We start from the raw sequence: 72,089 nt of genomic DNA, 5'->3' as shown, positions 1-72,089 counted from the left end.
GCATGGTGCTTGGAGCAAACCCACCCATGGCTGTGTTTGAAGAGTTTATCAAAAGGGTTTGGGGCCACTTAGGGATTGCTCAAATAGCTAGGATGACAATGGGTCTGACTATGGTTAAATTTAATGATGATGCCACAAGGGATCAGGTTTTGGAAACTGGAATTCTTCACTTTGATAGGAAACCAGTGATCATTTGGCCTTGGTCTTCAGATTTGAGTGCTTTTCGAATGATACGGTCTATTCCACTTTGGATCCGACTACAAGATCTTGGTCTCCAATATTGGGGAAGCAAATGCCTTAGTGCTCTTGTTAGTACTTTAGGCAAGCCGATCATGGTGGACAAGTTTACTCATGAACGTTCTAGAGTTCAGTTTGCTAGGATTATGGTGGAGATGGAAATTAATGATAACCCGCCTAGGACAATACAATTTTTGAATGAGCATGGCTAGTTATTAGAACAAGGGGTAGAATATGAATGGTTACTTGTGAAGTGCAAAACTTATGCTGGTTATGGCCACACTATGGCTGACTGCCGTGAGGAATAGAAAGATCAGGGGATGCTGAAGGTCTCTCCCTCAAAGAGTTCTGAAATGACAGGGAGAGACAAGGGTAAGGATGATACTGATGTTTCTGCTGTGACAGGGAAAGATAAGGGGAAGGAAGATGCTGTGATTTCTGCTGGGATTTCTTCTTTAAAAAAGAGTTCTATTAATGAGGAAATGGTTGCTGGTAAGATACAACATATTACTGAGGTGTCGCCAGATGAGAATGGCCATAGTGGGTCTAAAACAGTTTGGCAATCTCCTAAAAGGTGGTTTACAAGCAGGGGAAAGTAGAGGGATAACTCAGGCTCAGTTGCATCAGGGAAACCTCAGTCCAATTACTTTATGGTTCTGCAAGATCAGGTAGAGAGAGGGAAAGAAGGGTTAAGTGTTCCTTGCTCATCTCATGGATAATTGTAATGTTTTGAGCTGGAACTTAAGGGGTTTGAATGGTCCGAAAAAGCAGGTTGAAGTTTTGAATCTTTGTAGTAAGAATAAAGTCAGAGTGGGTGCTCTGTTGGAAACAAAAATGAGGGGGTCAAAAGTTATTGAAATGATGGCTAATAGATTTTTGAACTGGGAGTACTACTCTAGTTCGATTACTGAAGGAAGAATCCTTATAATTTGGAGGAGGGCCTTTGTTAAGGTTACTGTGGTTGAAGAAACTAGTCAGTTTGTTCATTGTCAAGTTCGAATGGATGGTATGAATTTCCCTTTTAGTGTTACTTTTGTATATGGGCATACGTTGGAGGAAAGGAAGAACTTATGGCATAACTTACCTATGAGTACAGCTGATGGTTGGGTAATTTTGGGAGATTTTAATGCAGTGTTTAAAGCTAATGAAAGGGACGGAGGAAAGCCTGTTTCCAAAGCTGAGCTTGTTGATTCTTCTCAATGGTTAGCTAATTCTCAGCTTGAAGTGCTTAATCAAATAGGTTCATTTTATACTTGGACGAATAATCAAGAAGGCCAGGCTCGAATTTATTCTAAAATTGATCATGCTTTTTCTAATGAGAAATGGCAGGATTTATTTCCTACTTCCACAGCAGTTTTCAAATGGGAAACAATTTCGGACCACTGTTCTTGCACTATATCTATTCAGACAATGGAGTTCTTGGGGGTCAAGCTATTCAGGTTCTATAACTTCTGGGCAGACCATAGAAGTTTCAAAGATGTGGTTATTGATAGCTGGAGTAAGCATTCTCAGGGGACTGGTTTAAAGTCTCTTTACCTTAAAATGTTGCGGCTGAAACATCAGTTGAAAAAGTTTAATACGGATCAAATTGGAGATATTGGAGCTCAATTTCAGAAAGCTAAAAAAGATTTTCAGGATGCTCGTCTTCTTGCTCAGCAATTCCCAAGAGATTTAGCTATCCAAAATGAAGTCAAGACAGCAGCTGAAGGGTACAGTAGGCAAGAACAAATGTATTATAGTTTTCTGACTCAGAGAAGTAAGATAGATTGGCTAAGGAAGGGTGACTCGAATACAGCATATTTCCATGCTTACTTGAAGAAACGAAGAGCTAAAAATCGGATAGCTTCGTTTATTAATGAGCAGGGCAGTTTGGTGGATAATTTTTCTGAGGTGGTTACTCATTTTTTGAACCACTTCATGAGCATTATGGGACGACCTAGTTCAGTTAAGAAGAAGATTAATACTCACTGTGTTGAGCTGGGTACCAAATTGAATGTTGACCAGCAACTTTCCTTATTAAGGTCGTTTTCTCATCAAGAAATTAGAGCAGCTTTATTCAGTATTCCTAGTATAAAAGCCCCAGGCCCTGATGGTTTTGGTTCAGGGTTTTTCAAAGCTATGTGGCAGGAGTTTGGGAATGAAATATGTAGAGCTATTAGTCAGTTTTTTGATACAGGCAAAATCCCTAAGGAGTTCCTTGACACCACTTTATCTCTGGTTCCCAAGTGTGAGAATCCTTCAAGGGCAAGTGACTATAGACCGATTGCATGCTGCTCTACCATTTATAAGTGTATATCCAAGCTAATTTGTTCTCGTTTAGCTAAGGTTCTTCCCATTTTGGCTCAATCTAATTAGGGTGCATTTGTGAAAGGCAGATCAATAGCTCACAACATAATGATTTTTCAAGACCTTATTAAGAACTATGGGAGATCAGCTGCTTCCCCAGGGTGTGCTATTAAAATAGATATAGCAAAGCCTATGACACTGTCGACTGGTGGTTTATTGGAGATCTATTATCAGAGTTGTGTTTCCCAGAGAGATTTATTAAATGGATAATGACCTGCCCGACAAACACCTCCTACTTATTACTTATGAATGGCAGGGTGCAAGGAAAATTTAAGGGTGAAAAGGGGCTTAGGCAAGGGGATCCTTTATCTCCCCTTATATTTGTTTTAATCATGGGTTATCTAACTCAGAGACTCCAAATGGCTGCTCTTGACTCATCTTTTAGACACCATCCGATGTGTAAAAGCTTGAATTTACTTAATCTTTGTTTTATAGATGACTTACTCTTGTTCTGTAAAGGCACTCTAGCTTCTGTTCAAGTGCTGAAGAAGGCCCTTTAGGAGTTCAGCTCTGTTTTTGGGCTGGAAATAAATACCAGCAAGTCTCATGTGTATTTTTGTAACGACCCAAATTCGCTATTAAGGCTTAAGGGCCTTGAGTAGTGTGCCTGGAGGGCATAATGGGATTCTGTGTGTGACTTTAATGAGTTTAATGCATGATTATGATTTAATGCACGCTATATGACTATTTGATTATTTGTGATGCATGACTATGTGAATTAGTATGCATGTAGACCTGAGTGAGCATAATTGTAATTTGTCCATGTTGGGCATGACTGTGTTGATATCTGTGATCTATGACTCGAGACGATCCTAGAATGAGCGGGTTAGCGGGAAAGTCAAAGCGGGAATTTGTACCCGGCTTGGGTTAAGCCTGGGGAGTTTAAATGAGAATTTGGGATATATTGAGGTTAATCTTGATGATGAGGAATGTATATTTGATGATTAATCAGGTATTTGGTAGCGAGCGGGAATTATTAGGAACACTTGAGGAATTAGTGGGAATTTGGGTAATATGACTAAAATGCCCCTTTATGGACATAAAGGTTTAGAATTATTAAGGGAGGGCATTTTGGTCTTTAGGCTTGTAAGAGATGAATTAAAGGGGGGCTTTATACTTAGTGGATTTTGTAGAAAAGAGTTATTGGCTGAAAAAGAAAGAAAGAAGGAGGAGAAAGGAAAAGAGAGAAAAGCTGAAGGGTTTTGTCCAAGAACGGTTTATGGCTCTCCCAACCAATTTCCTTCATTTTTCTTGGAATCAAGCTCAGTGGAGAGCTAGGGTAGGCTGAGCATCAAGGATCCTAAGCTAGACTTGAGGATTGGCAAGGGGTTAGCAAGATCACACCAGAAATTTGAGGTAAGTTCTTGGGGATTTCTGTTTTAGGGCTTGACTGGTTTGGACTGTGTTTTTGAGCTAAATGGATGGGGTTTTTGGGGAAAACAGGTCAAGGTTGTGAAGGTGCAAGCTAAGGAGGTCTAGGGTTCAATTCAAGGTCGAAATTCCACCCACGGTATGATTTCTAAGACCCTATCTTTGTTGTTTGAGTGAATGTCTGGTTTTTGGGTTCATTGTGTTAGATTTTGAGTTTTGGGTTGCTTTAGCTTGGGATTGAGTTCTTGGGATGCTTGGGATGAGTGTGTGGTGTGGATATGTGTGTTTTTGTGTTTGGAAAAGGTTTGGACAAGTTTGGGGTTGAAATGGGAGAAGAAAATCGCAAGAAGCGATTTTTGGTTTTGGTCTGGCTGCAACTAGCGCTACAGCGCTAGTCAGGGGACGCTGTAGCGCTAGCCCCTGTTCTGGTGGGGTGGTTCTGCTTGTAGCGCTACAGTGCCCTCTTTAGGGCGCTGTAGCGCTGCACTGTTCACAGAGGGGATTTTTGGGCTTTTGTGAAGGGATTTTGACCTAGGGTTCGGGGCTCGATTTCGCCACTTTGTTTTGGGGATCTAGGACTCCCCGGGGGCTCGGGATTGGTCCCGAGGCTAGGTTTTGGACTCGAGGTTTGGTAATGACTTTGACTTATGGATTTTTCTTAGGTAAGCGCTAGGGCTCGAGTAGGATCGTGCTCAAGGAGTCAGGTTGATCAAGGCCATCGAATTTAAAGGTAAGAAAACCGTAACACCCAGGATTAGGGCATGGGCCCACATTGTTATTGCAGGGCATGGCCCTAGATTGTTTTACTTGCAAATGTATGACCTTGAATGAATTATTATATGTTTGAATGATTATTTCAAAATGTATTATGCGTGCAATTATAATGAAATGAACGGCTGAGGCCGAGAGCGGCAAAGGCCGGGTACGGCCTTGGGGCCGAAAGTAACACTCAGCACATGGGATGCTATAGCCAGGGTGGGACCCAAGGGATACATGAGCTATCCTCATGGTGAGGACTGAGACCCCAGGCTTTGGTAAGGCCTCTGGGGCGGCATGGCCGTGCTTGTTTAGTTTGATGGTTTTCCTGTTTATCAGTGGATTATGTCAGCTATATTATTTGCATATGTTATGTACTATTTGGGTTTTCTTGCTGGGCTTCGGCTCACGGGTGCTCTGTGTGGCAGGTAAAAGCAAGGAGTCAGTCAACCGACCATGAGTATGGAGAGCGTGGGGGCGGCGCGTACATGTTCGGCCTGCCCGACTGCTTTGGTTGGGGGCATTTTGTAAATGGCTGTATTAATCCATTCTTTTGATAGTTAACCTGGTGTAAATCTATTTTGGAGTTGTAAATATTTTGTAAACCTTATTTTGGGATCCCAGATGTTTGATACTTAACGTTTTCAATGAAACTAAACATTTTCAAAGAGTACAGCCCTAAGTTCTGGTTTATTCACACTTTTGGTTTTAGAAACCACGTAGAGTCAGTCCAAAAGCACGATTTCTATTTTTAACTCACTAAGTAATGGCTCTAAGGTAGTAGGGCATTACAATTTTGGAGGGGTTTCAGCCGAGGACAGAAAGAGGCTTGCTACTGAGCTGCAGCTGACCGAAGGCATCTTTCCCCTTAAATATCTTGGGGTCCCTATGAGGCCAACAAAATGGAAGCATGAGGATTGTGATGTCATTATTCAAAAGTTTAGAGTGTGAATTCATAACTGGGCCAATAGGCACCTATCGTTTGCTGGTATAATTCAGCTTATTCACTCTGTACTTTTTGGTCTAAGAAACTATTGGATGGGGATATTTACTCTTCTGCAAAGCATTATCAAGGAGATTGAGAAATTATGTCGAAGCTTTCTTTGGGGAGCTAATGGAAACAGAAGTAAAATTCATTTAGCTTCTTGGAATAAGGTTTGTCTCCCAAAATTTTATGGTGGTCTGGGTTTTAAGAATGGCTTAGCTTGGAACAAAGCAATTTTAGCTAAGTACATTTTGGCCATAAATGAGAAGCAAGACTTGTTGTGGGTTAAGTGGATAAATGCAGTTTATTTAAAAGGGATTGAGTTCTGGTCATATCAGATTCCTCCTGACACTAGGTGGTATTGGAGAAAACTTTGTAAACTCAAGGAAATCTACAACTATGGAGAGATTAAGGCTGCTGGGCATGCTGGGAAGTTTCACCCTTCTCAACTGTATACCAGTTCACTTTGCCAGCAGCCAGTAGGCTATCACAAAGTTGTTTGGTGCAGGCTGTCATTACCGAAACATAGGTTTATGCTTTGGCAAACTGTTAACGCCTATCTATTAACATGTGATAACTTGGTCCGTTTCAAAGTGATGCTCGAATCTCATCTTTGTCCAATCTGTGGAGTGGTTAATGAGTCCCATGGCCACCTGTTTTTTGACTTCTCATAGCTATTTTCAGCTGGCTGGGGTTTCAAGCATGACCAATTGACTTTCCTAGCTGGCTGGTTTGGCTTTCTAACAGGAGGTCTGGTGTGATAACAGACATTATTTTTTCGGTGCTAGCAGCTGTGGTGTATGGAATATGGAGGAACCGAAATCATTGTGTTTTTGATAGCTGTTCTTGGTCTGCAAATAGCATAACTACTGATATCAAATTAAGGATGAAGTATAGATTTTTCATTGTAAAAAATAGGAAACTCTCAGCCCATGAGCAGAGATTTTTAGATAGATTAATCATGTAATTCTAGTTTTTGAGTTTTTTGGCTGTTTCTCTTAGCTTGGGTTAGAAGGTTTTCCCTTTTGGTTTTGGTTGTAAGTTTTGACTGATTTGTTCATTGTTTGATTTGCTAGTTGATTAATGAAGTAACCTTCTTCTTGATCAAAAAATAAAGCGTCCATCGATACAGTCATTACATACAAATTAACCCTCCAATAATGGTTCATAATTAATTGGGAATAAAATCACCGTTTTACCCTTTTAATTACACCTTGTTTCCTTAAGTACCATTGACTTTACTAGTGAATGTTAATTCATAACTAAATTATGAATTTGAGCTCAATAACCTTTCAGTCCCAAAATCTAACCCTTAAGAGAACCATTATTCTATCTCTTATGAGAAGGTATAGATTCCATATCTGTATACTATGTCCCCAGCCATTCACATTAATGAGTTCCCAAAACAAAAATTTCTAGCCTGATCATTCTGACAGACCCTAACGAGTGAATCAAAGAACTCATATAACATAAACAGGAGTTCATAGTAACTTCAGGATTAAGATCTATTTGTATATGATCATCAGTTGATATATTTAATTAATACTTTGAAACACTATTTAACTAAGTATTAATAAACATATCTGGTCAATTTCTATATATTCTCTAATATATAAAGTACCTCCACTAAAGTGTCCTACTACACTAGTAATCCGGATCTAGATCACATGTATTCATAATATTAGTGGACCGTACTTGCAATAATTAATCTAAAGATTCCATAACTTTATTTTACTGCAAACTATTCAAGTTCATTTATCTCAAACACAATCCTCCCGTACCAATACATGGTTGAGATCACATATATGAACTTAGGAATTTTTTTGATATTTACTTAATATTATCACAGAATAATATAGTCCATAAAATATATGCATAACAAATTCAATTTATTTATTTATTTCTTAAAACAATGTCTACTACGTATGCTTTCAGGGCACAATTCCCAACATCAAGCATCAATGGTGGCTGGGAAATAGAGTATTAGGACAGTGTTTAGCAAAGTGTATAAGCATTGATTTGTGTTTGGTTGGCTCAAAGGATTGCTTAAATTTTTGCACAAAGTGGTGACATTGCCTAGGGTTTGAAGCTTCATCAAATTTGAAGAGCATCATTGTTCTACTTGGGTTTGCATGTTCTTTCTTAATCTTTTTTAAGTCTCTGTCAATCCAAATTTTGTGTAGATTCTATTTCTTGTGGTGGTGTTATCTCACTCTCCCCCAACATCTAATACTCTATAATCTGAGACAACATATCATGGAAGAATCTAACTCTCTTTCGACATCGAGATTCATAACTCAAGACTTTGTTAGATTAGATATATTTGATGGGACTAACTTTGTTCATTGGCAAGACAAGATTATGTTCTTGCTCACTACTTTGAAAGTTTTCTATGTCACTACTACAAAAAAGGCTTTTCTCTGCGGTTTTTTTACTTAATACACTGCGGTTTTCGAGAGTACTAAAGGCCTTAAGAGCCCAAGGAAGATGATACACAAGAAGTTGTCAAAAAAAGGAAGAGGTGCGAAGAAGATGAGTTGATTTGTAGGGGACACATCTGTAGAGTCGCAGAATATTTACTTAACTAGCTAGATAGTAGTAGTAGTAGTAGTAGTAGTAGTAGTAGTAGTAGTAGTAGTAGTAGTAGTAGTAGTAGTAGTAGTAGTAGTAGTAGTAGTAGTAGTAGTAGTAGTAGTTAGTATTAGCTTGTATTATGTTAGATTCCATAGATTTTGGTTCAAGTCGGGACTTAGTTGGAAACTCGCAGCAAGAGTTATGAATTTAACCTATAGTTTAAGAATATTAATTATAGCATAAGGTTTAATTTATATTTTTAGTAGTTATGATTATTATAGTATAGTATAGATTTATGATATTAGTAACCTTGTTTGTGGAAAAGGGGGTGATTGCATAAGAATAAATTAATTATGATATTATTAAAAAGAGTGTTATGGATCGAGCCTACATAAAGCCCAAAAGCCCAATAAGATTTTGGGCTTAGTAAATTCAAAATTAGCCTACGGAATTAGAGTTTGTTATTTTATGGTTAGTTAAGATATTTGTGGATTAGGTTGTTATTTAGATAATTAAATAGATTTTTCGTAACTTTAGGGTACTGTAACTTCCAACCTATTTTTGACCAAGTTATATTATGAATTTCGAAAAATAGTATTTCTAAAAAGTTGTAGATAACTGAATTATCTTTCTAACAGGATAAAGATGGTCTAAATCAAAATCATACAACTCTAGTTATGTTGATTTTACTACAGATGAGTTTAGAGTTACGAGATTGAGGAAGCTAGAGGTTGGGATATTTTTTTTATGTTAGATTATTCCTCAATTATTTAATAAAAATATTAATAAGATAATTTAGAGATATTTTCTACAGAAATTATGATTCTATTTAATTTAAATTTAAATTTGGATTATAGTTAATGAAATTAAGTATTTTTTTTAATAAAAGAAAGATCTAGAAACTCTAGAACCTTCTAGAACCATTAAGAGCATGACACTTGTCATAATCATGTTTATTTAAGGATTTAAGTATTTTTTTTAATAGGATAGTTTCACTCCTCAAACTTTATAAATAGAACCTAGTGCTCAGCCATTTTCTTCATTCTTCAAGTACTTGATCAAAGCCTCTAAGGTGCTAGTGTTAGTATAGAGAGATATACTTGGGTTTGGGATAAAAGCTTTCTAAACACTTGGGAAGTGAGATATAGTGTGATTTCAGTGTTGAGGTTTAGATCAATCTATAAGATCAACCAAGGTATTTAAGTTCTTGAAACTTAAGGTCCTCTTGGTAAGTTTCTTCTTGATGGTTTAGTTTTCATATTCATCTCTATTCTTAGAGATTCTCACATTTTTCTACCGTTGGTTTATAGGAGTTTTCTAATCCCGTTCTTGTTCTCAAATATCCCGGCTTTTGGTAAGAAAATATGATAGATTTTATGTGCTTGTATGTTATGTTTATGTTATAATATGTTTATGTATGATATGTTATGTTATGATATGTATATGTATGATATGTTTTAGTTGTTGGGTAAATGATTTGTTTAGATAACAAGCATATAACTTGTTCAGATAACAAGTCCCAAGAATATATTCCTTGGGCATATGATTTGTTCAGATAACAAGCCCCATAAATTTATATGATTTGTTTAGATAACAAGTCCCGTAAATTTATGGGCATATGATTGCCTAGCTAGCAAGCCCCAAGAAGAATGATGGTCATTGTAGTCTTATATGATATATGTTTTTATAATCATATGTTTTATAGTTTATGTTTATGATGTAGTTTTATGCTTATGATATATGATGTATGTTTTTAGTAGGTTTTCCTTGCTAGACATTAGGCTCATTCCTTTATTTTTAGTGTGATGCAGGAAAATGATATGGAAGGCGGAAGGATTCTTGGTAGCTTGACTTGTGTGGTGAGGATGAATGGAATGAATGGACTACGTGTCAATCGAGGATGAAGTTATTTATTTTTAGTCTTTTAAATCATGTTTTTCTGCATTTAGTTTTTAAGCAATTGAATTAAAGTTTATGTTTTTCTTTTAAACAATAGGTACCCATGCCATATTTTCTATTATTATGTATTTGATACAATATTTTGAGTTTTAATAAAGTTATATTATTTCTTATGTATCTTTCCCAAAATAGTAGCTATGTCTAGTAGTTTTAATGGTCCAAGGTCTTAGAAATAGTTGGGTCATTACAATTGGTATCAGAGCAACGGTTCATATCCATGAAGTTCTCCTTGATTCACACGCTCAAGGTCCGAATCTAACCGCCAATGTAAGTGTTTATGTTATAGTTATCATGTTTATGTTTATTATGTTTACGTTTATTTTAATAGCCTGATTTTTTTTCACCTTAGTTATGTTAGTTTATTGTTTAGTTATTTGTTTATTGTTTTATTTTGCATTTATGATTGTACTTAGTGAAAATATTTTTCCAAATTAATATCATTGTTATTTTTTTTAATGCATGTATGAGTTTGATTTTTTTTTACAATCTTAATAAATAATGACCAAGTTCGGTGAGGGTTGATACAAATCAATAGATCGAGCTCTATATTGAGAGTTTAGGGGGCCATTGTAGTGGGAACGATTTTACTGATCCCAGCCCTCCCTCATTATGGTTAACATTGGAAAAACGATGAGTTTCGAGCCTGAGGATGAAGTCATATAGGATGATTAGAAACAGACTTAGAAAATAATAAAGATGGCTTTTTTTTTTTAAGTTTAGAAACACACCCTAATTATAAAGAAGGCTTATATAATTCTTTTCATAAGAAGTCATAATTAATAGGTCCGAGTTATGTTTGCTTAGATTAAGTTTTGTGTTTAGAGCCTGTTTTCTTGACTAATAGAACTTTGTTGAAGATGTCGCTCAGAAGGTCTGCACGCACGAACGCCAATGCCTCCAACGCCGCCAATGAGACCAGTGAAGTCCCTCCAGTTCGCAGAAGGGGAACGTGCGCTACCACTGCTGCTGCAAACTAAAGTGCACCGCTACTGCCGGTTAACATCACCACAGAAATTTTCAAGCTACGACAACAAGTGAAAGAGCTGCTATAGCGACAAGGTCAACAGCCATCAGGCCAGCAACAATAGTAATGGTTAGAAGAGAAGGCATCCTGACAATAAGCAGACCGACATCGATAAAAGAGCACGGACGAAAAATGGAGGTAATAGGTCAAGTTACCCTCAGTGCTCTAAGTGCCAAAAGAAACATCCTGGTGAGTGTCGTGCAAACACTAAAGGATGTTACAGTTGTGGCCAGGAAGGTCATTAGAAGAAGGAATGTCCACAGCTTAAGCAAGAAAAGAAGAAGGATACTAAGATGGTTCTAGACCAGAGTCTTTGCCTTGACCCAGGGAGAAGCCCCTGCTAGTAATAAAGTAGTCACAGGTCAGATTCTTATCCTTGATAGTATATGTTCAAGTATTGTTTGATTCGGGAACAACATACTCGTATATCTCGTTAGGATTGATAGAAAAATTAGACAAACCTTGTAGAACTAGGTTTGTGACATAGATGCCTTCGGGTGAAAAAGTCCTATCATCACAGATAGTACGACGCGTACCGATCAAAATTGAGGACGTAGAACTAGAAGGAGACCTGATAGAACTAGAGATCAAAGACTTCGACATTATACTGGGCATGGATTGGCTAGCAAGGCATGGCGTAACCATCGACTGTAGACGGAAGAAAGTGATGTTCGAAACTCCTGACGGTCAGAGACTATGCTTTATGGTTTCACGACTACGTACGCCGCTTATTTCATCTCTCAAAGCTCAGAGGATGATAGAAAAAAAAAAAGATGTCACGCATTCTTAGCCAGCATCATGGATGTGGTAAAGGAAACAGCACTAAAGGTTGGAGACGTCCGCATTATAAAGGAATTCCCAGAGGTATTTCCTGACGATTTTCCAGGGTTGCCGCTGACACAGGAAATTGACTTCACAATCGAGCTAGTATCGGTCACCGAGCCTACCTCCAAGGCACCGTACCGGATGGCTCCTACTGAACTCAAGGAGTTAAAGATGCAATTAGAAGAACTCTTAGACTTGGGTTTCATTAAACCGAGCCATTCGCCATGGGGAGCACCGATACTATTTGTGAAGAAGAAGGACGGAAGCATGTGGATGTGTATAGATTACCATGAGCTGAATAAGGTACAATTAAGAATAAGTACCCACTACCCCAGATTGACGACTTGTTTGATCAACTCCGAGGAGCGACCGTGTTTTCAAAGATTGATCTACGGCCCGGGTCTCATCAGCTCAAGGTACGGGAAGAGGATATTCCCAAGACAGTTTTTAGAACTCGTTATGGACATTATGAGTTTCTAGTTATGTCTTTTGGTCTTACCAACGCTCCAACCGCATTCATGGATTTAATGAATAGGGTCTTTAAGGATTACTTGGATAAATTTGTCGTAGTGTTCATTGACGATATCTTGGTGTATTCAAAGGACGAAGTCGAGCACGAGGAACATTTAAGGATGACCTTGTTACGAATGAAGGAGCATCAACTTTACGCCAAGTTCAAGAAGTGCGAATTTTGGCTGTCGCAAGTAGCATTCCTCGGGCACATAGTATCCAAAGAAGGAGTTGTTGTAGACCCATCTAAGATAGAGGCTGTGAAGGATTGGCTAAGACCTAAGAATGCGTCCGAGGTAAGAAGTTTTCTGGGACTAGCAGGATATTATCGGAGGTTTGTAGAGGGCTTTTCTAAGATAGCTACTCCACTTACTCGGAAACAACAGAGGTTTAACTGGACTGACAAGTGTGAAGAGAGCTTCCAGTTGCTTAAGGATAAGCTATGCTCAGCACCAGTACTTTGTGTACCAACACCCAACGACAAGTTTGTAGTCTACTGTGATGCGTCGAAGCAAGGTTTGGGATGTGTGCTGATGCAGAATGACAAGGTGATAGCCTACGCCTCAAGGTAGTTGAGGGAATACGAGCAACGATATCAAACGCACGATATGGAGTTGGCAGCAGTGGTCTTTGCATTAAAAATCTGGCGCCATTATCTTTATGGAGAACGGTGTGAGATTTATACGGACCACAAAAGTTTAAAGTATTTCTTCACACAAAAGGAGCTCAACATGAGGCAGCACAGGTTGTTAGAACTAGCGAAGGATTATGACTGCGAAATTCTATACCACCCAGGAAAGAAAAACGTAGTTGCTGATGCGCTAAGTAGGAAAAGTTATGGAAGTCTAGTAGCGTTAGCTGGAATAGAAAAGTCGCTACAGCAGGAGCTGATCAATGCCTGAATAGAAGTAGTCATTGGTAAACTGGCTAACTTGTCCATCCAGTCAAGTCTGTTAGAAGATATACGGATCGGGCAAGGGTATGATGACACAGTAGTAGCACATATGGATGCAGTTAAAGAAGGCAAGGCCACAGATTTCTCGATCTCAGGACAAGGGTTTTTGAGATATAAGGATCGGGTATGCGTGCCAAATGATCAAGGAATTAAGATGATGATTTTAGAAGAAGCACACAATACCCTATACTCAGTTCACCCAGGATTGACCAAGATGACTCACGACCTCAAGGCGTTGTATTGGAGGCTAGGAATGAAGAAAGATGTAGCGAAGTATGTGTCTAAATGCTTAGTATGTAAGCAAGTGAAAGCAGAACACCAGTGGCGTGCAGGCTTATTGGAACCACTTAGTATTCCATAATGGAAATGGGACGACATAGCCATGGATTTCGTGACAGGATTGCCACGAACAAGTAAGCAGCACAACTCAGCTTGGGTAGTAGTAGATAGACTAACCAAGTTAGCTCATTTCCTGCCTATCAAGACTATGTACACAACAGATAAGTACGCAGAAATTTATGTTCAGGAGATAGTACAACTGCATGGAATCCCTAAGACTATAGTGTCCAATAGGGGATCGATGTTTACATCAAGATTTTGGGGAAGCTTGCAACAAGCTATGGATACCAAGTTAAGTCTTAGTACAACATTTCATCCATAGACCGATGGTCAGTCCGAGCGTACCATACAGATTTTAGAAGATATGTTGCGCGCTTGTGTACTTGATTTCGGAGGATCATGGAGTAAGTATTTGTCGCTGATAGAATTCTCCTACAACAATAGCTACCGGTCAATGATCGGGATGGCACCCTATGAGTTGCTTTATGGAAGGAGATGTCGATCGCCGTTACATTGGGACGAGGTAGGATAATGGAAATTTCTTGGACCCGAAGTTGTTAACGAAGCTCAGGATGCAGTAGCGCTGATTAGAAAGCGTATGCTCGCTGCTCAGAGCCGTCAGAAAATTTATGCGGATGCCAAGCAGCGTGATGTGAAATTCAAAGTCGGAGATCAAGTCTTCCTAAAGATATCTCCTATGAAAGGTGTGAAGCGGTTTGGGAAGAAAGGTAAGCTTAGTCTCAGGTTTATAGGTCCTTTTTGAGATATTGGACAAAGTGGGAGCAGTTGCATATAGATTAGCCCTGTCGCGAGCTCTAGCAGATAGCCATAATGTGTTTCACATCTCGATGCTGCGTAGATATGTGTCAGCAACAGCAGTAGTAGTAGCAGTAGTAGATTAGCCCTGCCGCCAGCTCTAGCAGATAGCCATAATGTGTTTCACATCTCGATGCTGTGTAGATATGTGCCAGACCCATCTCACATCCTCAAGTACGATACGATAGCACTCCAGTAGCAGTAGCAGTAGTAGTAGTAGTAGTAGTAGTAGCAATACCAGTACCAGTACTAGTAGCAGTAGTAGTAGCAGCAGCAGCAGCAGTAGCTGCAGTAGTAGGAGCAGGAGCAGCAGAGCAGTAGCAATAGTAGTAGCAGTAGCAGTAGCAGTAGGAGTAGTAGTAGTAGCAGTACCAGTACCAGTACCAGTAGCAGTAGTAGTAGCAGCAGCAGCAGCAGTAGCAGCAGTAGTAGTAGTAGCAGTAGCAGCACCAGCACCAGCACCACCAGCACCAGCACTAGTAGCAGTAGTAGTTAGTAGTAGTTTGTAGTATGTTAGATTCCGTGGATTTTGGTTCAAGTCGGGACTTAGTTGGAAACTCGTAGCAACAGTTATGAATTTAACCCATAGTTTAAGAATATTAATTATAGCATAAGGTTTAATTTATATTTTTAGTAGTTATGATTATTATATTATAGTATAGGTTTATGATATTAGTAGCCTTGTTTGTGGAAAATGGGGTGATTGCATAAGAATAAATTAATAATTATATTATTAAAAAAAAAAGTGTTATGGATCGAGCCTACATAAAACCCAAAAGCCCAATAAGATTTTGGGCGTAGTAAATTCAAAATCAGCCTAGGGAATTAGAGTTTGTGATTTTATGGTTGGTTAAGATATTTGTGGATTAGGTTGTTATTTAGATAATTAAATTGATTTTTCGTAACTTTAGGGTACTGTAACTTCCAACCTATTTTTAACCTAGTTATATTATGAATTTCGAAAAATAGTATTTCTAGAAAGTTGTAGATAATTGAATTATTTTTCTAACGGTATAAAGATGATCTAAATCGAAATCCTACAGCTCTAGTTATGTTTATTTTACTACAGGTGAGTTTAGAGTTACGAGATTGAGGAAGTAAGAGGTTGGGATATTTCTTTTTATGTTAGATTATTCCTCAATTATTTAATAAAAATATTTATAAGATAATTTAGAGATATTTTCTACAGAAGTTAGGATTCTATTTTATTTAAATTTAAATTTGGATTATAGTTAGAATGAAATTAAGTATTTTTTTAATAAAAGAACGATCTAGAAACTCTAGAACCTTCTAGAACCATTAAGAGCATGACACTTGTCATAATCATGTCTATTTAAGGATTTAAGTATTTTTTTAATAGGATAGTTTCACTTCTCAAACTCTATAAATAGGACCTAGTGCTCAGCCATTTTCTTCATTCTTCAAGTACTTGATCAGAGCCTCCAAGGTGCTAGTGTTAGTATAGAGAGATACACTTGGGTTTGGGATAAAAGCTTTCTAAACACTTGGGAAGTGAGATATAGTGTGATTTCGGTGTTGAGGTTTAGATCAATCTATAAGATCAACCAAGGTATTTAAGTTCTTGAAACTTAAGGTCCTTCTTGGTAAGTTTCTTCTTGATGGTTTAGTTTTCCTATTCATCTCTATTCTTAGAGTTCTCACCTTTTTCTACTATTGTTTTATATGAGTTTTCTAATCCCGTTCTTGTTCTCAAATATCCAGACTTTCAGTAAGGAAAATAAGATAGATTTTATGTGCTTGTATGTTATGTTTATGTTATAATATGTTTATGTATGATATGTTATGCTATGATATGTATATGTATGAGATGTTTTAGTTCTTGGGTAAATGATTTGTTTAGATAATAAACATATAACTTGTTCAGATAACAAGTCCCAAGAATATATTCCTTGGGCATATGATATGTTCAAATAACAAGCCCCATAAATTTATATGATTTTTTTAGATAACAAGTCCCATAAATTTATGGGCATATGATTGCCTAGCTAGCAAGCCGCAAGAAGAATGATGGTCATTGTAGTCTTATATGATATATTTTTTTGTAGTCATATGCTTTATAGTTTATGCTTATGATGTAGTTTTATGCTTATGATATATGATGTATGTTTTTAGTAGGTTTTCCTTGCTGGGCATTAGGCTCATTCCTTTATTTTTGGTGTGATGCAGGAAAATGATATGGAAGACGGAAGAATTCTTGGTAGCTTGACTAGTGTGTTGAGGATGAATGGAATGAATGGACTGGGTGTCGATCGAGGATGAAGTTATTTATTTTTAGTCTTTTAAATCATGTTTTTCCACATTTACTTTTTAAACAATTGAATTAAAGTTTATGTTTTTCTTTTAAACAATGGGTACCCATGCCATATTTTCTATTATTATGTATTTGATACAATATTTTGAGTTTTAATAAAGTTATATTATTTCTTATGTATCTTTCCCAAAATAGTAGCTATGTCTAGTAGTTTTAATGGTCTAAGGTCTTAGAAATAGTTGGGTCATTACAACATCCCCAATGCCCTCTCAGATTGGCTCTATGATCTCTACACCAACACCAAGACCGCCAAGGAGATTTGGGAGGCCTTGTAAAAGAAGTACAAAGCAGAAGAGGAAGGTACTAAGAAATTCTTTATTACTCAATATATGAAATTTAAATTTTATGATGATAAACCCCTTCTCCCTCAAATTCATGAGCTGCAAATTATTGTGAATAAATTATCTACTCTTAAAATTGTATTGCCGAAACAATTTCTTGTGTGTGCCATTTTAGCCAAGTTATCTCCTTCATGAAGAGGTTATAGGAAAAAAATCCCCATAGAATTGAAGAGATTTCTTTGAAGGAAATTCTCAAACACTTGAGAATTGAGGAGGAAACTCGATTTAGAGATATGAATGAAGAGAAGTCCAATGGAGAGACTTCTAAGGCCAATGTTTTGGCGAATCCTCCCAACATGGGCAAAGGAAATGGCAAGAATAAGGGCTAGGGAAAAAAACTCTTGGAGCCCAAGAAGAATGAGGGACAATTTAAAAGTTCCAAGGGACCTTGTTTTTTGTGTGTCAAGAATGACCACTTTGCTAGAGATTATAGGTTCAAGAGGAGCCATAACAATGAGGCAAAAGTCAACTCAGCCCAAGAGAAGCTAGTGGCAACACTAAGTGAGGTTAATGCCATTCATGAAATTGTGAGTGGGTGGTGGAATGTTGACTAGAGGAGGAAGTGGATATTTTATTACTTTCATTGATGATTGCTCTAGGGTCACATATGTATAATTGCTTAAAAATAAAGATGAAGCATTTGATGTGTTTAAAGTGTATAAAGCGGAAGTTTAAAATAGACTTGAAAGGAAAATTAAAGTAATTAGAAGTGATAGGGGTGTTGCATATTTTTCAAATGAATTTAACTTTTTTTGTGAAGAACATGGAATAATTTATCAATGTATAACCCCTTATACTCCACAACAAAATGGTATAGCAGAAAGAAAGAATAGAACATTTATTGTATTGATTAATGCTATGCTCTTACACTCTAAATTGAATTTTAGTTTGTGGGGTGAAGCCTTGCTATCCGCTTGTCATATTTTGAATCGTTTTCCCATGAAGAAAAATAATATATCTCCATATGAGTTATGGAAAGGAAAGAAACCAAATATTGGTTATCTTAAAGTGTGGGGGTGTCTTGCTTATTGCAAGAGCACCTATCCAAAAAGGACCAAGTTTGGTCCAAGAGTTATAAGATGAGCATTTGTAAGCTATGCCCAAAATAGAAAAGCTTATAGATTATTAGACTTGGAGTCTAACGAAATAATTGAATCTAGAGAGGTTAAGCTCTTTGAGAACATGTCATGCGATGACAAGAAGTTAGAACCAACTCAAACTAGAGAGCCTCAAGAGGAGACTCCTAGAATAGTTGGTGAGAAATCTCAATTCCCTAGAAGGAGCCAAAGGCTCAAAGATTTGGGATCAAGTGAGAAGTGTTCTCCAATAGAGACACTATACCTTGTTGAAGGTGATAATGAGGATGTTACTTGGAAACATCCAATAGTGCTTCAAATAGAAGATGGTCCCAAAACCTTGAGGGAAGCAATGTCCTCAAGGGACTCTGCTTTTTGGAATGAGGCAATTAATGATGAAATTGATTCAATTATGTCAAACCACACTTGGGTATTGGTTGACCTTCCAAAGGGGTCCAAACCAATTAGGTGCAAATGGGTATTTAGAAAGAAATATCATACCGATGACACCATACAAACCTTCAAGGTTGGGCTAGTAGCCAAATGTTTCAAACAAAGAGAGAGAATAGATTATTTTGACACATATGCACCAGTAGAAAGAAGTACTTCTATAAGGTTGTTGTTTGCCTTATTATCTATATACAACCTTTTATGTTCACCAAATGGATGTCAAAATGACATTCCTAATTGGGGATCTCGAGGAGAAGGTCTATATGGAACAACCAGAAGGTTTTGTTCTTCAAGGAAATGAACATAAAGTGTGTAGACTTGTCAAATCATTATATGGTTTGAAACAAGCTCCAAAATAATGGCATGAGAAGTTTTATAGAGTCATTATTTCTAATGGATTTAGACACAATAGTGCGGACAAGTGCTTATACTCTAAGACTTGTGGTGACTATGTCATACTTGTGTGTCTATATGTAGATGATATGTTGATTTTGAGTAATGACATGAAAGGAAAAATGGAAACGAAAAGATTTTTATCTCTTAACTTTAAAATGAAAGACCTTGGAGAGGTGGATACCATTCTAGGTATCAATGTTAAAAGGAATAGTGGGGGTTTTTTGTTGAGTCAAACCCACTATGTTGAGAAAGTGCTCGACAAATTCAGTCATCTCAAAATCAAAGAGGCACATACACCATTTGATTCAAACATGAAGTTTGAAAAGAATGAAGGAAGAGCGGTGACTCAACTAGTATATGCAAGTGCAATAGGTAGCCTAATGTACCCTGCTCATTGCACAAGAGCGGATATTGCATATATGGTTAGTAAACTTAGTAGATTTACTAGCAATCAAAGTATCAAGTATTGAAAATTTATTGAGAGAATACTTGGTTATATTAAGGGTACCAAAGAGTATAGTCTTCACTATACAAGCTTTCCAAAGATACTTGAAGGATATTCTGATCCTAATTGGATATCGGAAATAGGATATAATCTATCCACCGCCGGTTGGGTGTTTACTCTTGGAGGAGGTGCAATCTCATGGGGCTCCAAGAAGCGAACGTGTATATCACACTCAACCATGGAAGCAGAGTTCATAGCTTTAGCCGCAACCAACAAAGAGGCTGAGTGGCTTAGTAATCTCATGATGGATATTCCTTTAACCACAAATATGGTATTAACAATTTCAATACATTGTGACAGCCAATCCGCACTTGCTAGAGCATATAATAGTGTGTATAATAGAAAGTCTAGACACATTAGTCTAAGACATGAATATGTGAGACAATTGATTCAAGGTGGAATCATATCGATCTCATATGTTAAAAAAAGCGAGAACTTAGCATACTCATTTACAAAACCTCTTGTGAGAATGTTAGTAAGTTCAACTTCAAAAGGGAAGGGATTGAAATTGTTGGGGTTTTATGCCCTAATTAAAACTCAATTTCTTTGTAATCTCATTTATTATCAATAAAAGAATATAAATCATTTTTTGACTTGGTCAATCACTTTGCTCACATGTGTTTTTTTTTTTTTTTTGATCAAGAAGAATGGATTACTTCATTAATCAAACAATAACAGTACAAACTACAAACCAGCAAAACAACTAACAGAGGCTAAACTAAAAGCCTCCCCAAAACAACCAAAAAAACCAGAAACAATAACAGTACAAACTACAAACCAGCAACATAACTAACAGAGGCTAATAACTAAAAGCCTCTCCAAAACAACCAAATAAACCAGAAACAAACAGAGATACAATACAGACCAGCAATACAGATCAAGCTGAAATTACAAACTGAGAGACAATTCGATGCTCCTTAGCAGAAAGTTTTTGCTTTTTAATACTGAACAGCCTATGATGAAGAACAGCCTTAATTTCCGAAGCTATACTTACAGCAGATTTAGAAAACAACTAAAAAATACAGTTATTACGATTCCTCCAAATACTGTAAACAGAAGCAGCTAGAATCATGACTGCTAACTGATGAATGAAGCCAATTTTCCTGCTGGCTAACCAAGCTCTCCAACTGTCAAACTCAACAGGCCAAATATTGCCATCCAACCAGTCAAAAACCTAAGCCAACACTTGCTTAGACAGTGAACAATCAAAAAAGAGATGGGCATGACTCTCATCAAACTCACCACAAACAGGGCACAGAGATGAGTCTATATGCACTTTGAAACGACACAGGTTGTCAAGTGTGAGCAGATGAGTATTGACTACTTGCCAAAGCAGAAATCTATGCTTAGGCAGAGATAGCTTACACCAAACTGCCTTGTAATAATCCACCTGCTGATAGTGAAGAGAGTTGGTATATATTATGGCAGGATAAAACTTCCCTATTAAACCAGCTGCCATAATCTCTTCCCTATTATATTTGCCCCTAAGGTTACATAGCTTTCGCAAGTACCAGCTGCTAGCTTTCGCCACATGTTTTATTTTCATGATTATTTGTTTAATATAAACTTCTATTAAATCCTGAGCATATAGCTAATCGTATTTATAGTGACGTAATCACAATGGAATATAAATATGATTATATGTTCAAAATAAGTTAGTCCTAAGATTAGTCAGTGCACAGGATTTACACTCACTTGCAAAACTACGATATGATCTACTTACACATTGTAGTGTTATGTTCTTTCCAGAACATTAGCAAAGTAGATAAGATCGGATGTATTTGTTACATTGGACAGGACCAATATTGACAATTGATAGGATAAGTAAACATACCATTATTATCTATTCTAGTCATATCATATAGTTGACCATAGGCCAATTCAATCTTAATTCTGAGTGGTTAGTATTCTAACTGATTGTATTATTTGAGTTCTTTGACTTGTTTGTTACCAGCTTACCCTCCAGACTAGCCCATACTTACATCTTGGGAACTCGGTAGTATAATTGAGTGAGAGTGTTAATCATAGATATGAACATCTATAGCTTCTGATAAAGAAGTGAAATGATGGTTTCCTTTTAGTTTGGTTCAAGGTGCTAAATGATAGAGATCTCATTTCAGTAATTAATATTAGTTTACTGAAATATCATTTACAAGGAACTAAGTGTTTTAAGGATAAAAAACAATGAGGGGTAAAACGATATTTTAGTCTCATCTCATTGTAGACTGTCTATAGAGGATTGAGTGACAATTATGGTTTGTAACAATGGATAATTAATAGCGTATCTATATTTGTTATAGAGCGTTCTATGAATTCAAGAGTGTAATTCCGAGTCTTTAGTGGAGTCATGAGGAATTAATAAGTTAGTAAATTTATTTGTTAGATTTATGATAACTTATTGGAGCTTGATTTCATAGGCCCATGGTCCCCACTGTACCTTGGATAAAATCATCTAGATAGTCTCAATTAATTGATTTAATTATCAATTAGAATTATCAAAGTTGACCGAGTCAATTTTGGATAGTTTCACAGAGTTATACAATTCATAGAAGAAAAGAAAAATTAGGGCAGATTTATTAATTAAGATAAATTGGTATCTAAATTAATAAATAAGTTTAAATCAAGGTTAAAATTATAAATAATTAATTTGATAAATGATTTAAATAATTATTTAATTAATTAAATCAATAGAAAATAATACAGGTCTTGATTTTAAGTCTAATGGACTCATAATCAAATGAGAAATTTCACGGGCCTAAAGCCCATGATAATTTCGTAGGCCCGTGAAATTTTGACCTAGGGCTGATTATTGACTATTATTTTATTTATTTTTTAATTAAATAAATGACCTAATTTAGTCTATAAAATGAATGTTAAGAGAGAGTTGAAAATAGAAGTCCAATCACAAGTTGAAAACACAAGTTTCTGATAGGTTTTAGATTCTCTCTAAATATAAGTCATTTTCTAAGCCTTATTGTTCTTTTCTCTTCTTCTCTGTATCTATCTCATGTGTTGAGAATTGCCCATTCTAGTTTAGGTGATTCTAAGGATACTTTGGAAGGTTGTGAAGAAAATTGAAAATCGGTTCAGTTTCTTGGTAATACTCTGCGACAGAAAGGATACAAGGGTTTGAGAAACTAAAGGAAGGACTCATCCATTCTGCTGCGTATAATGTAAGTATTATTATCATTATTTCTCTTTGAATTCAATTTTAGAAACATGTTCTAGGTTGTCTCATATTAACTTATTTAATATTAGATCTACATGAAAATAAATAAAGATCTTATATAAGTTTCCTAACAACTGTCCTCTGAGCCTTTGGTAATCTTTATTTTCATGCATGAACATGTTTGTGTTTGAATAAGCGAAATTTGAGTTTTTATGCTTAATGAGGGTATCTAAGTCAAAAAAAAATGTTAGGCATTTAAATCATTTCAAAAAATGTCAATTCTTTTGACAATACCAAAAATACCCATCTCATAATTTTTCCCATCAACTTCCCATTCTCTCTTCCATCTCTCTCCCTCAACCCATTCCTCTCAACTCCCTCTCTAGAAAAAAAATTCATGGGTAAGGTAAAATACAATATAAATTAATGTAAAAAGTATTCCTCACTTAGGACACTAAAATACTACATTTCGAACAGATCTGGGCATGAATTTTGGGTTTTTTTGTGATTTTTTTTCAAATCTGGAACTTTGAAATCTGCAGAAAATCAACGTGGTTCGATGGTGGTTTGATGGTGCTCGATGCCAGCTCGATGGGGGCTTCAAAATCAAGTTTTTCATGAAAAATCGATGTTGCTCGATAGTGGTACGATAGAGGTTCAATGGTGGTTCGATGGTGTTCGATGCGATTCTTGCAAGATACGTAATTTTTCACTCTGGTCTCCGTTTGGGGTGATTTTTTTTATTTTGGGTATTTTTTCAAGATCTACACGTTTGAGATGTGTGTATACACATTTGGGAAATGTAAATCTTGAAAAAAAAATGACAAATGCAAAACATACCTCATGTTCAAGATATGTTTTGGTATGATTTCAAGTTCTAAACTTTGAAAATGTGTATGTGAACATCTAAAACGTGTAGATCTCAAAAAAATACCAAAAATTAAAAAAATCATCACAAACGGACACCCAAGTGAAAAATTATGTCTCTTACAAGAATTGCATCAAACCACTATCGAGCAACCATCAAACCACCATCGAGCGATGTCGATTTTTTCATGAAAATATTGATTTTGAAGGCCCCATCGAGCTGGTATCAAGCACCATCGAGCAACAATCGAGCAAAGTCAATTTTCTACATATTTCAGAGTTTCATATCTGAAAAATAACTCAAAAATCATGCCCAACTCGATGTTTTCCCGATGGTGTTAGATGCTACCTCGATGGGGCCTTCAAAATCAATATTTTCATGAAAAAATCGACATTGCTCGATGGTTGCTCGATGGTTGTTCGATGCAATTCTTGTAAGAGACATAATTTTTCACTCGGATGTCCGTTTGGGATGATTTTTTTTTATTTTGGATATTTTTTTGAGATCTACACGTTTTAGATGTTCACATGCACATTTTCAAAGTTTAGAACTTGAAAACATACCAAAACATATCTTGAACATGAGGTATGTTTTGCATTTGTCATTTTTTCAAGATTTATATTTCCCAAATGTGTATATACACATCTCAAATGTGCAGATCTTGAAAAAATACCCCAAATAAAAAAAATCACCCCAAACAAACACCCGAGTGAAAAATTACGTATCTTGCAAGAATTGCATCGAACACCATCGAACCCCCATCGAGCAACATCGATTTTTTCATGAAAATCTTGATTTTGAAGGCCCCATTGAGCTGGCATCGAGCATCATTGAACCATGTCGATTTTCTACAGATTTCAAAGTTTTAGATTTGAAAAAAATCGCAAAAAAAATTAAAAAATCATGCACAAATTTGTTCGAAATGCAGTATTTTAGTGCCTACGTAAGGAATATTTGCTATTACATTGAGTTCTCTTATATTTTACCTTACCCATGAATTTTTTTCTAGAGAGAGAGTTGAGAGGAATGGGTTGAGGGAGAGAGAGGGAAGAGAGAAGAGGAAGTGGATGGAAAAATTATGGGAGGGGTATTTTGGGTATTGTCAAAAGATTTGGCATTTTTTCTTAAATAATTAGAAGGTCTAGCATTTTTTTTTATATTTAGGGCACCTCATTAAGCATAAAAACTCAAATTTCCCTAGAATAATTGGATGGATTTTCATGTTTTTATGAGGCATATTGATTTTATGTGATTATTAGCAATTTTTAAGTTATTTTGTTATGTTTTCTATGTCATTAATTTTTATATATGCTTTATTTTGTGGAAAACATATTAAAAATTAATTAGAAAATGGGTTTGGTATGAAAATTTGCATAAAAAAATTTCTGGAAATTTTTTGGCCTGGCTGTCATTGCGTGCGCGCACCACCGCGAATCTGCCCAACCCTGGCACACACTGCGCGTGCACACCAGGCACCGTGAACAGTACCCGTCACAGGTATCGTTCATAAATTTTTTTTTTTTTAATTAAAGAAATAAAAATTGTGAAAATTGATTATTTATAATCAAAGTCAAAAATATCAAATTTGTTTTATCATTTAAATTTTTTTTTTAATATAAGATATTTTTGTTGGTTGAGATTTAAATAATTAGATACTTTCTACAAAAATTCAAATTCAAATTTAAAAATAGACTAACAACTTAATTTAAAATATTTTAATATATTAAAATATTAGAATTAGGATATTAGATATTTAAGATATTTTCTTTTAAATACTTGATATTTTTATTAAATCTTTTTTTGAAAATATAAATATCTGTTTATTCTATAGTTTTTAATATTTAAATTATTTGAAATTTGAAATTTGTTAGTTAGATATTTTCATGGATATTTGAAGGGTTTATACATTTTTTGACTTTGTTTTTTGTTCCATTACCTGTTTGGACCCTGTGTTTTGACAAATTCTTTTTTGTGCCCTGTGTTTTGTAAAATTATTCAAATAGACCTCTAAACCCAATTTTGATGAAGAAAAAATTGAATATAACAACACAGTTGTTAGAAAAAATGATTTTGTTTTTGTTTTAAACTATTAATTTGGTGAATTATTTGTAATTTTAGCTCAGAAAATTTTGACTAAAATCGAGTTTTGGGTTCTATTTGAACCATTTTACAAAACACAGGATCCAAAAAGTCATTTGTCAAACACACAGGGTTCAAAAAGGTAATTGGACAAAACACAGGGTTCAAAAAGGTTTAAACCCATATTTGAATTTGTTTAACTGTTTTAAGATATTTTATGATTGTTATAACTATTAATATTTTATTTTTAAAAATGGTTAAAATATTAGTTTATTGTTGTAACAACACAAGATATTTTTTTGAAAAACAGTTAAGATATTGATTTTAAAATTTAAAATTGATTAAATTTTGAAAAATATTATTTTTTAACCAATTAATAAAATATTTTTTTAATAAATGAGATTTAAATTAACTTTGGTTAATTGTTGATAAATGAAATTTAAATTAACTATTGTTAATTGTTGGTAAATTTCATTTAAATTGACTTATTTTTTGTAAAAAATTAATTAATTCAAATTTTTTGATAAACTCTAGAAAATTAAATGTAGTATTTTTGCAAATGAAATAAATTGTGGTATTTTTGTATAAATTCATAGAATTGCTCATATAGTAACATGATTAGGCCCATCCCGTTTGCACTATATGTGGTATTTTTGCAATTGGACTTAGATGCATATAGTGGCCCATATGTTTGTTATATATATGGATTTTGTCAAATAAAATATTCATAAAACGATAGGTTTTATATGGGCCGATTAGAAAATGTAAAGTTTAAATTCCTCTCTTGTGGGTGATTCTACTTATGAATGTCAATTTCCTTTGGATGACTAGAGTGTGCCTAATCAATTTATAGCAATTAATAAAACGAATGTTTAAATTCCTGTCATTTGGACCTTGTATGGAAGTATAGAGGCCTTTGTAGTGGGAACGACATATTGGACCCAACCCTCCTCCATACAAGCCCAATTGTTAAGGCTCATTTACCTGAGTTAGACTTAATTGTATAGGTTGATTATATTAGTTAAAACAAAATATTGATTAGCAACAAATTAATTCTAAATTAATTGAATTTGTTTCAATGTGACACTTTAGAATTAATAAGAAATTATAGGACTTTGGTTTTAAAATTTTAATCTTTTCAATTTTTTTTAGAGAACCATAAACATTAATTTTCTAAAAATAAATAATAAAAATACTATTTTTAATTTTATAATGAGCTTATTTTAAGAATTATATTCGATCTCCACTGTTGGTTTAACAACGTCAATATCTTAATGGGGCCTCGAGACGCTTTGATTCGTCCCCCTACGGAAGGTGTTCATTAGTTATTTTGGCAATGTTAGATTTCGAAAGATAGATAGTTATTGATCAAATTCTACTAGACTCACCCGTACGGTGACTACTAGGACTAAATCTGTGATGATCGAAACCATGGATCTAGCTCATAAAATAAGAGATTTTGTTTTCTTATTTTGATCGAATAGTAGATTGTTAATAATAGTGTCCATTATTAAATAAGTTTACAACTTTATTTAACTAGTGGTATTTTTTACTCTCGCCTACCGGGACAAGGATATCATAGATTAGTTAAAAATCTAAAGAAATAGAGATATGATTGTTTTTGGTATTTTTTTCTCATATCTTACATATTTTTTTTATACATGTTGTGCTATTTCTTGAATTTTGGGTGAATAGGAGTTTTATTGAGAAAAAATGATTGATTTATATTTTATTGATAATTTGTAGTTTAAAGTTAAGTAGTGTTTGTGTCTACTCCCATCCTCTCTCAACTTTCGATGGAGAAATTCACTGGAGAAAACATCCTTAATTTGAAGCAGAATATCAACATTATGTTGATTGGTGACAACTCTGAATTCGTCATGGCTGAGGAATCCCTAGAACGAGCACCATGTCTGCACATTCGTGATGGCACTGTCAATGCTCGTGATGGCACCGTAATTGCTTGGATAGCACTGTCTCCACACATACGTGATGACACCGTGAATACTCGAATGGGACCGTGTTCGCACGTTCATGATCAACTCAACTATGGTCTGACGCAGCTCATGAACGAGCTTCAGATTTTTGAGTCTGTCATGGGTGGACCTAGCAAAGGAGGAGAAAATAAGACTACTGTTGTTGCTACTAACCCAGCTAAGAATGTAGCTAACCCAACTTTGTCTTCGAAAGCTGGAAACAAGAGGAAAGGTGGACAAAACAACAACCCCAAGCCTGCAAAGGCTGCAAAGACGAGTGCCAAACCAAGTGCACATGCGCCTAAGGGGAAGAACAAGAAAAATAAGAAAGGTAAAGATAACAGTTTTCACTGCAAAGAGAATGGGCATTGGAAACGAGATTGCCCCAAGTTTCTAGCAGCAAAAAACAAAGGTAATGATTATAGTTCATTTATATTTGAAACATGTGTATTATAGAATGATAAATCTATTTGGACTATTGATTTTGGATCTATCAACCATGTTTGTAACTCTTAACAGCTTCTTGAATCATGGGAGGAAGTGGATGAAGGCAACTTAAAGCTTAGAGTTAGGAACGGAGCGTTCGTTGCGGTCCAAGCTAGAGGAAGAGTTCATCTGATGTTCGGAAATAAATACTTAATTTTAAATGATGTATTTTTTATTCCGGATTTTAGTAGAAAATTAATTTCAGTTTCCATGTTACAATTAGAACAATTTGTTATGACTTTCACAAGTTCTAATATATCTATTTCTTTCAATGGATCACAATTGTGTATTGCATGTTTGGAAAACAGGCTTTATATGCTGTGACCTAACGAACCCATCGCTCTTAACAATGATTTATTCAAAGTAGCTAAACCTAGGACCAATAAACTTCAAAAGACTGATACCGATAATATGACGTATTTATGGCACTTGAGACTAGGTCACATTGGCTATAATAGGATTCAAAGACTTACAAAGGATGGACCTTTGAGGAAACTCACCTTAGGTGAATTACCTGTCTGAGAATCTTGTCTAGAAGGCAAACTGACCAAGCGTCCATTCTCTACAAAGGGTGATAGGTCCAAAGAACCAATTGGACTTGTGCATTAAGATGTTTGTGTACCTTTGAATGTACAAGCCAGGGGTGGTTTTGAGTATTTCGTCACTTTCATTGAAGATTACTCTAGATACTCATGTCTTTACCTAATGCATAGGAAATCAGAAACATTTTCAAAGTTTCAGGAATTCCTAGCTATGACTCAGAACCAATTAGGTGAAACGTTAAAGATCTTGCAATTTGATAGGGGTGTAGAATATTTTGATATGCAGTTCCAAGATCATTTAACTGAACTTGGGATTTTATCACAACTTACTGCCCCAGGTACTCCGCAATAAAATGGTGTAGCGGAACACCGAAAAAGAACTTTATTGGAAATGGTTAGATGCATGCTTAGCTACTTAACTCTACCAACTTCATTCTAGGGACATGCAGTTGAAACCGAAAATGACATTCTCAATGTCATGTCGTCTAAATCAATCCCCAAAACACCTTTAGAATATTGCAATGGTCGTGAACATAGTTTATGTCATTATAAAATCTGGGGATGTCCTGCCCACGTCCTGAGGAAAAAGGAAGGAAAACTAGAACCGCGAATTGAAGTTTGAATGTTTGTTGGCTATCCTAAAGGTACTCATGGTGGAATTTTTTATAGTCATTCAGAAAAGAAAGTGTTTCCTTCTACGAATGCTACTTTTCTAGAAAAGGACTATGTCCAAAACTACAAACTACGCAGCAAAGTAGTTTTAGAGGAGATGGTTAAAGAATTGACTCCAACCAATGTTCCATCATCATCAACACGATTTGATGATGAAATTCCCACTCTTCATGTCCAACCGACGCAATTCGATTTAAATGAAGATAGTACCATTGTTCCTGAGCAAACAGTCATGGAGCCTTGTCATAGTGGGAGGGTTTCTAGGAACCCAGTTCGCTATGGTTTGGATGGTGAAACCAATATGGTTGTTGGTGACACTAGTGATGATGATCCATTGTCTTTCAAATAGGCAATGGCTAGCCCTGAAAAGGAACTATGGCTCGAAGGCATGAAATAAGAAATGAGGTGTTGATGGAAATATTGAGACTTATAAAGCTCGATTAGTGGCAAAGGGTTATACCCAAAGAGAAGATGTGGACTATGAGGAAACTTTTAGTCCTGTAGCCATGCTCAAGTCCATACACATCCTCCTATCCATAGCAGCCGCTCTTGACTATGAGTTCTGGCAAATGGACATCAAGAAAACTTTTCTTAATGGGAAGCTTGACGAAGTCATTTATATGGATCAGCCAGAAGGTTTTAAAGTAGCTGGACAAGAAGGAAAAGTTTGCAAGTTGAATAGGTCCATTTATGGACTTAAGCAAGCTTCTCATTCCTGGAATCTTAGGTTTGATGAAATAATCAAAACCTATGGCTTTGAACAAAATATTGACGAGCCTTGTGTTTACCAACTGAAGTCAAATCAAATAGTGGTATTCCTAGTTCTTTATGTAGATGATATCTTACTCATTGGAAACAATGTTAACAGATGTGAAGAATTGGCTGAGCACTCAATTCTAGATGAAGGATTTGGATGAAGCAAGTTATGTTCTAGGTATCCAAATCATTAGGGATAGAAAGAACAAAATCTTAGCTCTATCCCAAGCAGCTTACATTGATGAAGTGCTTGAATGATTCTCAATAACAAATTCCAAGAAAGGACATTTACCGTCCCACCATGGAATTCATCATTCAAAGAAGCAGTCTCCCCAGACTGCTGAAGAGGAAGATGCAATGAGAAAAGTTCCTTACGCATCTGTAGTTGGAAGTCTGATGTATGCCATGTTGTGTACTAGATCAGATATCTACTATGCAGTGGGAGTAGTGAGCAGGTATCAGTCAAACCCAGGACCAGAACATTGGATAACAGTTAAGCATATCCTGAAGTATTTAAGGTGGACTAGGGCTTATACGTTAGTCTACAAGGGTGGTGTTCTGAACCCTGTAGGCTACATCGATTCAAATTTTTAGACTGATGTCGATGACAGGAAGTCTACTTTTGGAATGGTGTTTACTCTTGGGGGTGGAGCTGTGATATGGAGAAGCATAAAACAGTCTGCAATCTCAGATTCCACCATGGAGGCTGAGTACATAGCCGCGTCAGAAGCAGCTAAGGAAATAGTCTGGCGAAAGAAGTTCTATTCGGATCTTGGTGTCGTTCCAGAAATGGATAAACCGTTTGTGTTGTTTTGTGACAATACAGGAGCGATAGCCAACTCGAAAGAATCTCGTAGTCACAAGAGGAGTAAGCATATAGAAAGGAAGTATCACATTATTCGAGAATATGTGGCCAGGGGAGATGGGAAGGTTATGAAGATTTCAACTGAAGACAATCTTGTAGATCCATTTACAAAGACACTACCATAAGCTACATTTGATAAGCATATCAAGGAAATGAGATTAGTATAATTAATGCATTAGTTTCAATTAGTGAGAGTTTGTTGGGGTTTTATGCCCTAATTAAAACTCAATTTCTTTGTAATCTCATTTAAATGAATAGAAATCATTTTTTGACTTGGTCAATCACTTTGATCACATGTTTTATTTTCATGATAATTTGTTTAATATAAACTTCTCTTAAATACCGAGCATATAGCTAATCGTATTTATAGTGACGTAATCACAATGGAATATAAATATGATTATATGTTCAAAATAAGTTAGTCCTAAGATTAGTCAGTGCACAAGATTTACACTAACTTGCTAATCTACGATATGATCTACTTACACATTGCAGTGTTATGTTCTTTCTAGGACATTAGCAAAGTAGGTAAGATCAGATGTATTTGTTACATTGGACATGATCGATATTGACAATTGATAGGTTAAGTAAACATACTGTTATTATCTATTCTAGTCATATCATATAGTTGACCATAGGTCAGTTCAATCTTAATTCTGTGTGGTTAATCTTCTAACTGATTGTATTAATTGAGTTCTTTGACTTGTTCGTTACCAGCTTACCCTACGGACTATCCCATACTTACATCTTGGGAACTCGGTAGTATAAATGAGTGAGAGTGTTAATCATAGATATGAACATCTATAGCTTCTGATAAAGAAGTGAAATGATGGTTTCCTTTTAGTTTGGTTCAAGGTGCTAAATGATAGAGATCTCATTTCAGTAATTAATATTAGTTTAGTGAAATATTATTTACAAGGAACTAAGTGTTTTAAGGATAAAATACAATGAGGGGTAAAACAACATTTTAGTCCCATCTCATTGTAGACCATCTATAGAGGATTGAGTGACAATTATGGTTGTAACAATGGATAATTAATAGTGTATCTATATTTGTTATAGAGCGTTCTATGATTTCAAGAGTGTAATTCTGAGTCTTTAGTGGAGTCATGAGGAATTAATAAGTTAGTAAATTTATTTGTTAGATTTATGATAACTTATTGGAGCTTGATTTCATAGGCCCATGATCCCCACTGTACCTTGGATAAAATCATCTAGATAGTCTCAATTAATTGATTTAATTATCAATTAGAATAATCAAAGTTGACCGGGTCAATTTTGGATAGTTTCACAGAGTTATACAAATCAAAGAAGAAATGAGAAATTAGGGCAAATTTATTAATTAAGATAAATTGTGTTGACCCTTGTTTTGGTCAACTGACACGAAGTCAAAAAGCTTGATGTGGATAGATGTGTTGGAATGAATATAATGACAAAAACAGTAAAGGACACAAGAAATTATAGTGGTTCGACCCCAAGAACTAGTAATGATCAAATAACTAGGGTTCTCCGAGTTTCACAAACCTGAGAGAGATAAACAATACAATCGTAATCTAATAGCTCTAATTCTCTCGTAAGTATGTAATTTCAATTAAACAAAAGCCAAAAAAAGTCCCTTCCTTGAGCTATCTTTCTCTATTTATAGGCTCAAGGAGGATTACATGAATTTGTTACAGATATTCTCTCATAATTAATCGGATAATCAGGAATCATTGGAGACAATCTCGGAATTGATTATGATCTTCACAAGATCATCTTGAAATATGCGGAATGTACGACCATGCTAGTCGTGAGAAAATTCAACTGCCGCGCCTGTAATGTCTTACTGGTCGATACTTTAACAGAACTTTGCTAGGTGTTAGCCACGTGTTCAAAATCGCCTGCCATGTCATCCGTGCCTGTTTTTTGGATAACATTTGCCCCCCAAGTTTATTTATTACGACCAACAATAAATAAACTTTAAGGAAACGACCCTTCGATTACCCCACCAAATCTGTCAGAGGAGTTCGTGCATCCTTGGGAAAAGTAACCTACCCCTGTCCAATCACGACTTTTCGGTTCCCAAGTAACCTATTGACGGCTATCACCTTTCCCCATGCTTCGAAAAGCGGAAACTGATGATTACTTCCTCTTTCATCCCACGGACAAAAAATATATATAGCCTTCTCATAGTCTTCTTTTCCTTTTTACGCAAGTTATTTCTTCTTCAAGAAACCCTAAAACCAGAACCTTCAATCTCTCTGAAGACCATCTTTCAGCGTTTCAAGAACCAACCGTCCGTTCGTCTTCGCTTAAAGCTCTTCCAAATCTCCACAATCTTTGCTTTGGTAAGTTTCAGAACCTTTATGCTCTTTTATTTTTGCCGTGCATGCCTCTATGAGTTAACTGTTAAGTTCTGGTGTTGTCTGTGTTTCTGGGTTAAGATGCATGAAAGTAAGGGATTTATCGGGTGATAGTAGATAGGATGATGTTTCTTTTCCATTTAGAAGTTACGAGTTAGTTTGATAGCCGAGATCATAAATTTAGGACGTAAAACCGAAGTAAAAATTCGATTTTTATGCTAGTTGAAAAACTGAGTTTTTCCCGCCCTTAAAGGAGTTGAAAAATCTTTTTCAAAAACTTTTTACTTTCACTTTTTTGATCTGCTTTTCAAACTGTTCGTGTGAAAAAATTAGTTTTTTGTTAGAATGCTGTTGTATAAAAGTTTGACTTTTATACACGACCAACGTTATTCTAACAAACTTTTTAGATTCTCCATCCTCACCTCCCCATTTTTCTGTTCGCAGATTTTAATGCCAGATTTGTGGGGAGTTGAGTGGCCAATCGACGACGATCTTCTTGCCCAACTGCTTGAAGGTGAAGAACAGTCGACTCAGCGTGTTCACGAGATCCCATTCTCAATACCTTCTTCCTCTAGGCCTCAACCATCACCACCTAAAATGGCCCGCTCTAAGTCTCCAGGCAAAAGGAAACCAAACCCTGAAAACAATCCAAATCCTCCTGCCCATCCTGATTTGCAGGCTAGGGTTCTCTCGACCAGTGGTCGAGAAAACGTTGCCCCGGACCCCCGCATTCAGGTCAGGGCTCGCCCTCGACATTCAAACCTTCCTAATGTCGAGTGGTATCTTTCTCTCACCAGCCAAGTGACTCCCCGGATGCTTGCCAATTACCTTAGGAAGTATCCTCTCACCGGGGTCAATCTCAAGATCCCTACTGCTGACCAGAGGGCTAATTTGCCTGGGAGCGTCTACAGCGCCTGGTCGAGGTACCACATGGAGGCGGGGGCTACCCTTCCTCTACATCCATTTTATCAGGGGGTGGCAAACTACTTCGATGTCGCCCCCTTTCAAATTACTCCAAATGGATATAGGATGCTTGCTGCACTCTATATCCTTTACAAACTCAAAAAATGGCTAGAGCCCACTCCCCACGAGGTCAACTTCCTTTTTGACCTTAAGTCCAACCCTCAACAGTACGGGACGGGCTTTTTTCACTTTTTTCACCAGGAAACAAACCACACGTTCCTGAGTGACACTACCCATATCTCCAACGTGGGGAAATACAATCAAGAGTATTTCCTCACGCCAGATATGACTACGAACAACTTGGCCTTCGCTCGAGGAGGTAAATGTCCTTTTCCACTGGTCGCTACTTTTCTTAGCAAATTTCTTTGTACTTCTCTAAAGTGTCTTGTGTCTTTCAGGACCATGGTTACACCCAAACCCAACACCAGACATGGTATTGAGGTCCAACACACTGGCCAGGATGGCTGACGCTGAAAAAAGCGTTAAGTCTATGATCACTAATGAAAACTTAAGGCTGTCTGGCCTCCTGACCCCTCGTCAGGAAATGAGGGAACCCGCGGTGGCAGATGCCACTGCCGAGGGGCATCCCGAGCAGCAACCCCCAGTGTCCCCTCCCCGAAGGAGACCGACTGGGGTTACGATCAGGGAACCAACTGGCGCCCCCTCCGTAGAAAGGCCTTCTGCCCCCCTAGGGAAGGGGAAACAAAAGGCAACAGAAGTTGTCGTAGACTTGGATGAGTCTTCAGATGAAAACGGTACTGTTATTTCACTTTTAAATAGCTTGCCAATTCCCTGTCACTTATTTGACGGGGACGGCAATTTTACGTATACTCCAAATCTCGGGCTAGACTTCTTCGTGCCAAAGAGTGTGTGTATGACTAGTAGAGTCAGTAGTGTAGCGACAAGTAGTAGTAGCTCGGGTATTGGACTTTGTGATTTTTCCTTACTTCTTCTTTGATGTACTATAATTTGTCATCTATTTTTGTCTTACTATCTGCAATGCTTATCTTCTTCTGCAGAAATGGCCTCCCCCAACGTTTTCGACCTATACCAAACTCAGGAGGAGGAGGAGGTTCCCCTGGTTCGACGGAAGAAATCGGCTAGGAGACACGTCGGCGAATCTAGCTAAGCACCCTCGCCCAAGAAGGGTTGAGCAGCTGATCCTTCCAAGGATGGGCCCTCTGGCCAACCTTCTGCTCAACCACCTGCTCCCACTGAGAAGGAGGTCCCGCCTACCGCTACCAACCCTTCGCCTGCGGCTCAAAAAGAAAAGGCCCAGCAAACTGAACTTCCTGGGGCCAGACTCTCGAGTCGTTCCCTGCGATCAGCTAAAGATCGCCTTGCTCATATCCTGAAGCATGACCGTTGCAGGGAGGCAATGGCCGAGGCTAAGAACATGGGGGTCGACTAGATCCTCAACGGGGCTCTTAACGAAGTGGCCAGTGTAAGTACTCTTTCTCTTTTTGCGATCTTGGCTCTTATCTTTCCTTCTTGAATATATCCTAACTCTTACTCTTTGATTGCAGGCCATGCTGACAATGACCGCGACTTGTACTCGTGCTAGTGCTAGCATCGGGAAGTCTCGGGCGAGGATCATCGAGGAGCTTCAGGCCACAGAGGCTAGGCATGCTGGGGAGTTGGAGGTGGTCACCCAGCAGAAGGATGCTTTGGTGGCAGAATTGGCAGAGAAGCAAGCTTCTCAGAAAACTCTCAGGAAGCAGAGGGATGACTACCTGGAGTCCAGCCGAATCCAATGGCGTGAAGTCAAGAAACTTAGGGAGGAGCATCTCGCTAAGGACGCGACCATTGCTGTTCTCAAAAGCCAGGTGGAGCAGCTTAAGCTCACCAATGCCAAGGACCTGGAGAGGTATAAGAACGTGACACTTCGGTGTTTCTACAATTTTTGGAAACACAACCAAAGTGCCGATTTCAGTTACCTCCCAGAAGACACTAGGAAGGCCGAGCTAGCCCGCTGCACTGCTCGGTTAGCTGTCGAAGAGAGAGCTAGGGTCCCTGCTTCCCCAAGCATTCAGCCAGCTGCCGAAGTGGAGGGAGGAGAAGCTAGAGGGGACGTGGTCGATCAAAATGCTCCAACAGATCCTCCTGCCCCTCAAGCTCCTTAAAGATTTTTTGTTCTTTTGCTTTTCTTTGATTACACGACCTACGGGTCGTGATGTAAAGACTAAATTTTTCTTTTTAATTTTGTTGCATGGGCAACATATTTTCCTTTTACTTTGAACAATTACATCCAAGCAGTACTGCTTGCGGTGTAAAAGAATTCCCTTTGATATTATAATATTTCTGCTTATTATAACATCTGTTCGCATGACCGAACTTAGCATAGTACTTTGGCTTGATTTAACAAAATATAAATTTTGAAAAATACTCTAAGTACCGTAGCATGCTTTCACTTATTTTGTTCATGTGTTTACATACCTCTTGGTATGCTTTGCTATCGATGTACCTTATATGCCCCCCAAGTGACTGAGGAGCTTTAGGTCATTGGTCACTTGCCTTGACCACTACCTGTATGAACATCACTGCTCGGTAAAAAAAATGCAACACTTATAATACAACAAAACAACACACGTAATGAACAAATACTTGTAAAAAAATTTTTACAAAGGTTGGCAAGAATGACTGGCTGCGCACATTCCCTTATAATTCTCATATTAAAATGGATTAAACATGTCTTTATGAGTGATCTTTTAAAAAGATCTTACACTTATAAGCGATCAGTCATACAACATGACTAACCCTTTTTCAAAACTTGTAAAAAGTAAAAATTAATACAAGCCAGTCCTTTAAGAAGGACTGTTTATTGATAATACCTGCGCATGTGTTCTCCATTCCAATAGTGTGGAACGAGATCTCCATTTAAGCGTGCAAGTTTGTATGTGCCTGGGTGAAGGATTTCTTCAATCTGGTAAGGTCTTTCCCAGTTTGGTCCGAGTACCCCAGCAGTTGGGTCGCGGGTGTTTAAGAAAACTCATCGAAGTACTAGGTCTCTGACGTTGAACTTTCTTTCTTTTACTTTCGAGTTAAAATACTGGGCGACTTTTTGCTGGTACGCAGCTACTCAGAGTTGGGCTTTTTCTCGTTTCTCCTCAAGCGAGTCTAGGGACTCCATTAACAGTTGGCTATTCTAGTCTTGGTCGTATGTGATTCTTCGATGTGAGGGCAGATCTAACTCGACTGGCAACATGGCTTCATACCCGTATGCTAAGGAAAATGGGGTATGACCTGTTGCTGTTCGATGAGAAGTTCTATACGACCAGAGTACTTTGGGCAGCTGTTCCAGCCATGCTCCTTTAGATTCTTTGAGCCTTTTCTTCAGGGTATCCTTAAGTGTTTTATTCACTGCTTCAACTTTCCCATTTGCTTATGGATGTGCGACTGAAGAAAAGCTTTTGACGATTCCATGCCTTTCGCAGAAGTCTGTGAATAGGTCACTGTCAAATTGGGTGTCGTTGTCTGAGACAATCTTTCGAGGCAATCCATATCGGCAAACAATGTTCTTGATGACAAAGTCAAGAACTTTCTTTGTCGTTATGGTAGCGAGTGGCTCAGCTTCGGCCCATTTGGTGAAGTAGTCGACTGCTACAACTGCGTATTTTACTCCACTCTTTCCTATTGGCAAGGATCCAATTAAATCGATACCCCATACTGCGAAGGGCCATGGACTTTGCATTTGCTTTAACTCGTTGGGAGCTGCGCATGGGATCTTGTAAAATCTCTGACACTTATCGCATTTTTGCACAAACTCCATTGAGTCTTCGTTCATAGTCGGCAAGAAATAACCCTGCCTCAGAATCTTTTTCGACAAGCTCTGCCCCCCAGCGTGATCCCCACAGAAGCCTTCATGTACTTCCCTCATCAGCTCTTTAGCCTTTTCTGGTGTAATACATCTGAGCAGTGGCATGGAGTATCCTCTTCGGTATAGAATACCATCGACCAATATGTACCTAGCAACCTGTCTCTGAAGAGTCCTGGCTTTGTTTCTATCTGCTGGTAGTACACCATTCGTGAGATACTCCAAGTACGGCGCCATCCATGTATCTTCTATCCGAATTCCCATACTGGTTTCATCTGCTTGTATGCTCGGCTCGCGTAGTCGTTCCACTGGCACTATATTTAAAGTGTCAAGGTCTTTTGCACTCGCGAGTTTGGCTAAGGCATCTGCATTTGAATTCTGATCCCGAGGTATTTGCTGGAGGGTATACTTCTCGAATTGCGCCAACAAATATTTGGTTTTGTTCAGGTAGGCCACCATTTTCAGGCCCCGTGCTTGATACTCCCCTAAGACCCGATTCACTACCAGCTGTGAATCACTATAAATATCCAGCACTTTTATACTCATGTCTTTGGCCAACCTTAGTCCAGCGAGTAATGCTTCATATTCGGCCTCATTATTTGATGCGGTGAAATCAAACCTAATAGCGCAGTGAAATCGATGCCCTTTTGGCGTTATCAATATCACTCCTGCTCCTGCGTGAGATTCGTTGGACGATCCGCTTGTGAATAACTTCCACGAAGGAGCTTCGACTTGGGGCTCAGGTGCACTAGGTTTTTCGCACTGCTCGTTATCTGGGAGCTCAGTGAATTCATCGATAAGATCAGCCAAGACTTGTCCTTTTACTGTTGCTTGCGGTGAATATGTGATATCGAACTGCCTGAGTTTGACTGCCCATTTTAACAAGCATCCAGCCGCTTCCAATTTTTGCAGAACTTGCCGAAGGGGCTGGTCAGTTAAGATTGTGATGGGATGGGCTTGGAAGTAAGGATGTAACTTCCTTAGGCCAAAATTAAGCAATAGGCTAATCTTTCGATGGGAGGATACCTCAGTTCGGCCCTGATTAACCTCTTGCTAACATAATAAACCGCCTTTTGTACACCTTCTTCTTCTCGTACTAGTACCGCACTAGCAGCATATTCAGTGATCGCCAGGTAAATGAACAAAGTTTCTCCATCTATGGGCTTTGATAAAACAGGAGGCTATGCCATATGGGCTTTTAAGGCTTGGAAAGCCTGTTCGCAGTCTCCAGTCCACTCAAACTTTTTGTTGCCTCTAAGCAGATTAAAGAAAGGGACGCATTTATCCGTCGACTTTGAAATAAATCTACTAAGTGCGGCAATCCTCCCAATTAAACTTTGCACATCCTTGATTTTCACTGACGATTTCATGTCGATCAGGGCTTTGATCTTTTCAGGGTTAGCCTCGATTCCTCTTGAATTAACAATGAACCCCAAAAATTTCCCTGATCCTACTCTGAAGGAACATTTGAGAGGATTTAGCTTCATCTGATATTTGTTCAAAACATTGAAACACTTCTATAAATCCTTCACATGTCATTATTCCTTTTTTGACTTTACCAGCATGTCGTCCACGTACACCTCCATGTTTACTCTGATAAACTCCTTAAACATGTGGTTAACCAATTGCTGGTAAGTCGCACAAGCGTTTTTCAGTTCGAAGGGCATTACTTTATAACAGTATAGCCTTGTATCGGTCCGAAAGCTTGTGTGATCCTCGTCAGGGGGATGCATACTGATCTGATTGTATCTCGAGTATGCATCCATGAAAGAGAGGATCTCATGTCCTGCAGTTGCATCGACCAGTTGGTCGATCCTTGGGAGTGGGAAGCAATCTTTCGGGCAGGCTTTATTAAGGTCTGTGAAATCCACACAGGTTCGCCATTTTCCATTAGGCTTGGGAACTAGTACTGGATTAGAGACCCACGATGGATAAAACGCCACCCTGATGAACCCATTCTCCTTCAGCCTTTTAACTTCCTCTTTCAAGACTTTCGATCTATCCTTATCGAGCAGCCTTCTTTTCTATTGCACGGGTGAATAACTCTTGTCAACGTTCAGGACATGGCTGATAACTGCAGGATCTATCCCAGCCATGTCTTTATGTGACCAGGCAAAAACTTCCTGGTTCTTTCTCAAAAATTCCACCAGTGCGTGCTTCGTTGTTGCTTCTAGATTTTTCCCGACCTTTACAACTCTGGTCGGGTCTTTTTCGTCAAGTTGGACCTCTTCAAGGTCCTCGACGGGTCCAACATCTTCATCAAAATCCCCAAAGCGAGGATCTAAATCTCTATCCTCACTTTGGGCAACACCCTATTTGGTGACTCCATCACCGGATTGGGCTTGTGTATCAATGGCCATTTGCAATCTCTCTGGGGGAGTGCTCTTCAACGTTCCTTTCTTTGCCTTCGCAATCGAGGCATTGTAGCACTCCCTTGCTTCTCTCTGATTCCCCAACACGCGTCCTACCCCTGCGTCTGTTGGGAATTTCATGGCCAGGTGCCATACTGAGGTGACGGCCCGAAGGTCAACTAGTATGGGCCTTCCGATTCTAGCATTGTACGCCAAAGGACAATCGACTACTATGAAAGTAGCGAGTAATGTCCTGGTAGCGGGTGCTGTATCTGCTGTTACCAGAAGTCTGATTGACCCCGTTGGGGCGAGTCCCTCACCAGAGAAGCCGTAAATTGTTTGGTTGCAGGGCTCTAAGTCCTTGACGGACAACTTCATGCGTTCCAGAGAAGATTTGTACAGGATGTTTATTGAACTTCCTGTATCGACTAGTACTCTTTTCAAAATCATGTTGGCGATTTGAACATCCACGACCAGGGGATCGAAATGTGGGAACCGGACATGCTGGGCGTCGCTATCAGAGAAGGTTATTTCACCATCCTCTGACCGAGCCTTCTTTGATGCCCTGTCCTCCACAGTCATCATCTCGATGTCCTGGTCGTGGCGTAGGGTCCGAGCATATCATTCCCTCGCCTTTCCACTGCTTCCCGCGAGGTGCGGGCCTCCACAGATGGTGAGTAAAGTGCCAGCTACGGGGTCAGGCTGCAAAGGTGGTGAGCGTTGGCGTGCGGGCACCTGCTCGTTGCCACCTGGAGCCTCTCATTGGGAAGTTCCCGAGGCCCGTACGTATCTCCTTAACTATCCTTGTCTGATAAGGAACTCGATTTCATCCTTTAGCTGGTTGCATTCGTTTGTATCGTGTCCGTAGTCGTTATGATAACGACAGAACTTTGTTGTATCTCTCTTTGAAATATCCTTCCGAATGGGAGCAGGTCTTTTGTAAGGCACACTAGAACTCGTGGCCTGATACACCTCTCCCCGAGACTCAACAAGGGCAATGTAGTTAGTGAACCGTGGTTCATAACGATTGCCCTTAGCGCGTTTATTTTCAGAGGTGGAAGGCTCATTATGCGGCCACTTCCCCCCATTCTTGCCATTGTCATTGTCGTTCCCGTTGCCATTGGGTTTTGACCCTTTGGCGGGCTCGGCAGTCCCCTTATCCTTGCTTGGGGGCTTTCCTTCGCTGGCGATGGCATCCTCGAGCTTGATGTACCGATCAACTCGATCAAAAAATTATTGAGTAGTCTTAACTCCATGCTTTTTGAGGCTACTCCACAAAGGTGTGCGACGCCTAACTCCCGTAGTTAGGGCCATCATCTTGCCCTCATCTCCCACTATTTTGGCTCCAGCCGCTGCTCGCATGAAGCGCTAGACGTAATCCTTCAGTGGCTCTCCTTCTTGCTGGCGTATCTCCACCAGCTAGCTCGCCTCAGTTGGGTGCACACGACCTGCATAGAATTGTTCATACAATTCCTTTACGAACATCTCCCAAGAAACAATACTTGCATGAGGGAATTTGAAAAACCACTCTTGCGCAGCATCAGAAAGTGTTGCAGGAAAGATCCTGCACCGAGCGTCTTCGGACACTTTCTGAATGTCCATCTGTATCTCAAACTTGTTGACATGAGATACCGGGTCACCATACTCATCAAAGTTTGGAAGCGTGGGCATCTTAAACTTGCTGGGAGTTTTTGCCACAGCTATCCTCTGAACGAAAGGAGTGCCCCTTCTCCTGTCGTACTCGATATGAGACGTTCTTCCCCCGACCAGCTGTTGTACTACCTGGTTCAGGGCATCTATCTGGGCTTGCACGACGTTAGGAATCGTCGGGGCCTCTGCTGCTGGGGGATTGTACTCATCATGCCGTTCCCGGCGGTCGTTGAGTACATCTCTTAAGTCTTCGTCTCTTCGCCGCTGCTCACTTGCTCCGAGCCGGTTAAAGACGTTATTTTGTCTGGGTTGCTCCCCAGCGTTACGTCTCTCAGGTTGGTCTTCCCTTGGTGGTGGGCTTCTGCCCCCACCTCTCTCTTCATGTCTTCGATCGGCATTTCCTCTGCCTAAGCCGGCCTTGTTGTAACCATGGCCATCTCTGAACCTTGATTGGCTATGGTGGGATCGACTGTCCCCTCGAGCCGGAACTTCTCGAGCGTTAGAGGGTGGCCTGCATTGGTCGGTAGGTCCCCGTGCATTATCATGCCGTGGGGGGCCCCGGACCGCAGAGCTTACCTATGAGTTCCTTCTGTTGCCAGAAGGACGCTGCCCCCTGCTCAGTGGGTTCGGCTCTTCACCTCTATGGCGTCTAGGACTACGGGGCTGCTGCCCGGGCCTATTCTGGCTTGGCTGCAGGGGATTGCCTCAACCAACCTGGGATGGAGGCTGCGCTTCAGGATCCCTTGGTGGGACATCCTCCTGAGGCATTGGCAGCTGCTCGGGCCTTTGGGGGCTCGACGGCTGGATCGGTGGGCTGGGATTGGGACCCCTTTGGGGTGGACCATTTACGGGTTGATCAGGCTGTGAGGCAGGTGCAGCCTGATTCCTAGCCAACTGCAGGGCTGCTTCGAGGGCCGCCATGGCTTCCCTCTGACGACGGTCCATCTCCGCATGTCTTTCGCTTAGCTCCTGGCGCTGTCGCTCTATTTCTTGTTGCTGCCGCGCCATAATCTCCGTAGCACTTTCCTGGCTGGCCCTCAGATTGGCCAGTTCATCCTGCAATACCCCCAGGGTATTTCTCAGCGTCTCTGAATCCAACTCTTCCTCATCAAATTCCAAATGTGGCTCATTCTCAGCCATGTTTGGAGGAGGATGCGGTTGAGATGGTGCAGCGCCAGCCGTCTGCCCAGTTTTCTTTGTAGTTTTCGCCATTACTATTTCAACGATTTCGTATCAAGCTCTCAATGAAAGCACCAAAATGTTGACCCTTGTTTTGGTCAACTGACACGGAGTCAAAAAGCTTGATGTGGATAGATGTGTTGGAATGAATATAATGACAAAAACAGTAAAGGACACAAGAAATTATAGTGGTTCGGCCCCAAGAACTGGTAATGACCTACGTTCACTTAAGCTATTATTGATACGAGATCTCAAAGGGGTGATAAAATAACTAGGGTTCTCCGAGTTTCACAAAACTAAGAGAGATAAACAATACAATCGTAATCTAATAGCTCTAATTCTCTCGTAAGTATGTAATTTCAATTAAACAAAAGGCAAAAAAAGTCCATTCCTTGAGCTATCTTTCTCTATTTATATGCTCAAGGAGGATTACATGAATTTGTTATAGATATTCTCTCCTAATTAATCAGATAATCAGGAATCATTGGAGACAATCTCAGAATTGATTATGATCTTCACAAGATCATCTTGAAATATGCGGAATGTACGACCATGCTGGTCGTGAGAAAATTCAACTGCCGCGCCTGTAATGTCTTACTGGTCGATACTCTAACAGAACTTTGCCAGGTGTCAGCCACGTGTTCAAAATCGCCTGCCACGTCATCCGTGCCTATTTTTTGGATAACAAATTGGTATCTAAATTAATAAATAAGTTTAAATCAAGGTTCAAATTATAAATAATTAATTTGATAAAGGATTTAAATAATTATTTAATTAATTAATTTAATAGAAAATAATACAGGCCTTGATTTTAAGTCCAATGGGCTTATAATCAAATGAGAAATTTCACAGGCCTAAAGCCCATGATAATTTCGACCTAGGGCTGATTATTGTCTATTATTTGATTGATTTTTTAATTAAATAAATGACCTAATTGAGTCTATAAAAGGAATGTTAAGAGAGAGTTGAAAACAGAAGTCAAGTCACAAGTTGAAACACAAGTTTCTGATAGGTTGCAAATTCTCTCTAAACATAAGTCATTTTCTAAGCCTTATTGTTCTTTTATCTTCTTCTCTCTGTATCTATCTCATGCGTTGAGAATTGCCTACTCTAGTTTAGGTGATTCTAAAGATACTTTGGAAGGTTGTGAAGAAAATTGAAGATTAGTTCAATTTCTTGGTAATACTCTGCGACAAAAAGGACACAAGGGTTAGAGAAACTCAAGGAATGACTCATTCATTCCGCTGCGTATAATGTAAGTATTCTTATCATTATTTCTCTTTGAATTCAATTTTAGAAACATGTTCTAGGTTGTCTCATATTAACTTGTTTAATATTAAATTTACATGAAAATAAATAAAGATCCTGTATAAGTTTCAAACAGAAACTCCTAGAAGAATAGATTCACCAATGATGGAACCCCAACTCTCAACTTGTACAAATCAAGGGAAAGAGTTCAATGGGTAATAACAAGTCATTGATAAGTGAATAGTTTCAACACTAAAATTTATGATGAGTTCCATCCGAGATGGTTAGTGTTGGTTGCTACCGAGTTAGGGTTAAGCCTAGGGCTTTAAATGAAGTTCAGTTGAGTGCAACAAGCATCTATAAATGTAGCAAAGATGTTATAAGAGCTTCACCTATGTGGACTTAGAGGTGGTGCCGCCTCTCATGGGAGTTGGAGTTTCTCCCCGGAAAGTCTATGAAGAGATGAGCACATGTCCATGATAGTGCTAAGTGAGAAAGTGGGAAAACAAAAGATGTGGTGGATGTATGTGAGGTATCACCGGTGTTATCATATAGAATACTTGGTTCAAGCTTTAAGCTACTAATGATTTCGATAATACTTTGTGGTATTTTCACTAAGATAAAGTTCAAACCGAAAGGCACTTTATTTTATGTGCCAAAACTGTTTAAGCTAGAGAATGTGACTTGTATTTAACCAAGTGAGGGATTGTTATGATTGGTTAAATACAAATGATAGGTGTTAAAATACAAACAAGCTATAAACACTTGTTAGAATTCACATAATGAAGATGTGAATTTGAGTTTCAATTGTAGGCACTTATAAAATAAAAATTTGGGTCCAAAGTGGTACATGAGAGTATCTAAGGGTTCCCAAAAATTTTGATGGCATTTGGAGCATTTTTGGGACCTTTGGAAGTGTCCAAAGTCAGAAAGGGTGGCGATACGTCGCCACCCAAGAGGCGAGACATTGCCTAACACCTAGGGTTTCCAGAAACCCTAGTAGGCAATGCATCGCCTGCATGCAGGTGACGCGTCGCCTACTCTGTATTACGTGAAAAATCGTAAATGCTCTAAATGACATGTTTTTCAAGTCTAATTCTATTGGTTAGACATAATGACGGTGCCTACTCTATATAAGGGTAAAAAAATAATGATTTGGAAGACTTGATCACTCTCTCTAATCTCTCTCTACCCTCTCTCTCTCTAGCTCCAAGAATCTCTAAGTTTTCTCCAATAACTCTCCAAGAAAGTGCTTGACTTTGAGAGTTGAAGGCTTGTTCAATCTCAATCTTCATTTCCTCTAGAGAATGCCTCAAGCATTAATGGTGGTTGAGAAATAGAGTATTTGGACAGGGTTTTGCAATGTGTATAAGACTTGGTTTGTGTTTGCTTGGCTCAAAGGATTGCTTAAATTTTTGCTCAAAGTGGTGACATTGCCAAGGGTTGAAGCTTCATCAAAGTTGAAGAACATCATTGTTCTACTTGAGTTTGCATGTTCTTTCTTAATCTTTTTTAAGCCTCTGTCAATCCCAATTTTATGTAGATTATATTTCTAGTGGTTCTAGGTTTAGTCTAGTTGGTTCTACACATCTTTTCTCTTGGAGGAGGTCATGGTTCTACCCTAGGGGTGACAAAATGGGTGAGACACAATAACATGACTTGGCACTTGCACAAAATAAACAAGTTTGGGTCATTTTTGGATTCACATACCTAACACGTTTATTGAACGAATCATTTTTTTAGTTAACTTATCTAACCCAAAAATGACACAATAACAATTCTCTTATTATATTTAGTTTTTAAAAATATATTAAATGAGTCATAAACAAGTCCTATTAGTGTTAAATTAGTCATAAACAAGTCATATTAGTGTTAAATGAGTCAAAAATATGTCAAAAACTTGCTATATGAATCATAAATAAGTTATTAACGTATTAAATATGTCATAAATAGGTTGATATATTTGCACAAATCAAACTCGATTTTTTTGTAAACTAGTTATATACGGGTCGTGTTGTGTCAACCCGTTTATAACAACTTGGTTTTGGGTTTGGTTTTTCGACACAATTATTTTATGGGTTAGGTTTGATTTTAATATTTACTTGTAATATATGAGTCTCAATACAACATGAATACAATCCACGAATACGAATTGCCACCCCTAATCCATCCCATAGGAGGTCTAGTGGACTTAGATGCAATTACATTGTAAAAAATGTTGTACAATAACAATTCTTAATAAAAAAAAATGAACTTTGCTATGCATCTCTGTTAGAATTCATTCACTATCGATATGGTTGATTGTCATTGGAAATTTTTTTTATTAATCTTTTGCACAAATTTTGAAAAATCCAATCAATCAATGCCAAATTAACCCGTGAAATAAATTCAATTGAGTTATTTAGTATTTTTCTAAGGTTTATTTGTGTCGTAGGTTCTTAAACTATACACATTTTTACAAATTGTCCCCCAACTTTTTTTTTGCAAATCGGTCCCTCAACTTTGATTTCCTTGGCACTGTTAATCCCCCACTATTAATTCACAATTATTATGTTAGCTTAGGGATCAATTTGTAAAAAAACATTTTGGGACCAACTTGCAAAAATATTTCATGACCCAATTCTTTTACATGATGGTGTTCGTTGTAGTTACGACTTTGGAAAACTCTAGATAATTTAGTGTGGTGAAAAAATAGTTGATTTTTTAATTATTTTTTTGCTCGCGTGGTAGTTTGGCATATCATGATTTCTATTTTCTACACACCAAATTATCCATAATTTATCAAAAAACGTCTAGGACGGTTTTCGCAACCATAGCGAATACCGTCATGTAAAAATTTGAATCATGACTTATCCATATTTGTGAAACTGGGGCGTGATATACCAGTACAACAAAAAATTGTTAGAAGGTATATATCAAAGTAGTTTTTATTTTTAGTATAAAATAAAATAAAAGTGTACAAACAATTCCATACAAATGGGTAATTTTGTAATAAATGAAAATAAAAAAATGGGTGTTTATAATAGAAAAATATGAGAAAAAAAATATATATAAAAAAATAGATAGTTTTATGGGAGATTCTGTTAAAAAGTAGAGTTCCTGATATTCGGAACCACCACACGCGAAAAAAAAAATCATGGTTTCAATACATTAAATTATTCAAAATTTCTGGAAAATACTCATGATAGTTGTTGTAACTACACGACTTATGTGAAATTGGAGTGTATTGTACTAGTACAACAAAAATTGGATAAGTCATGATCTAATTTTTTTTCATAATGATGTTCGTTGTAGATAAGAAGACCCTCTTGGATGTTTTTGGGAAATTATAGATAATTTGGTGTGCCAAGAATAGAATTCCTAATATTCTGAATCACCACGTGAGCAATAAAAAAAAGAAATCAACCATATTTTCAACTCACTAAATTATCTAATATTTGTAAAAAAAACTTATAGGAGGGTTGCCAAACTTTGGTAAGTTGGTCTCTACACTTTTTTATTGTAAATTGGTCCCGAAACTAATAGAAAAAAAATGAATTAATAGTGGAGGACTAATGGTGCCAAGAAAATTAAAATTAAAGGGTCAATTTGACAATAAAAAAAGTTGGAAGATCAATTTACCGAAAAAAATGTATAATTTAAGGACATATGAGGTAAGTAAACTTTTTTCTAAAATTATAAGAGGAACAATAGACATCAACCAATGAAACAGTGCCAGATCAGCAAAATGACATAGTTGATGTGCCAGCTGTTATTCTGACGTACCATTATGCGTACGATGGTACAAGGAAATTTCGAAAATACTTATTTTAATACCCTCGAATCAAATCTCGATTAAAAAAAACAATAATAACTAATTTCAAATTACTAAATTAATCAAATTTACTTTTCTTAAATCTTAGTTAATAATTTGAAAAAAATGGTGAGAGAGAAGCAAAAGTCACTAACCTCAATCTTGATGTGTGGAATATCGACAGAGACAGCCACTGTTTGATGCTTTCGTATTGAATCTCCTTCTTTTTCTCTCTTAGCTTAGCTTTAAATTTTCTCGAAAACCAAATGGAAAATATTTAAACACTACATTCAACTTTGAAGAAGAAGGATCAGAATCTCATTCTTTATTCTCATATATATTACTCCAATTCCCCATTCTTCTCCCTCTGACATATCCAATCACTTTGGATTTTCAGTTTTCGGATTCGATCCACTGCTCCTAGCTAGGGTTTCGTTTGCTGAATCGAAAATGGGGAAGGGGGGTGAAGATTACGCGGCGAAGGAGAGCTCGTCGTCGTCGAGTTTTAGAGTTTCTGATAAGAATGTATACCCGGCTTGGGCCAAGGACATTTGGGAATGCGAGGAGCGGTTTCGGGTGAGCGTGAGATCGGGATTGAAAACCGATGAGATTGAGGAGCGGAGGAAGATTCATGGCTGGAATGAGTTGGAGAAGCATGAGGGGCAATCGATTTGGAGCTTGGTTCTGGATCAGTTCAACGACACTCTCGTTCGGATTCTACTCGCCGCCGCCGTCATCTCCTTTGTGCTTGCCTGGTACGACGGCGAGGAGGAGGAGAAGGAGATCACTGCCTTCGTCGAGCCACTGGTGATTTTCTTGATCTTGATATTGAACGCTATTGTTGGTGTTTGGCAAGAGAACAACGCCGAGAAGGCGCTTGAGGCTCTTAAAGAGATTCAATCGGAGAGCGCTACTGTTATCCGAAATGGTCAAAAAATTCCTAACTTGCCCGCTAAGGAACTTGTTCCTGGTGATGTTGTGGAGCTTAAAGTTGGGGATAAGATCCCTGCTGATATGCGTGTTGTTCAGCTGATTAGCTCGACTTTGAGGGTCGAGCAAGGGTCACTAACTGGTGAGAGTGAAGCTGTGAACAAGACCAATAAAGCTGTTTCAGACGATGCTGATATTCAAGGGAAGAGATGTATGGTTTTTGCAGGGACAACTGTTGTGAATGGAAATTGTATATGCTTGGTGACTCAGACGGGTATGGAAACCGAAATTGGAAAGGTTCATACCCAAATTCATGTTGCCTCACAGAGTGAGGAAGATACTCCATTGAAGAAGAAGCTCAATGAGTTTGGGGAGCTTCTGACTCTTATAATTGGGGTGATTTGTGCTCTGGTTTGGCTCATTAATGTTAAGTACTTCCTTACCTGGGAGTACGAGAATGGTTGGCCTAAGAATTTCAAGTTTTCGTTTGAGAAGTGTACGTATTACTTCAAAATTGCAGTGGCATTGGCGGTGGCTGCTATTCCGGAAGGTTTGCCTGCTGTTATCACGACATGTCTGGCTCTTGGTACCCGCAAGATGGCTCAGAAAAATGCTCTTGTTCGGAAATTGCCAAGTGTTGAAACCCTGGGTTGTACTACTGTGATTTGTTCTGATAAAACAGGTACCTTGACTACAAATCAGATGGCAGTCTCGAAGCTTATAGCCATGGGTTCCAGAGGTAACACTGTGCGAACATTCAAGGTGGATGGAACTTCTTACAACCCATTTGATGGCGAAATAAACGACTGGCCTACAGGTGGTATGGATTCTAATCTTCAAATGATCGCTAAAATTGCTGCTGTTTGCAATGATGCTGCACTAACAGAGTCCGAGCATAAGTATGTAGCTCATGGAATGCCTACAGAGGCTGCGTTAAAGGTGATACTTTATTTTGTTTATATACGTATGTATATATATATATATTGTGTCATGAGTCATACGTCTTCGTGTAATCTTTTGTTCTTGACTTTGTGCAATTATAGTTTATATCTGATGTATTCATGCTTTGGAAAAGCACCTGAAATTTTTGGAAAATTAAGTGTGAATTTTTGTTCCCATTTCGTTTCAGGTTTTAGTTGAGAAGATGGGCCTCCCTGAAGGATGTCATGATGTTGGACCCACAAATAGCTTACTACGTAAGTTGACGATAAAACGTGGGCAAACTTTATGTTCAATTCATCCATTTTCTTTGTCTTTTTGCTCTTTCATTCTTTGTATTAAATCTTCAACCAGAATAATTTACCCCTTCCTCTTTTCATACTGCTTAAGGTTGTTGTCAGAGGTGGAATGAATGTGAACGCAGAATTGCAACTCTTGAGTTTGACCGTGATAGGAAATCCATGGGTGTAGTAGTCAACTCCTCCTCTGGGAATAAGTCATTGCTAGTGAAGGTTCTGTCTTTCTCTTCCTTTTTCCCTTTCTTTTTGAAATTTTACATGCCTCGTGAAGTTTAAACAAAAGAAAATGCAATCTCAATGAAAAATTGCTTTTTTAACATTAATATTTGGCTATCATATCCAACAGGGTGCTGTTGAGAATGTTTTAGAGAGAAGCACTAAAATGCAGTTGCTTGATGGTTCTGTTATACCACTAGATCAAAGTACAAGGAACCTTATCTTAGAAGTCCTTCAAGATATGTCAAGCAGTGCACTGCGCTGTTTGGGTTTTGCATACAAGGATGAGCTTCTGGAGTTTGAAACCTACGATGGGGATGAAGAACACCCAGCTTATAAACTATTACTTGATCATGCCAATTATTCATCAATTGAGAGTAACCTCACTTTTGTTGGTTTTGTTGGACTCAGGGTGAGTCCTGTTGTGTCTCTTTCTGAAAATAATATTTTAATTACATAATGTTCTTTCCCGAACTAACTCTGTTTTGTTGTATTTTTAAAACTTCTAAAGGACCCACCAAGAGGGGAAGTTCGCCAAGCAATTGAGGATTGCAGAGCTGCAGGAATTCGTGTTATGGTAATTACTGGAGATAACAAAAATACAGCAGAAGCTATATGCCATGAAATTGGTGTATTTGGATCTGAAGAGGATACTAGTTTAAGAAGTTTAACAGGTAAAGAGTTCATGGAGCTGTCTGATAAAAAAGCTCATCTGAGACAAGATGGTGGCCTTTTGTTTTCTAGGGCTGAACCTAGGCACAAACAAGAAATTGTAAAGTTACTCAAAGAAGATGGGGAGGTCGTTGCCATGACTGGTGATGGGGTGAATGACGCACCCGCTTTAAAGCTTGCTGATATTGGGATTGCTATGGGAATTGCTGGAACAGAGGTACTTATCTTTATAGTATTAAAAATTGATTGTTTTTTTAGTGTATAGCTTATGAGATGTCTAATATATGAGGTTAAATGCTGGAGAAAATGTCTTATATTTTGAAATGACTGAATCAACCTGAATCTTGAATTATTGGGAGGAAAGATTCGGCACAGTTTATATGGATTTTAATTATATTTATGTTACGAGATTAATATTTGATAAAAATCTTTAAAAGAAATGGATAAAAATCTCCTGACTTGTAATATCTACATTTAATAGGAGGGATGGGATGATGGACTAGAATTTAAGTATAGTCAATTGAATCTTTGTGTTGTAAAATGGGTTCCTTATTTTTCTTTTTGGTGTAATGATGTATGACAAATATATTTTACCTTCCTTTATTTAACTGAACATCGGTCTAACTTTATCTAGGTTGCAAAGGAAGCATCTGACATGGTATTGGCTGATGATAATTTTAGTACTATTGTTTCTGCTGTTGGTGAAGGTAGATCCATCTACAACAACATGAAAGCTTTTATCCGGTTAGTTTTCGTTTCACCATGGGATATCTCTCTTTTATTGAAGCAAAACAATATAAATTAGTATGGAATAAACTACATTAAGAACTTTTAGAAGTTTGTTAAATTTATTTATTTTCTTTAGTTCAAAAACATCACAAGTTCACAACTATGCAAAACAATTGAACACATGCTTTGAGTATTCACTTTGCAAATTTTGGCATGATGATACTGTAGTGTCCCACCATTGTACTTGTGTTTTGGTTGGATTGGATGAAGTAACCTGATTAATGACTCTTAACTATTATGCTATCTCAACTGGTAGTGAGAATCCCAAGTAGATTAAATCATTTCACATCCATTGTCTGTTGGGTATGATTTTGATGAAATTCGTTTTCCTATGATAAACTCTTTCAGGTACATGATCTCTTCCAATATGGGTGAGGTTGCTTCCATATTTCTCACAGCAGCATTGGGTATTCCTGAAGGTCTGATACCTGTCCAGCTTTTATGGGTAAATCTCGTCACTGATGGGCCACCAGCAACAGCATTAGGATTCAATCCTCCTGATAAAGATATAATGAAGAAGCCCCCTCGTAGAAGCAACGAGTCTCTCATCACTGCCTGGATCCTATTCCGTTATCTGGTAGTTTTAGCTCCATTGAATTAATTTGCTTTCATTTCAGAAACTTCCTTGTTTATATTTTACACAAAAAGCGGAATATTTATTTATTTATTTTGTCTCAGGTTATTGGAATGTACGTCGGAGTAGCAACTGTTGGCGTTTTCATCATTTGGTACACGCACGGTACCTTCTTAGGCATCAACCTCAGCGGAGATGGTCACACCCTCGTTACTTACTCGCAACTCGCAAACTGGGGCCAATGCTCATCATGGAAAAACTTCACAGTTTCACCCTTCACGGCTGGTTCACAAGTCATCTCCTTTGACGACAACCCCTGCGATTATTTCCAAAGGGGCAAAGTTAAAGCCACAACTCTCTCCCTCTCTGTACTCGTTGCCATTGAGATGTTCAACTCACTCAACGCCCTTTCCGAGGACGGAAGCCTGTTGACAATGCCTCCATGGGTCAACCCTTGGCTTCTTTGTGCCATGTTCGTCTCGTTCGGCCTGCATTTCATGATTCTTTACGTGCCGTTCTTAGCTCAGGTATTTAGTATCGTCCCGCTCAGCCTCAACGAATGGTTCTTGGTTTTGGCCGTTGCTTTACCAGTTGTTCTCATAGATGAGGTCTTAAAGTTCGTGGGAAGGTGTACAAGTTGGTCTCATTCATCCAGAAGGAGCAGAGAACCAAAACCCAAGTCCGACTGAGACTTTTCAAACATTTAATTCAAACGAACCTTACAGATATTGGGCCTCACCTATAGCAACCTTCTTCCCATTTTTTCTTACTGAGAGGAATGGTTTGGCGTTGAAGAAAGTTCATCCCTTTTTACTCTCTCTTATCATTTTTTTGTTTTCGAGTCTTTAGCAAGACTGGAGCGTTTCTCATTATATAAGAAAATATGACACAAAAACATTAAGTTTTCGTGCACCCAAATTAGACGTGCCTGCAATTTCATTGTACGATGAAATGCATTGATTTTTGTAAGGGAATGTTAGGTTTTTAGTAATTATTTATAAACAACTCATTTTACCATGTTTTGTTTATTTATTATTAATCTTTGAATACAAACTAGAAATCCTGTTAGGATAATCGGTATAGTCCCCAAGCACAGAACACAAAGTGTATAAAATCAGACACAAGCAAAGAAACTAAAGATGGCAGGAAAATAAGAACAACAGACATTTATCCTGGTTCGGAATGCATTGTGCATCCTACATTCAGTTTTTGGGGCTGTGTCACTCAATCCACTATATCAATCAAGAGTTAGAGTTACATGAGCATAAAACAAGCTCCTTACAGAGAAACGTATACGCACTTCCAGGGATCAACAATGGTACCCTGTTTACAGAACAATGGCACTCTCTTTTTGAACTTTTATGCTCACCAATACACTCTCTCTCCCTTGACCCTTCTGCTACTCCATCTGGCCTCTTCAATCTCTTTCAGATCTAGAGCCTTCCAACATTCTTGAGAGATCCTTTCCAGCTGTACAATGTAACAATAGCATGTGTATCAAGGTCTTACACTTGCTGACATCGTAGGAGAAAATCGCCAACAAGGCTAAATATATACACACCTCAACATAGTATAATAAAAGCAATGCTAGTCAGCACTTCATGATAAATGGATCACACTATTAACAAATTTCCACCTTGATCCATTGAGATCATGAGCAGAACAGAAAACTTCTAAAAAAAAAACTTGACAGCAGCCCCAATCAATTCGACTATGCCAAAGACACTGCCTGAACATTTAGAGTGTCCAGGAAAAAATTGAACTTAGCACCAGTCACTAGTTTAGTTAGCATATCAGAAGGATTTTTATCAGTATGAATTTTCTCAAAAATAACCTTCCTTTCAGCCACAATGTCCCTAATAAAGTACAACTGCATATCAATATGTTTTGTCCTCTCGTGATACATGTGATTTTTAGTTAGATGAATTGTACTCTGATTGTCACAGTACACGTTCACTCTTGTTTGATTGACTCCTAACTCATCTATCAGACCCCGAAGCCATATTGCTTATTTTACTGCTTCTGTAGCAGCAATTAGTTCAGCTTCTGTAGAAGACAAAGCTACAACTGGTTGCAGGGATGCTTTCCAACTAACAACACACCCAAAGAGAGTAAAAACATATCCTGTTAGAGATCTTCTGTTGTCCAAATCCCCTGCATAATCTGAGTCTACATAGCAAGACAACTTCTCCATTTCATTCTGAACTGCCTACCTTTTGAAACACACAAACCATAGTTTTGGGTGCCCTTTAGATACTTGAATATCCATTTTTTAGCCTCCCAGAGTCCTTTACCCAGATTTTCCATATACTGGCTCACCACACTAGCAGAATAGGCCAGTTCAGGCTGCGTACAAACCATGGAGTACATTATACTCCCAATAGTGCTAGCATATGGTATATTATCCATAGCAGATTTTTCATCATCAGTTTTAGGTGACAAAGCTACTCGCAGTTTAAAGTGACTAGCTAGTGGTGTTTGAGCCATCTTAGCATTAGACATACCAAACTTATCAATTAACTTGGTAATATAACTTGTTTGAGAGACAAACATGTAGCGTCCCAAAATTTGCTAATAAGGCTTAGGGCCTTGATTAGCATGCCTGGAGGGCAATAAGTGATTTATTATATTAATATGTAAATTTGATGAGTATGTGATTAGAAATTCATGTTTAGGTGAAATAAATATGCTTGTGGGCCCCATTTGGTTATTAGGGGCATGTTTGTAATTTTAGCTGTTGAGGGCATAAATGTAATACTTGTGTATATTGTGATCTTTACCACGTGTGAGTGGCGATATATTTGTTAGGCGATCTGAGACAGTCCTAGAGAGCAGTTTAGCTAGGAAGTCACAACGGGACCCAATACCCGAATCGGGGCGAGTCAAGGGGTATTTGGAGCATTAGACATTTTACTGGGTTATTGGGTTATGAAAATAAATATTTGGAGATTTATTTGAAGTTAGAACGTTTAGGAGGGAATATTGAGGAAATTTACCATTTTGTCATCGGGGACGTTTTTGGTACCCCGAACCTTAGAGGTAACTTAAGTGACCTAGGTTAAGTAAGACAAAACATAAGAAACACTTAGAAATTTTCCCAAATCGACCCTATCTCCCTATCACTTGGTTTCTCTCTCTTTGGATGCTTGAAGGTTGAAGCAAATTTTGAGGAAATTAAGCTAGGAATTCAGAACTCAAGGCTGGAGCTTGGGAGGCTTGTAGTTCAGAACTCAGGGGAATAACTCAGAGACTTAATTAGGTTCAAAGGTAAGCTCTAAAACCTGGTGATTAATTGAATTTTGCTGAGTTTTGGTCAGAAATACAAGTTTATGCATGTGAGCTAAGTTGTGAATTACTCTTGGTTGTTTGGGTGTGTGTTGGGATTAGTTTCTGCTGGGTAATGTTGTTGGGAACATAGTAGAACTAATGTGATGATTAAAATGAGTTGTGGGGTTGATTGTGGGTTAAATTGGCTGGGTTTGGTTGTAAAAATGGGGGATTTTTCTGGGTTCGAAGGGTCGGGCCGCGACGCTGTTCTTGGTGAGCCGCGACCCTCTAGAGCAGAAGGGAGACCAGGAAGAGGGGCGAGCCGCAACGCCCTATAGGTTGGGCCGCGACGCGCATATGTAAAAATGGGAGGCTGGGCTTCTGGTTGACCCCGAGAAGGTTTGAGGCTCGGGAAGGTTTTAGGACCCCGAGACGGTTTTAGGCTTGGGAATCCAAAAGTTAAGGCTCGGGATGGATTTTATCAACCGGAATGATAGAATTCAAGGTCCCTGAGACTAGAATTATAACCCAAAGTTATTTAATGGATTAGAATTTGATTGATGGATGTTGTTGACACATTGTGACTAGGTTTTCAGCGGGCCTTGGACTAGGGGACTGTGCTCAGGATACCGGTGCTCGGAAAGCTTGGGACACAGGTAAGAAAACTGGGTAACGCCCTGGATAACCAAGACCGTTACACTGTGTGTTTTAAATAGTGCGAGACTTGCTAATAAAGTCATTTGATCAAAAATGTGAATCTAACGATACAAACAGGTTATGTTTAAAAGATTTTGGTTATAAACGAATAATTTTCAATAAAATACATGTGTTGGTACATGGGATCCCAAATCAAGGTTTAAATAACGTAATTACAAAATTTCCAAAACTTATAAATAACCAAGCCACTCTAATGGAAAAATACACGTTTTAGGTTATCGTTCCTGTACAATTCCTCGACCGTGGCGGCCGAGCAGCCGACAATGTACGCCTCGCCCCTATAGCTCTCCAACCCATGGTTAACTTGCCTTCCCTTGCCCTTACCTGCACCACGTAGCACTCGTGAGCCAAGGCCCAGCAAGAAAACATAACATTTAAAATACAATCACTAATAATATTCAATTATTTCACAAGACATAACCAGGTACTCAACAGTACACAACATTCACCCATTCAACGATAATATTCAACAAGCTAACACTCTGCCATTCAACTAACCAGCATATCATAATCATCATAATAATTGCACTCAAATCACATGATAGTTAGGGCCGAAAACTTAGGTCGCATCCTTTGTTTAACCCAAAGAATCCGGCCCGCTTAAACCGAGCTCAGTGCATAATAAGCTGTCCTCGGGTACCAGTGGCCGAGCCGCGCCCTGTGCGCAAGTGTAAACTCCGGCGCTCTTAGGCCGCGCGTTTACTTTTTACATGGCGTGATACTATCCATTTACAATTAGCATGTCATAATACCATCCTCTTTAAAGAGCATACAAAACAGGGAACCCTTAGTCCCAATATATAAATTCCACAACCGGGTGCAGTTTTCTTACCTTTAATTCCAAGTGATTTAATTAGGAGAGACGACCCCCGAGCACGATCCCGCCCCGAGCCCAAGCGTACACCTAGTCACGACCACAATAAAGGATTCCATCAATAATTGCATAAGGGTTTTCAGATAGAATTCTAGCCTCCGGGACATCGAATTCCTCCAAACACGGTAGTGGGATCAATCCCGAGCACCAAAGGTTAATACTGAACCGCAGTATCCACTATCTTTCACTTCCTTACTTTGCGTAGTATTCCTTGCTTTTCGTCTTACCAAGTCCTAAGCCGTGTCACCCTTGATGTACTCCAACATTCATCACTGTGACTATCTCTTCAAGGATTACACTGTCCTTAGTGTCTCAAGTGTTCACACACTTAACGCTTAATTCCTTAACATAACTGTTAAGCCCTCAGATTGCTATCCAATCTGCAACCAATCAGAAATTTCAGATTCCCACTCGGTTCTCTTCGTTCTCTGACCCCTTTCCAAAACTTGGAAAACTAATGGTTCTCAACTTAGCATTAGCAATGCTCTACCCCATTACTAATTTATACAAACCAAATTATGCTGACTCATTAAACTGAGTTACAATTTTTTTTTCCTGTTCAATCACCTTATTTATAAGTCAATGTGGTCCATTCCTATGATCCATCACCATATCACTTTACCTCTCAATGTTCAAGTACACTAAATTCTGTCCCCGCTCAAACCTTCTGATACAACATACCCTAGGGAGTGGAACGATGTCCATTTAGAATTCCCATCTCCACACCAAACTTCTATCGGATCATTCATCCGATCCTGGTACCCTAACTCATAATACCTTGATAGGGTTCTTCCCTGTTTCCTTCTAACCATCACTTTTGATTTCGTTGTCCAAAGGAACACATACCTGCTCATTACCACACACTAAGGCTATACCAGTCTCAATCATTACCTTGTCAAGTCCATTATAACCCATGACGTTCTTTTTAGCTGACACACATCTCCCAAATAAAAGATCCTCCTACAATCAAATCTTTCCCTCGCACAGGCGAGGATTCCCAACGACAACCATCTATCCATTATGTTTCACTAAGTCTTGGCCTCAATGTTATCTTTCTTACAAATGACCAAACGCTCATTACCTTACTCTGTACATACCCTACCTACCTACCACTTTCGGTATATCGACCATGTTTCCATTTTACCTACCACGAGACGTGATCCATCCTCACATCAGCCTGAGTCTGGGCGTGCCTAACCTGTGGTGCACCCTCACAATATCATATCCTTATCATAGGTTAAGTCCTTTATGCTATCCCTCTATACTCAACCATAACACACATATTCCTGCTTCATCAAGTGCTATCAACTCTTACCCTGTCTTCCAAATTTTCAATCTGACACTATCCATTCGGTCTAATCTTCAAGTTATACTGTTCCTTTAATTTCTGATGTAGCTGCCTGCAAAGTTACTTATGTGCTAGATGACTTGCTTACCAGTCTTGTTGTGCTTCCTGTCCTTCAGACGTTCTTCAGTAGCTTCTTTGTGACTTCAAACCAAATCTCTTCATACCTGACCCCTCTTCTTCCTGTAGCACTATTCTGAATACCCCTAGCGAGACCAAACTGACACTTCATTGAGCCTTACCTGGGACCCTGCTTTCTTAGTACTAACGTCTTCAGCGTAATAGTCGCTCGCTTCTCATTTTGACTGGGGAGTAATCTGACATATCGCCCGTAAACCTGAAGGAGACTTGTCCATACCGCTCTTATATTTCCTGCTTGAAGAACTTACCTGTGTGGCTGAAGCTTGAACCAGTTAAGAACCTTTGTTACCAATTCCTCACACCCTACTCGGTACAAGTAGTAATTTCTTAAATGTCTCTTTCCTTAGTCTCCAGCTGGTGATAACCAGGTCGTAGATCAATTCCCGGAAACATTGTCCAGTTTAAAAACCGAGTATGTAAAACTCTTCATCCTTAACAGATGATACCGACAATTCCCACAATATGATGCTCTGACTAATCCAAGGTCAAATTTCTTCAACTGCTTCAATAATTCTTTCTGTCAACCAGTACCGTCTGCCACATTGTTCCTGATATCAAACCTACCTGTAGTCCGACCTTGAAGCACACCCAATCTTTCCTTGTATACCCATATGAATTCCCCACTGGTTAGCTTAATTTCCATTCAGTCCAACTAGAGTACTCCAGATGATATCCCCTACAATCCATGGTTGTCTCCTAACAGATTAACTCTCATTCTAACTCATCGAGGCTTCCATATGACAAGCTATATGGCTCTCACCACAAACCTCTCTGTTACTTGTGTCCCAATTTCTTTTTTGGAAGTGTCTAATACCTTCTCAACAAACACTAATACCTTCAGCCCGCACAGTACCCTTGAAGCACATTATCAACGTCAAACTCTCCCAGCTCGTTATATAACCAAATACGTGAACTATTCAATCAACTGATCATCTTCGAGGAACTAGCCTCGGACTTCTTCTATAGCAAAACATCCTAGCCTTCTATTTCCCTAACCATGAGAGATCCATCCTAACATATCAATCATTCATATAGAAATCGTACCCTCACCTGATATCCTTCCAGGTGACATCCTCTGCCTCAGGTGCATACCAAAAAATCTCACTGGTTCCCGTCACCATCCTGACAACTACCTTTACAATCAAACCCCCTTCTTATCATAAATTAAGTGCCATAGCACTGCTTGGGGTTCTTCTACCTCGATTGCCAATAATGGGTCCTTACTGAATTCCACCAAAGGAAGTATTGTCTTTTGCATCTCCTGCCCTACGACATTCATTCTCTAACCTCATTTCCCCAAATCAAAACTAACATGGCCCTCATTGCCGCCTAAACATAGATGAATATCTCATACATTGGAGCAACCTTGATACTCCGACCCATACCAGAGTTTGACCCTAAATCGAGCCGTCATTTCCAATTACCTCCTCCCATATCAACCTTCCAAAATGAGTTACCCAACTCTCAAAACTCATTGATATACACTATCGTTACCTTATCATTCCAAATCAAGCTTATAAGCCTATTAATCTTTGCAGCTCAAACTATACCTTTATAACCTCTTCTATCAAATCACTATCTGAGTTCCTTCCAACCCATTATGCCAATATCTCGGTCCGAATATCATTTCCTGGCATCCTTCTGCCACCAGTACTTAGCGCAACTCCTTACTTATGACCTCTCATCGTCATATACCCCAAGGAAACTTTAACCATCCACTAAAAAATTCTTAAACAAACCCAAGTACCAGAGGTCAACACCCTTTTTAGTCTTTCATTTAATACTCTTTATCTGCCTGTATCCTTATATCAAACCCACACTGTTTACTCACATGTTAGCGAACATCTCTGCAACTTTCAGGGGCAGATGGAGGCTTCCAACCCCAACTATCATCTGCAACCCTCCTGTAATAAGATGCCAGGTCTGCTTAACCGTTCTGGATGCAAACAATCTGAGTTCATCCGCCACTGTTGACTAAGCTCCTCAGCCCTGAGGTTCACACTCCGAACCAAACCACATCCAGGTCGAAATAACCACAATATTCATGCACACATAAAGCATAATAAACATTAATTCACAATTCTACGCATTTAGCTATCCAATTTATTACCACCATGTTTATTCACACTCTATTATAGTTCCTACAAGCTAATAAACAAGCATAACATATAAATTCAATTTAGACAGTTAATCACGTACAACCTGTATGCGAACCATTATCCAAATATTCATTCACATGCAATAGCAATGCTGATCAGCACGCCTCAATCTCATCACACAATAGTCAAGGGCCAGGCCCTATCAGTTCTCATGCTCCCTATGGTCATACCACATAGTACATTCATATTTCAATCAAAAGCTTAAGCATGTAGTCTCATATATTCAATTATAGAACCCTGAGTCGAGCTCGTCTTTAGCGGCGAGTGTACATGTCCACCCTATCACCAGGAACCCTAAAACCTAGGACGCTTTGATACCAAGTTGTAACGCCCTGGATAACCAAGACCGTTACACTGTATGTTTGAAATAGTGCGAGACTTGCTAATAAAGTCATTTGATCAAAAATGTGAATCTAACGATACAAACAGGTTAGGTTTAAAAGATTTTGGTTATAAACGAATAATTTCCAATAACATACATGTTTGGTACATGGGATCCCAAATCAAGGTTTAAATAGCGTAATTACAAAATTTCCAAAGCTTATAAATAACCAAGCCACTCTAATGGAAAAATACATGTTTTAGGTTCTCGTTCTTGTACAATTCATCGACCGTGGTGGCCGAGCAGCTGACAATGTACACCTCGCCCCCAGAGATCTCCAACCCATGGTTAACTTGCCTTACCCTTGCCCTTACCTGCACCACGTAGCACCTGTGAGCTAAGGCCCAGCAAGAAAACATAACATTTAAAACACAATCACTAATAATATTCAATTATTTCACAAGACATAACCAGGTACTCAACAGTGCACAACATTCACCCATTCAACGATAATATTCAACAAGCTAACAATCTTCCATTCAACTAACCAGCATATCATAATCATCATAATAATTGCACTTAAATCACATGATAGTTAGGACTGAAAACTTAGGTCGCACCCTTTGTTTAACCCACTGACTCTGGCCCGCTTAAACCGAGCTCAGTGCATAATAAGCTGTCCTCGGGTACCAGTGGCCGAGCCGCGCCCTATGCGCAAGTGTAAACTCCAGCGATCTTAGGCCGCGCGTTTACTTTTTACATGGCGTGATACCATCCATTTACAATTAACATGGCATAATACCATCCTCTTTAAAGAGCATACAAAACAGGGAACCCTTAGTCCCAATATATAAATTCCACAACCGGGTGCAGTTTTCTTACCTTCAATTCCAAGTGCTTTAATTAGGAGAGACGACCCCCGAGCACGATCCCGCCCCGAGCCCAAGCGTACACCTAGTCACGACCACAATAAAGGATTCCATCAATAATTGCATAAGGGTTTCCGGATAGAATTCTAGCCTCCGGGACATCGAATTCCACCAAACACGGTAGTGGGATCAATAATGAGCACCAAAGGTTAGGTTCCCACGCTTAAAAACTCCAAAAGGCCACAAATACCCTTAAGGGCCGCGGCCTCTAAGACTTGCGCCGCGGCCCGCCCCCTAAAACAGAGGCTAGGCCTCTCTGACCACAGACACGCGCCGCGGCCCTGCCCCTGTGGCGCCGCGGCACTCCCTCATCTCAGAGCCCTCCTGGCTCTTCTTTGCTCCGAAGGGCCGCGACGCTGTAGAACAGAGCCGCGGCCCAGCCCCGTGAACCCAGAAAAGCCACCATTTTTAATATTCAAACCTCACCCAAATCAACCCTAGACCATCCCAATAACATAATTCAATCATCACAACTCTCTAACATGCTTCCAGCAGCAAAACCCAACAGAAATCTAGTCTAGAAACCCATTAAAACAACATTTCAATCTTTTGAACCCACATACTCAAGAACACTCAAACCAGTCATGAAAACACCAGAATTCAAACATTAAATCGTAATTTCGAACTCACCTTCACTGCAGAACAAGTTCTTTAAGCTATTTCTGGGCTAACTCCCAAGTTCCTAGCTTCAATCCAATCTTGAGTTTCAAAACCCACAAATATCTTAGAATTCAACCAAAATCGCAGAATTCTTACCACCATACATAAAACTTACAGCTTACCTTAGATTCTAGTTAGTTTCCCTAGCTTCCACTGAGTTAATCCTCCAAATCCTCAACTCAAAACACAGAATTCCAGCCAAATCCCCTTTGTTTTCTGAAGTTTTCCTTAAGAGAAAAGGAGAGAGAGAGAAGGGTTGGTTTAGATTTTGTTCCATTGGTTTCTAAAATTTACTTAGTCTATCCTTAGGTACTTAAGTCAATCCCAAGGCTCGGGGTATCTAAAACGTCCCCGAGGGAAAAATGGTAAAATTCCCCAGTATTTCCACCTAGACTTCCTAACCTCAAATATATCTCCAATTATTTATTTCCATAACCCGATAATCCAAATACTCATCTAATACTCGAAATACCCCTTGACTTGCCCCAAGCCAAGTACCGGGTCCCGCTGTGACTTTCCCGCTACTTGCTCCCTAGGATCGCCTCGTGCCAAAAGTTGCAAACACATATATCCACATAATAATGTGGTCTTAACAGTTTATCACAAAATCACATTTATCCCCTAACGGGCCAAAATTACAATTATGCCCTTACAACCAAATAGGGCCCACATGCTTATCAAATACACATAAACATGCTTTTCACATAATCTTGCATATCACACCATTAATTCACACAAATTCCAATCATGCCCTCCTGACACACTAATCAATGCCCTTAAGCCTTATTAGTAATTTTGGGTCGTTACAGTTGTACCCGTAGACCAGGGCGTGTCCCTATAGTTTGTGTTGCAGGGCATGACCCTATGTGATTGTGTTGCAGGGTGTAGCCCTATTAATTATGTTTGTATTTGTTTAAATATTTGTTAAGTTTATGCAATGTGTTGCATATCTGTAAATGTATGGCAAGGGTTGGGAACGGTGAAGGCCGAGCACGGCAAGGGCTGGGAACGGTGAAGGCCGAGCACGACAAGGACGAGTACGGCAAGGGGCTGGGAGTGGCGTTAAGCACGTGGAGTGCAAGTCTCTAGGGTGAGACCCTTCTCGGATGCCTGGGACATCCTCACGGTGTAGACCGTGAACCCAGGGCCTAGTAAATCGCCTGGGACGGCATGGCCGTTATGTGTTTAGCCTGTTGGCAGCTCTGTTATATGCTGATTGATAGTTATGCATATGTTGATTGCTTGTGTGGAGTTTTCTTGCTGGGCTTCGGCTCATGGGTGCTCTATGGTGCAGGTAAGGGCAAGGGAAAGGTCGATCAACCATGGGTACGGAGAGCGTGAAGCGGTGTGTACATGTTCGGCCTACCTGGCTGTCACGGCCAAGGGTATTTTGGGAGATGATATGTATTAAACCTAATTTTTTCATCTAGTCAACTTTAATCATATGTTGAGTTGTAAATATTTCTAAATAGTATTTTGGGATCCCAAATGTATAACGCTTTATAATTTCAATGAATGACTACATTTTCAAATTATATGACTTTTATTATAGTTTAGCTACACTTTTGACGTAAAACCTCGATTAGCGAGTTAATTGCACGTTTTAAACTCACTTAGTAATAGCTTTAAGGAAGTAGGGCATTACAAATTGGTATCAGAGCAAGCCAAGGTTTTGGTTCCTGGAGATTGACCGAACATGTACGCTCGCTGTCAGTGACAAGCTCGACTCAGGGTTGGTTGGTAATGATTGAATTATATGCTTTATTATGTGTTTTAGTGCCCTGTTTGCTTGATTATTTTATATAGAGCATGGTGAATAAGTTAACATATGCATGATGCTAGGGCATGGCTCCTTGAGTGTTGTATGTTATTTGTGTTATGTGGACTGCTGTTTATGGTTGGTTGATGTGAACTGGGAGGTGGTTTTGGATGTTGTTATCATGCCTGATGAGTGACATCGTTGATTGCATGCATATTGTTGAGATGCCTCGACAATCATCCAGACTCCGCGACATTAGGGCCGAGGATGACAACCAGGGCCAGGACCCTCCACCTGCCCCACAGAGTTGGCAATAGATGTTTGCCGAAATGGAAGCCAGACTGCATCGAACAGAGGAAGAACTTTGACAGCTAAGGCAATAGGCCCCTCCTTAGGGCGCTGGGTTGCAAGTTCAGCAGGCTGTGGCGCCAGTCCCAGTTCAGCCTGTTATGGAGAATAGGTGGGAACCTTTGTATGAGAGTTTCAGGAAGCAGCATCCTCCCATTTTCGAGGGTGGACCAGACCCACTGCGGGCAGAGCAGTGGATGAATATGATTTCCTCCATCCTGGATTTCATGAGGGTGGAAGGGAACAAGAGGGTAGCTTGTGCTAGCTACATGTTCAGAGAGGATACCCGCATCTGGTGGGATGTAGTGGCTCAGAGAAGAAATGTTGCAGTTATGACCTGGGAAGAGTTCAGAAACATTTTCAATGAGAAGTATTACAGTGTTGCAGTCCGAGCTGGGAAGGTTGATGAGTTTATCAACCTAACTCAGAACTAGTTGACAGTTACTGAGTATGCTTTGAGATTTGACCGGTTGGCGAAGTTCGCATCAAATTTGATGCCGACTGATGCGGCAAGAAGGGATTGGATTGTACGGGGGTTGAATGTCATGATCGCCCATGATGTTAAGATAACTTTTGATTCGAGGACTACTACATATGCTTAGGTACTGGACAAGGCCCTTACAGCTGAGGGGGCCGAGGATCAGATATGGAGAGAGGGAGCTGCTAGGTGCGATGGCAGGAGGACGGTGCCTCCTTTTACCGGATCTAGTCGGGGTAGTGGCCCCAGTGAACAGAAGAGAAATGCCCCAGATTCTTTCAACCCTCGTAGCTCGGATAGGAGGGCACGAGGTGCTTTTAGTGGCCGTTAGGGCGGGGGTGACAACTGGAGGAGTTTCCCAGTGTGTCCTCGGTGCAGACGACGACATCAGAGAAAGTGCAGGATCAGGGTCTGATTTATTTGTGGGAGTCTCAATCATCAGAAGAAGGACTGCCCACAAGCCAGGAAAGAGGAGCCGAAACAGGGCGACAGTCTCGCTCCTGCCAGAGTATTCACCTTGACTTAGAATGAGGCTGAGGCTAGCCCCTCGGTTGTGACAGGTCAGATTTCTAGTGCTGGTTCTTATTATACTGTATTGACTGATTCAGGAGCTACTCATTCATTTGTGTCTGCTAAAGTGATGTACCAGCTATGTAGAGCTTGTGATTTGTATGCTAGGGGTTTTTAGACTTTGTTGCCAACTGGGGAACTGGTAGTCTCTAGGAAATGGATTAGAGCATTGTCAGTAGAGATAGACGGTAGAGAGTTGTCTGTTGATCTGATTGAGTTGGTGATGGATGACTTCGATATGATTATAGGGATGGATTGGTTATCAAATTATGGGGCGATGATTGACTGCAAGCACATGATGGTGAATTTTGAACCAGAATGGGAGGTACCCTTTGTATTTGTGGGGACAGTTAATGGACCGCGAGTACCTATGATTTCAGCACCGAAGGCTAGAGACCTGATGCAGGAAGGTTGCATAGGATTCCTAGCGAACATTGTGGATACCTCTAGGGTTGTGTCGGTTGGACCAAGTGAGACCAGATTGGTATGCGAGTTTCTAGATTTATTTCCAGCAGATTTACCAGGATTGCCGCCACAACGGGATATCGAGTTTGTTATAGAGTTGGCACCAGGGGCGGAGCCAGTATCTAGGACACCTTATAGAATGGCTCTGGCAGAGTTGAAGGAATTGAAGATTCAGTTGTAGGAGTTACTGGATTTGGGATTCATCAGACCGAGCTTCTCGCCATGGGGTGCTCTAGTGTTGTTCGTTAAGAAGAAGGATGGATCTCTTAGGATCTGTATTGACTACAGGGAGCTGAACAAGTTGACCATTAGGAACAAGTACCCACTACCTAGGATTGACGATTTATTTGACCAGCTATAGGGGAAGACAGTGTTCTCCAAGATTGATCTCTGGTTAGGTTACCAACAGTTAAGGATTAAAGAGGAGAACATACCAAAGACCGCTTTCCGCATGAGATATGGACACTATGAATTCTTGGTTATGTCCTTTGGATTAACCAACGCCCCAGCAGCTTTTATGGACATGATGAATAGGGTTTTCAAGGACTACTTGGACAAGTTTGTGATTGTGTTTATTGACAAATTGGTGTACTCTCTGTCAAAGACAAAGTATGAGTAACATTTATGCCTGGTATTGTAGTGGTTAAGAGAGCATAGGTTATATGCTAAGTTTAGCAAGTGCAAGTTTTGGCTACCGCAAGTCACGTTTCTAGGCCATATTGTCAGTAAGGAGGGGATTCTGGTTGACTTGAGTAAGATTGAGGCAGTGATGGATTGGCCTAGATCGAGCAGCATCCCGGAGGTTAGGAACTTCCTAGGATTGGTAGGGTATTATTAGTGGTTTGTTGAGGGGTTTTCTAGGATAGCCACCCCGTTGACTGAATTAATGAGGAAGAAGACTAAGTATGTGTGGACAGAGATGTGAGAACAGTTTCAAGGAATTGAAGTGGCGACTGATCACCGCTTCAGTGTTGAGTCTGCTGACAGATAATGAGAAGTTTGTGGTTTATTGTGATGCTTCCAGACATGGTTTAGGGTATGTGCTAATGCAAGCCGGAAAGGTGATAGCCTATGCATCAAGACAGTTATAGGAGTACGAGCAGAGATATCCTACGCATGATCTGGAGTTGGCAGTAATGGTATTTGCACTTAAGGTTTGGAGACATTATCTATATGGTGAGAAGTGCGAGATATACACCGACCATAAGAGTTTGAAGTACTTCTTTACTCAGAGGGATCTGAATATGCGCCAGAGACAGTGGCTGGAATTGGTAAAGGATTATAATTGTGATATCCTATACCATCCTTGGAAGGCTAATGTAGTGGATGATGCATTGAGTTGGAAGGGCCCAGGACAATTGTTCAGTTTGAGGCAGATATCTGATCAGTTAGCTAAGGAGATAACTAGAGCGGGTATAGAGTTGGTGGTTGGTTGGTTAACCAACATCACTCTTTAGTCTACACTCCTTGAGAGGATCAAGGAGGCGTAGGGGAAGGATCCCCAATTGAGAGGGCATAGAGAGAGTGTCTTGGTTGGAGCGGCTAAGGACTTCTCTATCTCGGAGATGGGATTACTGAAGTACAAGGGTCAGATCTGTGTTTCGATGAATTCTGATATCCGGCGAGAGATCTTGGATGAATCTCATACCACTCCCGATTCTTTACATCTACGTACAATGAAGATGTACCAATATTTGAGAGCCTTATATTGGTGGTCGAGAATGAATATGGATGTGGTGGATTATGTGGCTAAGTGCTTAACTTGTCAGGAGGTAAAGGCTAAACATCAGAGGCCAGCAGGGTTATTGCAGCCTCTAGGGATTCCAGAGTGGAAGTGGGAGGATATCCCCATGGACTTCGTGGTTGGTTTGCCGAAGACCATGGGACAGCATGATTCAATGTAGGTGATTGTGGATAGGTATACCAAGTCTGCCCACTTTTTACCTGTCAGGATGACTTATACTATGGAGCAGTATGCTGAGCTGTATGTTAAGGAAATTGTTCGACTTCATGGGGCTCTAAGGTCAATAGTATTCGACAGGGACCCCGCCTTCACCTCCAAGTTTTGGGAGAGTTTGCAGAAGGCTATGGGCATGTAGTTGCGGTTTAGTACCGCTTATCATCCTCAGACAGATGGATAGTCTGAGAGGACGATTCAGATACTGGAAGATATGTTACGAGCCTGTGTGCTAGATTTTGGGGGATCTTGGAGTAAGTATCTCCCTTTGATTGAGTTTTTGTACAATAACAGTTACCAGGCGACTATCGGGGTGGCTCCGTATGAGATGCTATACGGGAGGAAGTATAGATCACCTATTCATTGGGATGAGATGGGCGAGAGGAGATACTTGGGCCCTGAGATGGTTTAGAGAACCAATGAGGCAATTGAAAAGATTAGAGCTCGAATGCTCGCCTCCCAGAGTCATCAGAAGAGTTACTCGGGCTTGAAACGTAGGAGTGTGGAGTTTCAAGTCGGTGACCACGTTTCCTTAGGGTTTCACCCTTGAGAGGAGTGAAACGATTTGGTGTTCGGGGCAAGCTGAGCCCTAGGTTTGTTGGCCCCTTTGAGATTCTGGAACGGGTTGGAGAGGTAGCTTATAGATTGGCGACGCCTCCAGCTCAATTAGGGGTTCATGGTGTTTTTCATGTGTCCATGCTCTAAAAGTATGTACCAGATTCTACACATGTACTAATTATGAGAACTTGGAGCTGGACTAGGATTTATCATATGAGGAGAAGTCAGTTCAGATTCTCGACTGGAAGGGTAAAGTTTTGCGGAGCAAGACCATCACCTTGGTGAAAGTGCTATGGAGGAACAACAAGATTAAGGAGGCGATGTGGGAACTTGAGTTAGATATGCGGGAGCGCTATCCCGAGTTATTCAGGTAATTTTGAGGACGAAATTTCTGTAAGGAGGGGATAGTTGTAACGTCCCAAAATTTGCTAATAAGGCTTATGGCCTTGATTAGCGTGCCTGGAGGGTAATAAGTGATTTATTATATTAATATGTGAATTTGATGAGTATGTGATTAGAAATGCATGTTCAGGTGAAATAAATATGCATGTAGACCCCATTTGGTAATTAGAGGCATGTTTGTAATTTTAGCCCGTTGAGGGCATAAATGTAATACTTATGTATATTGTGATCTTTACCACGTGCGAGTGGCGATATATTTGTTAGGCGATTCGAGACAGTCCTAGGGAGCAGTTTAGCTAGTAAGTCACAGCGGGACCCTGTACGCCCTGATTTTCCCACGGGCTGTTAGCAAGCTGAGATACGGCCTAATCATGTCTACCATGTGGACATGCCCAAGACCGGAGCTGCCATCATAAGATCCTACCTCCTTGGCTAGAGGTAACCTAAAGGTTCGCCAAGATTACTTACGGACTGAGTCTGGACTCTGAAGGCCACAGGTCGAGGGAAGCATCCAGCTCGTGGTACGAGCTAGAGTTGGAGGATATGACCTTTTATAAAGTCAACCACACAAGGTAAACATGCATATATTAGACATCACGTGTCTGATATATCCCTGATTTCTCGGACACGTAGCATGAACGTGCGCATTCTGGCACCCACGACTGGGTTGGGTCGTGCGGCCCATTATCCCCCTTACCTATTGATTAGACCACACTTCATGTGTCAGGTTTTAGGAATTAATCATGAATGTCACAGAGTTGACATGATAGGTAAGAAGGTCACGGGATGACCTTCTTACCAACTCCCAGGTGCCCTCTCCTATAAATATGGAGACCCTGGGAGTTGCCAGGGGTTGGATTCTATTGTGTAAGAAATACCCTGTAAAAGAATACCAAGCATATAGCAATAATATTGACTGGTGGAGTAGAAGGATTTTAACCTTTGAACCACCTCAAAAATGTGAATGTGTCACCATTCCATTTACAAAGATCATTCATCTATTTCGGTTCAACATAAGCACTAATCCCTTCCTCTTATTTTCTTAATTACCTGTTGGCGAAGAACCGCGTCAATAGTTTGGTGCTTTCATTGAGAGCTAGTCAGATTGGTGCTATCGCAAACATCCACTATGGTGACCACTCGATCCAGACACGGTAACGAGACAGAACAGCATGATGGGCAGGAGGCTCATCATATCATCATCCCCGGTGAACAAATTCCTGAGGTCCAATAGCGGCCGGGCAAACAGCCGGTGGCCCAAGATAACACTGGAAGTTCGGCGCCCCGGCCACCTAATCCAAACCTGGATTTTTACACTGCGGGAGAAATGGAAAACGCTCAGTTGAGGAGCCAACTGGCGAAAGCTAATCAGCAGATTAAGGAGGTGTTGGCTCGACTACCCCCTCTTACAACCGACGCTAACGTCGGAAAGAGGCAAGGCGAGACTCATAAGTCCCGCCAGGGTAATCGGTCCAGTCCTAGCTGCTCGGATAGACCTCCGACAACCAACTCTATTCCCTCATCGCATCGTCGAGAGGCAAACTTCGAAGAAATGCCTAGAGCCGAACAACAACAGTGCAGCCGTTTGGTCCGAACTTCAACTCCCAACCAGCCTCGAGCGCGCCTAGGAGAGCTCGAGGAAATTCCAGAAGGACATCCGGGGAGGGCTCACAGCATCAGCCCGTCCCCACCAGACGTCCTGCGCCTCATCCAGATCGCCAGGCGCGAGACCCGCAGGTTGGCAGGGCAGAAAGGCCCCCACCTAACTTGATCCGCCTTGACGGAACTAAGATCGCATCTCCGGTTAGGCATCCTCTGTCTCCAATAAGATATCCATCTCCTCCCCGGCCCATCCGAGATATTCCAGCCTACAGAAGCAGCAGGAGAAACCCGCCGTCCGCAGGACCTTCCTGACGTAGCAGGGCGCCAAGAGAGAGCCCGGATCCTTACCCCCAAAGGCGGACTCCGAGCTTTTCTAACAGAAGCTACTGGACTGGCAGTCTCCGGAGCAACCTTTCTGGCGGAGACCTGCGTCAACATTTAAGCTCGACACAAAGTCCTCAAACTACCCAGGGGGCGACCTGCGAGATCGCCTTAACTCTCATAGAGGGGAACCAGTAGGAGGTGGCAGCCATGCTCGCTCAGGGGGAGACCTGTCCGAAGTACGTA

General features: G+C 39.4%; 1 protein-coding gene across 1 annotated transcript; it reads left to right on the top strand.

Moving 5' to 3' along the window:
- Nucleotides 1-48,701: 48,701 nt before the first annotated feature.
- LOC133830974 (calcium-transporting ATPase 4, endoplasmic reticulum-type-like) lies at nt 48,702-53,986 on the top strand. Its single transcript, XM_062261112.1, has 8 exons — nt 48,702-50,419; nt 50,610-50,676; nt 50,810-50,931; nt 51,065-51,346; nt 51,446-51,823; nt 52,241-52,350; nt 52,744-52,972; nt 53,074-53,986. Exons 1-8 carry the CDS (start codon nt 49,001-49,003, stop codon nt 53,656-53,658), a joined length of 3,192 nt encoding a protein of 1,063 aa, XP_062117096.1. The 5' UTR covers nt 48,702-49,000; the 3' UTR covers nt 53,659-53,986.
- Nucleotides 53,987-72,089: the final 18,103 nt, after the last annotated feature.

Source organism: Humulus lupulus, chromosome 4 (assembly GCF_963169125.1).
Source record: "Humulus lupulus chromosome 4, drHumLupu1.1, whole genome shotgun sequence".
NCBI classification, from domain to species: domain Eukaryota; kingdom Viridiplantae; phylum Streptophyta; class Magnoliopsida; order Rosales; family Cannabaceae; genus Humulus; species Humulus lupulus.
This window is presented reverse-complemented; position numbering and strand designations above follow the sequence as displayed.

Excerpts from the sequence above, each read along its gene's own strand:
- LOC133830974 (XM_062261112.1), top strand. The coding sequence starts at position 49,001 with ATGGGGAAGGGGGGTGAAGATTACGCGGCGAAGGAGAGCTCGTCGTCG. Across the intron at positions 50,677-50,809 it reads ACCCACAAATAGCTTACTAC|GTTGTTGTCAGAGGTGGAAT; the intron begins GTAAGTTGACGA and ends ATACTGCTTAAG. Across the intron at positions 52,351-52,743 it reads AACATGAAAGCTTTTATCCG|GTACATGATCTCTTCCAATA; the intron begins GTTAGTTTTCGT and ends AAACTCTTTCAG.